This window comes from Pinus tabuliformis, chromosome 3_2 (genome assembly GCF_031772625.1).
Source record: "Pinus tabuliformis cultivar Carrire ecotype Pingquan chromosome 3_2, CPIR1, whole genome shotgun sequence".
Classification (NCBI taxonomy): Eukaryota; Viridiplantae; Streptophyta; class Pinopsida; order Pinales; family Pinaceae; genus Pinus; species Pinus tabuliformis.
In genome coordinates this window covers 713419447-713491535 of record NC_142302.1, presented here as the reverse complement: position 1 = coordinate 713491535, position 72089 = coordinate 713419447, and positions in this window count along the sequence as shown.

The following is a 72089-nucleotide window of genomic DNA, read 5'->3' as shown; positions in this document are numbered from 1 at the left end:
ATCTTCAAGCTGCTGCCATAACAAAGAAACAAAAAGGAAAACAGAGTGCACAGGAAAAGAGCACTAGTCCACACGTGAGGAGGAGCAGTAGGCTAAAAGGAAAGAAGAGTGTAACCCAAGAAAAACAATCACACTTTATTGATTTAGGTGAAGAAACACCTGAAAAAGCTCCAGCTCAGCCAGACATTGAGTCAAGTCCTCCACGTGATGAAAGCCCTTTTCGGCCAGAAAGAGAGGACAGTCTTCCTCCTCCACCAGATTTTGATTTTGAGCCTAGCCCAAGAAAGACACCTGAAGTAGATCCTAATCAGCAAGAGGTATATAACTACCTAGAGTCCTTGGAACAATCAGCTGCAGGACGAAGCACCACCTTGCCACTTGATGCACAAGTATAGTCTTTAAAACAGGAAGTGTTTGAATTGGAAGTCCTAAATAGGCACATCAAACAGGAAAACGAAGCACTCAAAGAGCAGAGTAAGGTAGACAAGATTGTCCATGATAACACTATGCTCCATTTAGGACTGTGGCAAAAGAAGAACAGCAAGCTGAAGAAAAAGTGTAAAAAGTTGGGCAGGGCATTGATTAATCTTAAGTTCAAATGTCTAGTCAGGAAACCAAGGACGATTTTAGCATCAAAGAGAAAGAGAAGAGGGCTAGATGTTCTTGCAGAAGCCTCAGAGCATATGGATTAAGGGAAAATAACTAAGTTTTGGTTGCATGAGGACATGCAACACCTTCACAGTGGGGGCATGTTGAGCCTCGAACCTGCATTTTCCTATACACCCTCTCAGCCTTCTTTTTCCACTCATTTCATCCACCAAGTTGATTAAATCATTGTATTTTAGTTTAAAAAAGAGCTTTTGACATGGTTTTCTAACTACGCTGATGACTGTTGTTTGGTTTAGAATTTTGTTCAGACAGCTGCGGAAGCTTCTCAGTTTCCGCAGCCGACACAGGTTTCCGCAGTCGACCCAGGTTTCTGCAGCCAGCACAGGATTCCGCAGCCGTTTTGTCAAACACCATGCTATAGGTGTCCTCTGAAGAAACGAGCCACATGGGCAAGTTACAGGAGTCAAGGACATGGAACGTGTCCCTCCAGATCATCCAGCACGCCCATAAAAGCCCGCGGTCAAACAAGGGGCAAAGGATAGTCAACGGAAGTGTTCAGCGGTGGCACGGCTCTGCGTAGCTCTGTTTTTGAGCACGTGAAGCTACGTGGCACAGTCCTTAGCCACGAAGACATCCTGGTAGCGTGAATCCAACAACCATACCTCTCAGATTTAATAAACATGATGACAGTTACCTAGATCCAGGCTGAAGAGGATTTACGTGTCTCTGGCAGCGTGGTTAATAGCGTAGATTTAGTTAATTTGTTTAGCTTTCTTTCCTTATAAATAACGCGTCCATGAACGCTTTAAAAGCTAATCTCTTGTAATGTAATTCGAAGTTGTTGTATTTCCCCACTGCACTTTACGTTACTGTTTAATATATGAGAAGACTGGTTTAAACTTAAGCTTGTAGTTGTTCGTTGAATCGGCTGAAGTGGCAGAGGGCCCCTGCTCACTAAAGCCTTGTACAGTTGTCCTTTAACTCTTCCATTACTTTTTTTTCCTGTTCATGTATATTAGCTGTACAGTTGTCATTTAAATGCTGCGTTTTATTTCATCATGTATATTAGCTGTACATAACAAAGATTTTTGATTTCTGTTGATTTACATTTTCATTGCTGCTCTTTTATGGTTACAACTAATCAGTGTTTTCTGCAGGTTTTCTTAGGCAGCCCGGAGCAATTTTTCACCTTTTCTTTTTATAACTATTGGCATACGAGATCATCTTGTCTTTGTCGCTGACTCTTGTTTTCTGAAGTTTGATTTCCAGTACTGTCATTTCCTTAAGTTGTACATTTATTTTCTGCTCTTAGATATCATGCTATTCATCTGTTAACGATTTCTTTCTATAATCAAATAACTTTATTAGGAACCAGAATATCACTCATTATAGCTTGATTTAGTTTGCTTTAGATCTCACATTGCTTGACTTGTTCATGATTGTTTCTCACAGGGTAAATTAAGCTGAAAGGAAAAAGGTCAAGAGAGTTAAAGTAGTGTGATTAGTTTCTTTTATGCAGTTTAACTTCTTTTAGATTTCACATTGCTTAACATTTCATGATATCTTTTCACAAGGAAGATTGAGTTGAAGAGTTGAAATAGTGTGGATTAGTTGTTCTTACTTTTACTTGAATTTAGTGTAGATTTCACTTTCATTTTCATTCAGCAACAAAGATACTGGGCCGATGTCATTAGTTCATTGTTTGATGTCTTTATTTCTTTTTAAGATTTGATTTCATTGCAGTTATTTTAAAGCTTTCTTTCTTTTAAGTTTTGAAAAACCACTTAGAGATCACCATAATCATCCATATTTCACTTGCTTTATCACCTTTTCATCATCTCACATTAGGGAAAGATAAATCCAAAAAAAAACTTAAAAAAACTAAAAACGACAAAAGACTAAGGAAATGGTTATCTAGTACATATAGTACACTTCACTTCGTCAGTTTACGAACCCCGGTTGACATTATAAATAGCAATTTAGATCACACTAAATTGACCAAACATCTCAAGGTTGGCCTCCCTATCCTCATTGATTTCTTGCTCCAAAGATGTGAGCTCAACCCTTCTTCTTTGAGTAGCTTGGCGATGCTCTCGAATGTTTTGCAGCTTCATGATCGCCTGCTGGTCCTCAAGCTACTTGTTTTTCTGCTCCAGGTACTTCATGTTCCACTTGGCCCTCTCCAAGTCAAGGGACAAGGCCTCAATCTCTGATCCTGGATGACCTCTCTAAGCTCTGCATTTTTTGGCTCTGTATCGGTCTCATCATCGTGAAGGAGAACGAACTCGGTCTCTCGTTCACCTGATGGCTCTCCTGAAGGCCCCTCATCATGCACTGGCTCCTTACCTCTGTTTTAGGAGAAAACACAATCCTTCTGCCTCTTTGATATGTATTGGTCACCTCAGTCCTAGGTGCCTTGGAACCTCATCATTCTTTCTTGATGACCCAACCTCCATTGACTGTGCTGACATAGTTTGGTGCTGGCTTGGTGAAGTAGTTATATGCATGTTCAAAGCTGCCTTAATGAAAGTGTCCCATGTCATGTTATTTTTTGTCAACTGATGGAGAACCATAACCTTTATCAAGCTATGATTAAAGAGACTGGGATAATACACTTTTCCTTTCAATTTCACCTTTTTAGACATCTTGGTTAAGCTCTTATACAAGTAACTACTAAAATTGAGTGACTTGGTTGCTGTAAAGTGCATGAGCAGCGTTATGTGATATGGATGCAACCTGGAAAATTTTCCCTCACATGTGAAGAATTTCATGACAGCCTTCATTAATGGTGCATATATCTCCAAAAAATATCTGAATGGGAAAACATGTGAGTGAGTTTCTTTATATTATGATTTCAGTTAGGGTTTGTACTCTTCTAGGTCTAGGTTCATGTCTTTGAACCAATTTTCACCATGGTTTGGTATGCCTGTAGCTTGAGAGATGGAATCTACTAAAAACATGAAATCATTCCCTGCAATGGTGATTTTGTCTTCCATCAAGGTGAGGGAAATATACATCTGAGATGCTCATGGCGAAAAACTTGTTCTTGGCCTTTTTCTTGCCACATGTTCTTCATGGTGCTCAATGTTATCATGGTCCACCAATTCCTTTCCCTTCATCTCTTGTTTCTTGACTTTGAATTGTTCTTTCCCCATAGGTAGATGTTGTGCTTTAATCTGACTGTTTTCTTGATCAAGGCATGAAATGATAAATTTGGCCCTTATCAAATTGTCCTTGACCTACATGATCTGAGAATACTTCTCTTTGATGACTTGTTGTATGGATTTATGCTCATCTTGTGCCTCCAAGTCAACTAGGTCAAAATCATGCTCAATGAGCTCCTCATCATGCAAAGAAGCCTCATGATGTGATGGTGATACTGTTCTTGTTTTCTTTCGCTAACAGCTTCTCTAAGTGGATGTGGATCCTCTCGAGCCAAATCTCTCAATCAACCTCTTTCTCTTGCTGAATAGGTGTCTTTTTGTGGTTGTCTTTATGAAATTTGTTGCATTCAATCATAGGCATATAACCACCATATCACTCATAAAATTTGATAAAAAAGTGATGTTATAGAGCCTACCTTGCAATTTGATGGGATTCACAAGAAATTTAAGGCAAAATGGCACAATTTTAGGCCTTTTTTTCCCTGTGCGCCGCGCTCTCTATGTGCGTCGCGCCAGTGTAAATTTACACTGGAAATTTCCTCCCAGTGCGCCGCGCTCCCTCTGTGCGTCGTGAATTTTTGCAGGTGACTTTTGGAGGCCTTCCTTGTGTCCAAATTGGGTGTAGGATAGCTCGTTGGAAAGGTATTTGAGTCTACTTTCCAACCCAACTGGTATTTTTCAATTTGGAATTCATTTACCCTATCAAAAATCAAATCTCCCAAGACTGGTCAAAATGTGCCAAATGAGGCTTCCTAAAGGCAGAGTGTTATTACAGTCAACTTTTGAATGCCTTCCTCAACTCCAAATTGATCTCATGATAGCTCATTGGAAAGATATTTGTGTATAGTTATCATTTGACTTATCAAGACAGTCATTTGGCCAACTGAGATAGGAGAAAATTTGATTTTCGCAAGGTCACTTCAGAGGTGAATCAATTCTCCCGAGGAAACTATATTTTTGACATTTATCCAAAACCATGACACTTGTGTAAACAGTGAAGGAGGTTTTTCTTCCTTGTCATGTTTTGGACAAAAACCTCTCTCAGTTTTCCCAAATTCATATTTTATTGCTCAGAAACCTCATTTGAGTGAAACCTGTCTCGATGTATGGAACAAGGGATTTGTCGAAATGAAGCGAAATGAAGGGGATAGGGAGTTTCTAAATTCTTGAGGAAATTTTGGGAAGTAGGGAGGGATGTTAGGAAGTAGGGGAAAGTGTAATATCAAAGATTGAGTGAGGGGAAGGGGTCCAAAAAGGCAAAACACAGGTCCAACCTAGAAAATTGCCAAGTTGTAGCAAGAAACTAGGGTTTGTGCGAAAATGAGGAATTTGGGGGATCTCAGTGACGGGAAGTGTTTGATAAGGTACTTTAAGGATAGGGGAAGGTGTATGAACATCAAGATACAAGTTTTTCCAATGATTTGACCGTCTAAGAGAAATTGGCTTCAAAACCCTAGGAGAGTGAAATGAACCTTGCCTAGGCGCAACTGAAGCATGAACAAGGTGTAAAATGACCCAGTGGAACTTGACATGATGATGACAACCCTTTGAAAGATGGTACACTCAGCTGAGCGGGTGACATGGACCGACATTTGGACAACTTTGACAAGGGTAAAATCAAACCCTAGACCTAATGCCTAGTGACCAAATTTTGCTTGAAGACTCACTGAAATGACAAAATTTGACCTTGACACCTTAAAATCACTTTGTAAGAGCATGTTTGATCACTGGAGGAAGGCTGCAAAGACTGACACTAACATTGGCTCCAATAGGGATGGCAGCTCCTTGGAGGTGCCAAGAACTACAGATCTTTGGGTGAGCAGACAGTGCCTTCGTCCATTGGGCTATGGAGTCCATTATTCCGACAAACCAACATGACTCAATTTATTGATTGAAACTTGACTCAAACTGACTCAATGCGAACTGAAATGACTAAAAAACTTGACTCTATGCAAAAGAAAATGACTCATGACAGACTTAACTAAAACAAGAAATGACAAAACTTATTCAATGGCAGCAGTCCATCAAGATTCGAGGGTTTCAAATCATGATGACAGCCACCTGCGTACTAATGCAATTTGTACAATCATGTGTAATGTGTCTTCCAATGTAACCAATCAAGTAGATGCCTCCTTGATTCATTCTCTGGATCAGATCTTCTGGTCAACAACAAATATTGGTAACTGGGCCTCCAAAAACATAGTTGACCATGATCTCCTTCATCACTGAATACTGCAATAATCACCTTCACTGCTGACTGCAACAAATCTGCCATTGGATCCTGAAAAACATGAAGATTCTCCTCCTGCTGAAGAAACAAGGTGTCTATTTCTTGTGATGCTGATCTCTTTTCACAAATAAGAGTATGTTCCTGGTCCTTAAAAAATTCGGAACAAGTAGATGAGCAGCTCTCCGTTTCAAAGAACATTTCAAAACATGAGACATATGAAGAAGAATCTGAAAGGGAATCCTGAATGATCTGATTTTCTGTGGTCTGAATATACTGTAGGTCATCTTCATATGATATGACAGCTAGATTATCATGTTCCTCATTACATTCATCAATCATGAGAAAATAAACTTCGAATGATTCTTGAAACCCAAGCATGACATTTCTAACATCTACCAATGATTCATCCAAGGAAACTTTTTCACCTACTTGAACAAAGATATCCTCTTGCTATTCATGAATTGATTGGATTACCTTGTTAGGAGGGCTGTGTTCTGATGAGATGAGGGCAGTTAGGTCTGTAACTTTGTCTTCTTCATTTGAGGCAGCCTCAACAATGCAATTCTCTTCTATGAAATCCGGAACAACATGTTTTTCCTCATCACAATCTGTTTCTCGATCTGGTTTATCATCATCATTTTCTGAGATTGGAACATCATTTTCCTGTGTATCCTCATTTATTTCAACCAGATCTGAAATAAAACTTCTTCTTTCCTCATTTTCGGCCATATGGAACTCTTCAACCTACTGATCTATTTCATGTAATTCATGTTGACTGTCAAGATGCAAAATTCCTTCATTTTCCATCGTACAAAGATCTTGATTCTGCTGCAAATTTTCCTGAGCATCTTGATGGGACTCCTCTAGTTTCTCTTCATGTTGCTGAAATGGATTCTCGTACAAGGTTTCCATGATCTCATCATCCATAAAATTATCATCCTCATAGTATTTTTCAAGGCTCTCAATGAAAGTAGAAGCATGTTTGCAACAGTCATGAACTAGATTTAATGATGGATAAGAGTCTTTATATCTTTCAATGAACAGGGCATGAAAATCCTTTAGACAATAAATACAAGCAGGCGACAAACTTTCATACCAAGATCGGGCTTCATCTTCCAGGGTAGCCATAAACATTTTCATCAAACAGTCTTCAGGAAAATTGATCTTTAATCTATGCACATGGATGTGAAATTTCACCAGATGAAGAGCAGCATCATTACCTTCCACATTTCTGAACACAGGCAAATTCTTTGACCAATCTACCTTGGGAATTTTATTTGGAAAACCTGGGATGTGATCTCGGCTCATGGGAGCGTATCTTCTTGCAATCCGATCCATCTTGAAAATGTCAAAGTTGCTGATCTCTCTGCAGTGGAGTCACCATGAAGGATTGATTGCTGGATTCTTCAGTGAATGGAGTCACCAGGTGAAAGATTTCAGCCTTCTTATGTCTGATCATTGTTCACCATCAACCATCAGATCTGAACTTGATAGATGTACTGGGGCAAGACAATCTTCAAGCAAACCATTTTGTCTCCAGTATGGTCGCCACTATGTTAGCACCTAAATCTGCTTCAGGCTGAAGGAAGGCAAAAATTAGGGTAACCACAAACCACACTCATTCTGGTAGCTAGCCCTACCAGAGCAGGAGAGGGCTCTCTCCGAGTCACACTCAGTGAATAGATAATCGAAAACGGTCTGAGATGACTTACAATGAAATATTTACCTTAGGCTAGTAAGTGAATAGGGATTCTGGAAACAATTTTCACGAATGACCGCGCTTATGGGATGTTATGGGACCGACGCTCAGCAAAGAACAGAGAATTTAATACAAAGGCACAAATTATTCCGTGAGGCAAGGTAGGCGGTAAATGTAACAAGTTAGTTTGAGGTACCGCGACATGAATATATTGTTGAAGAAAGTGAAAAGAGCATAGTGACATGAACCCTTTTCAACAGAAGAATAACACTGAACATGAAATTTTCCCACAAGCAGAGCAATAAAATTGAATTCTACCTAATCTCACTCAGAAAATTTCACTGGAAATGAACATGAATTGAATTATGAAACATAATTAAATACATATGAAAACATAAGAGACACATTTGTTACACTCACAACCACAAGAATCTCATGAAACAGAGCCGCTGCCTTTTATTAATTCTCTGTCAAAAATACACAGTGAAGAAACAAAGTTTCTTTCCCACAGTCTCCCAGAAGTTACAAGCCAGCCAAACTTTTGCAAATAGCTAGCATACAATATATAGAATGTGTAAGGAAGAGATAGAATTCCCAAGGGTTGGGGAGTTACTCGAATCATTACAAAATGGAGATGGAGAGCCAACCATCAGCTATAGGTGCAGCGCTACAAACATGACATTTGGCTTGGGGTGACCGTTTGCCTTCCTTCGCCACTTGGATAGAAGCCAATCTGGAGAAAAAACACTTTAAATGCCACCTTTGGTGCCAAAAAACTGAAGTGTAGATGAGCGGGCCCACTTGGATAAGTCGCGAACCGAAATTTCGTTAAACGGAAGCAAATTGGCAATTTTTCCTCTGTGCGCCGCGCCATTTTCTCTGTGCGTCGCTCTACTTTGGGTCCTGTTTTGGGGCACTTGCAGGTGTCCAAAATGTGCCCAAGTGGGCTTGTTGGAAAGCCTATCCTGTCTACTTTCTAACCCAACTGGAATTTTTTAATTTGGTGCTCATTTTCCCCTCCAAATCTCCATTCTCCCAAGACTGCTTTCTGTGTGTCAAAAAAGTGGCAAAGAGTCCATTTTTGGGTGTTTTTTGACCTTTAGGAGACTCAGATCTTGTCAAAATTTTTATCTCGGACACCAGTAGTCGTGATTTTCCATGCTGAATCCAAAAATGCAAGCCATTCTTCATTTGGAGCTCTAGAATTTTAGCGTCGCACCAGTGGCACAGTGCACAGGGAGAAAATCCCTGTTTTTTACCCAAAAAATTACCAAGTGAACAAAATTTCCCCAAATTTTTTGAAATTTGGGCTGGAGGATCTATATGGGGTGCTATGATGGGCCAAGGAAGCCTCAACCAATATTCAAAGCTGATCTTGCTCTTTTGCCCGTTTTTCCCTTCTTGTTGCTTTCCTCAATTTTGCTTTTAAACTCTTTATTCGGGCCTTGGCGCTCATGTTTCCTGCCCTGTAATGAAATGCCATGTGTCTCAACAGAGCAAGGTCTTTGTCCGCCTTGTCTAGCAGCCTCTCCAAACGCATGTTGACCCTCTCAAGGTTGGCCTCCCTATCCTCATTGATTTCTTGCTCCAAAGATGTGAACTCAACCCTTCTTCTTTGAGCAGCTTGGCGATGCTCTCAAATGTTTTGCAACTCCATGATCGCCTATTGGTCCTCAAGCTACTTGTTTCTCTGCTGCAGGTACTTCATGTTCCACTTGGCCCTATCCAAGTCAAGGGACAAGGTCTCAATCTCTGATCCTGGATGACCTCTCTAAGCTCTGCATTTGTTGGCTCTGTATCGGTCTCATCATCATGAAGGAGAACGAACTCGGTCTCTCGTTCACCTGATGGCTCTCCTGAAGGCCCCTCATCATGCGCTGGCTCCTTACCTCTGTTTTAGGAGAAAACACAATCCTTCTGCCTCTTTGATATGTATTGGTCACCTCAGTCCTAGGTGCCTTGGAACCTCATCATTCTTTCTTGATGACCCAACCTCCATTGACTGTGCTGACATAGTTTGGTGCTGGCTTGGTGAAATAGTTATATGCATGTTCAAAGCTGCCTCAATGAAAGTGTCCCATGTCATGTTATTTTTAGTCAACTAATGGAGAAACATAACCTTTATCAAGCTATGATTAAAGAGACTGGGATAATGCACTTTTCCTTTCAATTTCACCTTTTTAGACATCTTGGTTAAGCTTTTATACAAGTAACTACTCAAATTGAGTGACTTGGTTGCTGTAAAGTGCATGAGCAGCCTTATGTGATATTGATGCAACTGGAAAATTTTCCCTCACATGTGATGAATTTCATGACAGCCTTCATTAATGGTGCATATATCTCCAAAAAATATCTGAATGGGAAAACATGTGAGTGAGTTTCTTTATATTATGATTTCAGTTAGGGTTTGTACTCTTCTAGGTCTAGGTTCATGTCTTTGAACCAATTTTCACCATGGTTTTGGTATGCCTATAGCTTGAGAGATGGAATCTACTGAAAACATGAAATCATTCCCTGCAATGGTGATTTTGTCTTCCATCAAGGTGAGGGAAATATACATCTGAGATGCTCATGGTGAAAAACTTGTTCTTGGCCTTTTTCTTGCCACATGTTCTTCACGGTGCTCAATGTTATCATGGTCCAACAATTCCTTTCCCTTCATCTCTTGTTTCTTGACTTTGAATTGTTCTTTCTCCATAGGTAGATGTTGCGCTTTAAGCTGACTGTTTTCTTGATCAAGGCATGAAATGATAAATTTGGCCCTTATCAAATTTTCCTTGACCTACACGATCTGAGAATACTTCTCTTTGATGACTTGTTGTATGGATTTATGCTCATCTTGTGCCTCCAAGTCAACTAGGTCAAAATCATGCTCAATGAGCTCCTCATCATGCAAAGAAGCCTCATGATGTGATGGTGATCCCTGTTCTTGTTTGCTTTCGCCCATAGCTTCTCTAAGTGGATGTGGATCCTCTCGAGCCAAATCTCTCAATCAGCCTCTATCTCCTTCTGAATAGGTGTCTTCTTGTGGTTGTCTTTATGAAATTTGTTGCATTCAATCATAGGCATATAACCACCATATCACTCATAAAATTTGATAAACAAGTGATGTTATAGAGCCTACCTTGCAATTTGATGGGCTTCACAAGAAATTTGAGGCAAAATGGCACAATTTCAGGCCTTTTTTTTCCTGTGCGCTGCACTCAATATGTGTGCCGCACTCTCTATGTGCGCCGCGCCAGTGTAAATTTACACTGGAAATTTCCTCCCAGTGCACCGCGCTCCCTCTATGCATCGCGCCTTTTTGCAGGTGACTTTTGGAGGCCTTCCCAGTGTCCAAATTGGGCGTAGGATAGCGCGCTGGAAAGATCTTTGAGTCTACTTTCCAACCCAACTAGAATTTTTCAATTTAGAATCCATTTGCCCTGTAAAAAATCAAATCTCCCAAGACTGGTCAAAATGTGCCAAATGAGGCTGCCTAAAGGCATAGTGCTGTTATAGTCAACTTTTGAATGCCTTCCTCAACTCCAAATTGAGCTCATGATAGCTCATTGGAAATATATTTGTGTCTAGTTATCATTTGACTCATCAAGCTAGTCATTTGGCCAACTGCGCTAGGAGAAAATTTGATTTTCCCAATGTCACTTCAGAGGTGCATCAATTCTACCGAGGCAACTATATTTTTGACATTTCTCCAAAACCATGACACCTGTGTATAAAGTGAAGGAGGTTTTTCTTCCTTGGCATGTTTTGGATAAAAAACTCTCTCAGTTTTCCCAAATTCATCTTTTATTGCTCAGAAACCTCATTTGAGTGAAACCTATCCCGATGTATGGAACAAGGGATTTGTCGAAATGAAGCGAAATGAAGGGGATAGGGAGTTTCTAAATTCTTGAGGAAATTTTGGGAAGGAGGGAGGGATGTTAGGAAGTAGGGGAAAGTATAATCTCAGAGATTGAGTGAGGGGAAGGGGTCCAAAAAGGAAAAACACAGGTCCAACCTAGAAAATTGCCAAGTTGTAGCAAGAAATTAGGGTTTGTGCGAAAATGAGGAATTTGGGGGATCTCAGTGACGGGAAGTGTTTGATAAGGTACTTTAAGGATAGGGGAAGGTGTATGAACATCATGATACAAGTTTTGCCGATTATTTGATCGTCCAAGAGAAATTGGCTTCAAAACCCTAGGAGAGGGAAATGAACCTTGCTTAGGCGCAACTGAAGCATGAACAAGGTGTAAAATGACCCAGTGGAACTTGACATGATGATAACAACCATTTGAATGATGGTACAATCAGCTGAGCGGTGACATGGACCGACATTTGGACAACTTTGACAAGGGTAAAATCAAACCTTAGACCTAATGCCTAGTGACCAAATTTTTCTTGAAGACTCACTGAAATGACAAAATTTGACCTTAACACCTTAAAATCACTTTGTAAGAGCATGTTTGATCACTGGAGGAAGGCTACAAAAACTGACACTAATAGGTACATCGAGCTACCTTGAAGTACTTACCATGACTTTAACTCTTTAGCCATGACTTTCCTCACGCATTTTCAGCTGCCAGTTCGTTATGAAACTGGCACCGATTTTCTCACATCGCTTAAGAAAGATACTGCGACACATGTTGGGCATGGAATCCCCCCACGAAATGTTTTGGGGCTCAAAACCCAAGTTTTTAGTTGATATTGTTGTAAAGCTCCGTGAATTGCGGGCGCGAAATGTATGTTAGAATCATAGGGCTCTCTGCCCTAGCCTTGAATGTAAGTGAGGCCGTCCAATGGCCCGCGGACCATGGGATTGTATAAATAGAGCGAGGCTCTAAGTTGTAAAGAGAGAGAATCGAATAGAGAATGGGAATGAAAGGTCTTAGAGATTAAGTCGAAGTATGAAGTGTGTCTTGGGTCGTAGAGTAGGGGAAGGCTCTACAGTTGAGTGCGCAGAGGCCTAGTAGAGTCCACAGCTGAGTGCGCGGACCCATGCAGCTGAGTGCACAGGGTGGAGTCGAGTCTGTAATCGAAGAAGAGATTAATAAAGAAAGGTTTTTTACCAATTCTTTGTATATGTTCTGAGTCATTATATGTTTGATATCATTTGCGAATATATTGTTTTTTTATTGCGCACACTTGTATGAATTGTGAATATTGTTAAGTATAACTGAAATCATACAAATAAGCTAAGTTAATCAACTAATATCAGATTACTAGTAAAGACTTGGGTAATAACACTGTTCGACCCTCGAATAGGGCTGCACGAAGGCAACACCTTAGGCTGCGAGGAAAGGGTAAGTGCGCGTAGCGATGTACACGCAGAGTCGAACCGCAGACCACTTGAAACCATTAGACTTCTCTAGGGTGCAGAAACATGGTTCTAGCACCCTCCCATACTACTTCGGGTGGGACCTTAGTCCGCACTCCGCGAATTGTTGTCGAAAGGGCCAGTAGTACCGGGATTTGTTTGGCTAAATCACCTCTGAACCTGGGTCAGGCCCCAACAAGCCAACAACACACATCTATGATCAAATCCATGAATGGAGACGTAGACGTTGCCCGATAAAATTCGAGATTGCTGATTAGTTGCTCATTGAATGGTTTACCAAATCATTCGTGGCCGCAATTTCTCGCGATATATCTATGGGTGGATGCATCACTGAAGAGCAGGCCATCGTTCATGCCCAGTACTTGGATCTAGTTTACTCTCAGTCTGGCACTTTGTACGAGTTATTGCCTAATGCTCCGTGGCCATCATCCGAACTCGCAGCATCAAAGTCACCAGTTGTTCCTCCTGTCGATGGAGTTATTGGTTCAATATCCCAGACCTCTGCTAAAACTTTTTCCAAACAGAAGTCGGTTTCAAATGTTGTTCCTAATAGTTCATCTCAGAATCCACTTGGCCCTGGTAAAACCTCAGAGGTCCACGCTGTCTAGTCTACCACAATGGACAAATCCTCGAAAGGAAAGAACAAAGACAAAGGCAAAGCCAAAGCTGATGCCCCGAAACAGGGTCCTCTCAAATCGTCTCCTGGCGAATCTTTGCAATGGAAACCTAAGTATCCCTGCCTCATTTGCGAGGAAGATCACTACACTAAGGATTGTCCCCGACGATCTGAAGTTAGTCGCCTACTCAAAGGGACCCCTGCTATCCTCAAAGAGTCGTTTCCATCTCAACAGACCCAAATGGTAGACCAACCCCAATCTGCTTCCTCCGGATCTCAAGTGTTCATGATGAGTACGCCTATTAATGTGGCTACTAGGTCAAAAGACTATCAAAATCTTGCTCCGGTAGCTGGGAAAGAGAAAGAAGCTGCACCTTCTTCTTCTACCCCGAGTTCTGGCCCTTTGCATATTGAGCACCCTAACCCTGATTTTGCTATGCGGCCACCCTCTCAAGGTGTACTGTGGAAATCCTCGTATAATCCCAATGCCCAAGCTGCTTAGCACTACAATATTGTTGAGGATTTGGCTCAGGCGCCGTCAACCATGTCAGCTCTAGAGGTACTCCAAAGTTGCCCATTGCAGCAATAATCTTTGCTGTTAGCTATTAGGGGCATCGATCCCACTGATTCCAATTTGATATGTTTTGATCTAGAAAACCATGTTTTGCGGCTCCCTCATTAGATTGCCTTTCTTATTCAGGTAATCATCAATGAGAAGACCATCCACCGAACTGTCATCAATGAAGGTGCTTCCACCTGCATCATGTCAACCGCATGTTGGAAGGCTATTGGTTCTCTTGCACTGAACCAATCTCTGAACACTTTGGAAGCTTTCGATGGGTTCGATTTGTGACCATTCAGTGTTTTACCTAACCTTGCCATCACCCTGGAAGGAAAGACAGTGCAAGTCGAAGTAGAAATTGTTGACGCCAATCTCAATTATAATCTTCTACTTGATCGAAGTTGGACTCATGCCATGCATGCCGTGGCCTCCTCTTTATTTTGCGTGATTTGTTTTCCCCATCAAGGGAAGATTGTCACCATCGACCAGCTGTCTTTCTTTGCCTCTTCCTCCTTGGATGGAAATGTTCTGTACGTTAAGCACACCGGTGCTCCCTATGAGAGTGTGGGGGCAGGTCTCTTCAAAGATTTTTGCTTAATGGGAATTTTTCCACTTCCACCTCCTCATGTTGCCTCTATCAACATTATCTCGGTCAAGTTTGATCCTTGGGTCATACCTACGCCGGATCTTGTTGACACTTGGGGTGAGGTTATGCCGCTTAGTCTCGCTGAAGTCAATTACGTGGAAATTGTTTCAGCTTCAAACTTTGCATATTCTGATTCTCATATGCCAAAGACCTCTTTCTCTACGTACTCTCAGTCCCTGTGGCTTGGCACTTTGAAATCATCTGATCCCTTAGCCAAGACCTTCCTTGTTGATGAAGGTATCATGGAAGTCATGTCTCTTGAGGAACTGCCTTGGATCAATACTCATCATCGCTCCTCATTCCTGCCTCACCTGATGATCATGTCTACTATTTTCAAAAATTCCTCTTCTCCTTTTATGCCACCGATTGTTACTCATGAAGTATGGTCGAAAGGAAATCTAGGTAATATTACCCAAACGATGCTAATTGACATCTCTATCAAACCCGGTATCATTGAACACGTTCATATTGGGGTATCTTGTTCTCCGAATGAGATCAAGACATATACTCATCTATTTCCAGAATTCCGTGATGTGTTTGTGTGGTTCTACGAACAAATGCCCGACATTGATCCTAGCATTGTAGTGCGCGAAATACCAATGTATCCGCATGAAAATCCCATTTACTTGCGGCTTTGCCCGCTGTAACCTAGGAAGTTCGCCACTATTAAGGGTGAAGTTGAAAAGCTTCTCAGAGCTGGGTTCATCTATCCCATCCCCCTTACAGATTGGGTGTCCAATATTGTTTCGATGACTAAAAAATAGGGCACGATCCGCGTTTGCATGGATTATCGAGATCTCAATCATGCCTATCCTAAAGACAACTATCCTACTCCCTTCATTGATCAAATCATTGATGAAGGTGCCGAGAGCGAGATCTTTTCCTTTATGGATGATTTTTCTGGCTATAACCAGATAAACATCGCACCAGCTGATCAAGAAAAGACAACCTTTATCTGTCCGTGGGGTACGTTCGCGTACAAGAAGCTCCCTTTCGGCCTCAAAAATCCTGGATCCACGTTTCAACAAGCAATGTCCTATGCATTTCATGACATTCGCAACATCGTCCAACCTTACTTGGATGACCTTCCTGCTCATTCTTGTAAGCGCCAAGAGCACCCCGACCATCTTCGACAGATTTTTTTTGCGCTACAGGCACTATAACATTCAGTTAAACCCGCAAAAATGTGCTTTCTGTGTAGAATTAGGATGAACCCTTGGATTCATTGTTTCTAAGGATGGTATTCACCATCCGCTAAAAGTCAAGGCCATTGTAAATTTACCCCCTCCATCCTCACTACACCAACTCCAGAGCCTGCAAGGAAAGGCCAATTTTCTCTATCGTTTTATACCTAACTATGTCGGGCTAGCCACATGATTTACCTGGTTGCTCAAACAAGGAAAGCCCTTTGTATGGGACAAGGTGGCCCAAAAATCCTTTGACGATCTCAAGGCCGTCCTCATAAATGCTCCTTTGTTGCACCCACCAGACTATTATCAAGATTACTTCCTTTACCTAGCCACGACCCCTAGCACCATTGCTATGGTTTTGGTCCAAGACAATGACGAAGGCAATGAACATGTAATCTACTACCTTAGTTGGAATCTCCTCGACACTGAAACGCATTATGCACATGTCGAGAAGTTGGATTTGGCTGCCATTCAGGTTGTTCAACGCTTTCGGCACTATATCCTTTTGCACACGACTACAGTGATTTTTGAATGCAATGCTATATGACCTATATCCTGACTCGTCAGTTGCTATGGGGCAAGTATTCTAAATGGATCGTAATCCTGCAAGAATTCGATTTCGTCTTCACTATAGCCAAAACTAAGAAGTCACTTGTTTTTGTTGAATTGATTTGTTCCCTTCCCTTCAAGGCTCTCCTTGTTGGTGCAGATGAATAGCTTCCAGATGAGACCCTTTTCCTTATTAGCAGCCTCGATCCATGGTACGGTGATATCATCGTGTATCTCCAAATGTCCATGTTCTGGTCCGCGTTGACCAAGGATGATCGCCAACGGATTCGGCATCACTCCCAACCCTACCATATTATTGGTGATACTTTATACTGTGTCGATGTCGATTCAATTCTTTTCCGATGCCTTGGGATTGAGGAAGCTGAAAGAGTTCTCAATGATTGCCACTTTGGGGCATGTGGTGGTCATATGTATGGTCAAGCTACAACTCAAAAAATCCTTCACACTAGTTAGTTCTAGCCATCTATCTTCAAAGGCTGCATTCTTGTTGTTCGCAAGTGCCGTGAATGCCAAATTTACCAATGCAAGATGCACGCCTCACTCGCTCACCTACACCCCGTCATTACTGTTGATCCCTTTGCCAAATGGGGCATCGATTATATGACATGTAACCCTCGTTCGGCCGGGGGGCATGGCTATATTATCATCGTTGTGGATTATTTCACCAAATGGGCCGAAGCGATGCCTACATATTTTGCAGATGGTAAGATGGCAACTCAATTCCTTTTCAACCATGTTATTTCCAGGTTCATTGTACCCCAACCCATTGTCACAGATCATGGCTCCAATTTCAGAGATTACATGATGGCTGAGTTGACATTTGCATTGGGCTTGCACCACGATGGCTCGACCCCATATTACCCTCAGGACAACGACCAAGTTGAAGCCGTGAAAAAGGTCTTGGTCACCATGCTTTAGCATACTATTGGGATGCACAAGTTAAATTGGCATCTCATGCTTTTTTAAGCTTTGTGGGCCTACCGAACCTCAACCAAAGACGCAACTGGTTTCACACCATTCCAGCTGGTCTATGGTCTAGAAGTAACATTTCCGATCGAATGCAAGATTCCTTCACTCAAGTTAGATGTTGAACTCCTCCCCGAAACGTCACCTTAAGAGGAATGCCTCTTATACTTAGAACGACTAGATGAGACTCGCTGTCTTGCTGCCTTGGTCATCGAAGCACAAAAGAAACGGGTCAAATCCCATTTCGATCAGTCGGTCTCCCCTTATGCGTTCTCTAAGGGTGATTTGGTCTTATTATACGACCAAGCTAACGATAAGCTGGGGGCAGGCAAGTTCGAACCTATGTGGCATGGGCGCTTCATCTTGAGATGAGTTTTGCATAAAGGAGCCTATGAGCTTATTGATTATGAAGGAAATCCTCTTGATAAGCCTCGAAACGGGATTTACCTCAAGAAGAACTATGCTTAGGTCATATTGCACGGTTACTTGTGTACATTAGTGTGTGATTCATTTTTGTATAGCGTTGTTTTGTGTGATAGTTTTCAAACAACTTTCCTATTTACTATGCTTTTCTTGCTTTGCAGATGTTTGCCACTCCCCACATTGGTTTTTATAATGGTGCTTGCTGTAGTACCTGGAGCCTATCATCCGTGGCATGGACTATTTATGACCCTAACGGTGAGTTGATTGACCTTCAAGGTATCTTCCTAGGTCGCACAACCAACAACGTTGTTGAATACAGTGCAGTCATCGAACTATTGTCAGAAGCCATCGCTTCGGGAATAAGAGAACTGGTTGTCAACTTGGATTCACAACTTGTCGTCCTTCAACTCAATGGGAATATTCCATCAGAAACCCTCAAATATTGAGAATGTATCTCCGTATTCGTCTATGTGAAAGGAATTTTGATTATATTACATATCATCATATTCCTAGATGCATGAATACATTAACAGATGCATTAGCTAATCATGTGCTCGACAGGCATTTACGAAACATGTAAAAGATAAAACAAACCATTTGTACCATAGTAGACAGTAAAATACAACAGATATATATATATATATATATATATATATATATATATATATATATATATGGTGATAATGTTTGATACATCAGAACCCCAAAAAATAATATCTGTGTCTAAAATAACATCGGCGACTCGCAGGCCTCAAAAAATATGTAAATGTTGGACCTAGGAACTAATGAGCATGGTGATCATGATAGCATGATACGGATTGTGCAACACGAGTCATTAATCAGCGGATCCGCTCCGACACTCCCACCGTGTGTCTTTGGTACTGACGAGGAATATATCCTACCCGAGCATACTCCGGGATACCACGAGTGAACCCCTCAAGGTTCCTCGCGATATCCTCCTCGTTGTTGCTCCCCTCTTGATAAGGAACGACAACATCAATAGGGTGGGGGATGCACCTGGCTAGTGGGGACATCCCAGTAGGCCGCTCTGGTCTAACGTTTGCATTAACAAGAGAAATGTTATAAGCACATATATACCAAAAACAATTAAAAATCTCAAAATTAAAAAAGTTTATTTTTTTTACCTTCATCATTGAAGTCCTCTCCATATGGTAAGGGTATGTCTGGATCTCCACAGAAATCAGTGCCGCTATATGGCCAGTCCTCTACGACAATCTTCTGTTGTCGTAGCCATGAAAAGTATACAAGTCGATATGACATGTGCTAACCCCCAGTGATCCTCAGTCAGCTAATACTGGAACAACGGTACTCATTCCAGGAAGAAGGTCACAAGCACCGATCCAAAGCCAAATTTCTTCAGATTCCCCACCTTAGCTTTGGACAACTGATGCTTGATGTTCATCTTCATGGCCTCTGCCCAGTTGAAGATCATAAAAGCTGTGTAGTCAATAGCATAAAGGAACTTCGACTTGTTAATCTCATGTTCCGCCTGGGACCCCGCCACTCTGTTGATCGTCAACAGAAGCACCCTCAGTGTTAGATCCCGAACATTAGAAATCTCTATCTTCCCACTCTTAGATTTTAGGGCCTCAGGGCAGTGTTCGGCAAGTAAGGAAGATATGCTTGCCCCAATCAAACGTGACCCATACAAGTTCATCGGCTCCCCTCTACGGGATAGTCCAGTGATGAAGTATATATCTGAAGTTTCCAACTCCAGCTCCTGGTCGCCAATGACAAAAATCTCTCGATTAATGTCCCAAAGACTAATTAGGTACCGAAGCAACTCGTGCAGGGCCTGCATCCCTGGAGTAAGAAAGAATTTGAGGAGCCCACAAGCCCTCAAAGCCTCCAGAAAATTTGGGTCATTTGTTGCCTGGGTGTCAACATCTTCATGTTCCTGTTCTTTCCAGTGCACCATTTTCAACGATTCTCTCCTGCAAAAGCCATTAATTTGAGTCAATAATCATCCTTGGCACATAAAATTTAAGTTTAAACAGTCAGTTTTTGAGAAGATAGGGCTTTCCCCTATCCATGGTGCTGACGCGCCTGTTTTAAAAATAGTTGAGCCGATCGGTGCGGATGGATTTGTTAATCATCCTTGGCCGGCGTGATTCCATGCCCAGAAATCGTGCCGACCGAGGGCAAAAAATATTTTCAAAAACCTCCTCAAAAATCTAAAAAAATGGTTAAAAGCAGAAATAAAGAACATGAAAATGGAGATTAGGGCTTTGACTCTTATCTGGAACTGGCTGCTCGTTGATTGACCTCCTAGATCTCCCACAATCTGCTCCGGAAAAAAAGTGAGTAAAAAGTCTTCACATAAAAGGTAAAATGGCAAATGGTAAAAATATATTTACTTTCCCCCTTTTTATTCATTTTTTCATGAAAATATCAGGTTTTTGTAAATATTTTGATCTATTTTGCCTCAAGAACTTGATAATACATTTTACCTTAGTTGCGCAGTGATGGGTGATGGTTGTTCAACGATGATGATGAGTCACTTTCAGCTCTTTTCTTGACTCGTTAAAATCATATGAAAAGATTGCCGATTATGTTTTCCCTTTTTGACTCATTAAAGAGAATAAAAACGGGGAGTCTGCTTTCAGCTCTTTTCTGACCCTTTAAAAACGAAAAGATGGCCGAGCCTTCGTCATTTCGAACTCATTAATGGATGTGAAACGTCATGCGGCTAGTAGAAGTTTGCCCCTTTTTCGGGCTGGGAGGCACTATTTATGAAAAAGGTACTCCTTGACTGAAATGGTCAAGTAATTCTCTCAAATATCATTTTCTACATTTTCGGGCTCGAGAGACACAAACGTACGAAAAGGGACCATGTGGATTTTTCTTTTACGTGTTTTTTTCAAACTCTATAAACATGAAAAAGATACCGAGTTACACCTTTGTCGAACTCGTTAAAATATTAAACGACATTGGATTTGTCACCATGATGAACATGAGCTTCTCTTTCTTAGGGCTCATTAAAATTCCTAGGTCGGATTTGTTTGAAGGATGAACTTACAGTGCACGCATATGCTATCCCCTTTAAGCTTTTGATTAAAAAATAATTGGGGTACCTGTCAGAAATCGTGGGGGAAAATTTGGAAATCTATCAGTTGTGTTGGCAACTCACTCTTGAACATGACACTTTCTACTTCATGTTGGGTTGGAATATCCTCCTTTGTATCGTTGACCTTCCTGGGTTTGGGCTGTTCATTTTTGCCTTCCATTTGATCTCTGCCACATCATCATGAACACCGATCCCATGGATCCAAAAGCTGCCAAACTTCCAGTTGTGTTGCCGATATGTTCAAGAGTTGTCCTTCTTCAGTTACACTTACCTTTGATTCTCTGTATCATCCAAAATCATTTTGCATCCTCTCGTCTCACGTCGATGATGTGGGATTCATTATGGACCTCCTTCGACATGGTCGCTTTCCATCAACTTCAACTCATTATCCGGGAAGTTGACCAAGAGACTCCCTTTCGGTACCTTAGAGATTGCATGCCCTAATGGAAATTTCTTCGCACTTGACGACAAGTTCACATCATTGGCTTTCGATCAAGTGATTCCACTGGTGTTCGAATTTAGTTCCTCTATTCACATTTCGTGGATTGTGCTGATAGTACCTTGAGGACCATTGTCATTATTGATGGTTTCTCTTGTGCTTGTTAATAATTTACATCATTGACTGCTAATCAAGCGACTTTCTAGCATGTTCAATGTCAACACCAAAATTCACATGTTAGAATCTGTACTTTGATCGGGTTGTGTTGGAGCGTAAGACCCTGGACTCAGATCACACAAGTCTAGGTTGCAAAGTGGTGTGACATGGTTATGATGATATGCATGTCTCTATTAGATGGCTGGCTACGACCATACCATGAGTTATCATATGCAATCCTTCTCATTATTGGATGGCTGCGACCATACCGCGGTTTCGTTATGATCCTGTTTAATAGATGGTTGTGCCCATACCTAGATCCATTTACATGATCATTCTCTGGATGGTTGTGTCCATGCCACAATTCATGTATCATTTGACAGAGATATCAGTTTATGTATATGTATCTGTACTTGCTTGCAGGGTTTCTGATGGTAGACTGGTTCCCCGCATTGATTTATAAAGCATTTCATCCCTCACTCTAGCTCGGCCTTCATGCTTTAGGGGGCATCTGTTACGCAACATTTTGTCACTTTCCTTGTACTCCCATTCCTTGATCCTGGAGGACCTCTACAGTGAACCCTACATGCTTTGCCTTCATGAAGAAACTCCCATCGTGTCCCTCCTCATGAGTAGATCAATTCCCTTTTGCACCATTTCCCCTAAAACTTTTGTTTTGCCCAGTTTACAAGACCGACGCTAATGACCTTTGTCTTCCCTGTGTTGATGTGCAGATATTAGCACTACTCCTCACACTGACCGGAGCAACTGAGCTATGTTCTAGTCACGCCGGTCTTGTTATGGAAAGTTTTTTAAATTAGGAGCCGAAGCTTCTAGCTCTAGAAGCTTCGTAACAGAAGTCTGGTAAATGTTTTGGACGGATGGGGTCGAGGACGTCAGTTTGGGTTCCTTTCTCCTATAATGATGGAACTACCTCAAGGGATAAGCCCTTCTCCCATGAGAAGAGGATCCATATCCCATCCATTTTTCCTATATAAACCTCCCTTCTTCCCAAGCACAAGCTAGTGTTGATGTTGGTGTGCTTATGTTATTTTGGTTTGGAGTAGGCAACAAGCTATTACTAGTTGTAGCTATCTAGTTGTGTGAGGGAGAAGTGTGATTTTGTTTGGAGTGAAGCCTTAAGGGAAGAGCCTTAAAACTGTTGTTGATTGAGGCCATCATGGAATGCTAGCCAAAGTGTGTGGGAATTTGGTCTTGTTAGAGGAGGACTGCAACGCCAAGACAAATGGTTGTAATCTCTCTTTGATATTAATATATGAAACTATCGGTTGATTTTCTACATGTTTTGTCATCTTACATATTCATGGCTTAATGTTTCTTGACTTGTTAAGTAGGTTGAATTACAATTGATCTATTGTCACGTTTGTTGTTTTCTGTTGTTTACTTGTTTTAGGTGCTTGAAGAAGGAAGCGAGAGATAGCTGGAGTGAGCAAGCAAGGACATCATCAAATAAGATAAGCAGACTAAGAGGTAGGCCCTCTTAATTTTTTCTAACCTAAGGAAATCTTCCATAGAATGTATCTATTGTGGCTAGACCCATCATCGGGCTAGAGGAATTCGTTCGTGTCCGTACTTATAATTTTACTTCACCACACCAGGGATGTTACATAAATTACATTTTTATTGATTTGTTTATACATATAACAATATTGTTTCACATATTAATTTATTTCGCTCCAATTGTTGTGATCTTCATGGTCGCTATCATGTCGGCCTGTATACAATAATTTTGCAAGTCTTATAACAAAAGGGTATCATGGATGTAAATGTTGTGGACCTTCTCTGAAGGCTAGGTGGCCCAAGCACCTACGAAAGCCAGTGTATCACTACTCCAGGGTATTCCTCCCAAAAGAACACCCTTACAAAAGAGAAAAATCAACTTTCAATGGCAAACTAGAGAGAACCCAAAGGCCTGTAATGATGACACCAATCGAATGGCTTAAAGTATATGAGAGAGAGAAGGAGAAGGAGTTTGCAGAAATGTTTGATTCAAATGGGGAACCTATGTTTGATGATCCAGAATTCTTCGACGCCTATGTTGAGAAATTTTCCATTGGAATGAAAAATCTGTCTTTTACGAGCCCCCATATTGGGAGCATCCTAAGATTTCCCACTTACTAGATCCCATGCATATATTTAAAAATGTTTCATCTTATTTATTTAGGCACATATCATCGAAAGAAAGTGACACATTGGTTGTTAGGAGAGATCTTATTTCTTCAAAAAATAAAAAGAAACATTGGCCAAGACAAGAAACTAGAGGAGAGGTTGGTCCCTCTTGGTATTTCAAAGAAGGTGATGTCCCATGTATTTTAAAGAAATATGATATTTCTTTGGCAAAGGAAGTTATAATGAGTGTGAGGGTGCCTTATTTATATGGGTCTTCACTACGACGTTTCTTCACTGTGGAAGACCGTTTGTCGGGGTTGAAATCGCATGACCATTTGAACCTTCTAAGAGTATGTATGTCAAAAAAATGATTTTTTATTTTTATTTTTATGCAATGGGATATTTTATAATTAATTTTTATATAATGTATTATTTATTGTGCAGTGTCATTATCCTTTGCTCATGTGTGGGTGTGTGAACCATGACTTCCCCCAAGACCTACGATGTGCCATATCTAAATTATCTACATTTGTACATTGGATCACATCAAAGGAGATTCATATGGCTAGCATTCCACGGTGGCATCAAGAGATAGTTGAGATTGTTTGTATGTTTGAGAAGGAATTGTTGACGAGTTTCATGGACTTGCAGGTTCATCTTCTAATTCACCTAGTAGATGAGGTTGAATTAGTTGGGGTGGTTTCTTATCATTGGATGTTCTTCTTAGAGAGGTACATGAAGAAATTGAAAGGTTTTGTTTGACAAAGGGTAAAAACCGAGGGGTCTATGGCAGAGGGGTATATATCATATGAATATTTATATTATGCTAGTGAGTACATCAAGCATATCGACAACACACCAGGTGCGGCGATTTGGGATGATGAAAGGGATGAAGACAAAAGAGAAGGGAAGATTTTCAAAATGAATGGAAAGGCGCGCATGATAAAGAGTAAGTGGCTTATCATTTGTCAAATTTCTACACAGTAATTATTCACATTGAACTTCATATTAATGCATATTTTGATCTCATATATATATATATATATATATATATATATATATATATATATGTTGGTTTGATTTCATCAACGAATTTAGAAATTGAAGCCATCAACAAATTCATTCTTTACAATATGGAAGCGACACAACTGTGGGTCGCATTGTACGAACAGAAGAGGAGGAAATGGGACAGTGACATGAAATAATTCAAATGGTTGAATGGTAGAAGCATGCCTTATCCTGATCATTTAAAAGAAAATATGCCAATGACATGCCCTAATAGTTGGGTTGTTGATCAAGTCAGAGAGAAATACGGTGCATCTAGTCATTATTCGTGTGCTGAAGAGGATGCGTTAAACATAGGGATTGGGTGCAACAACTCGGTAATTATAATCTCTTTCTGTGCATTTTTAACTTCACACTGCACCTTTGAATTGTAACATCTACATATATTTTATATTTTTAATTATGTTTGGGTTATTAGACACATGACATTGTGACTTTTCCATTTTTTTATAGGTGCATTTGTTCACATCTACGTGGGAATATGGACATCATTTTTGCACTGAAGATGTCAATGATGGATGCATGACACAAGACCATGGAGTGGAAGTCAAGTTCAACCAATCTAGTCTTGCTAGCCACCATGATCAAAAGCTAATGCAGGGGACATTGGGTTACATTGGAAAGATACAAGATATCATTCAAGTGGACTTCTCTTCATTCCAATGTGTTATTTTTAGGTGCAAGTGGTGGGACACATTTGATCGGAATAATGTAATGGAAGATCATGGTAGTGGGTTGATATCTATCAACTCTAGAAAGACGTTGCATTAAGCTAGGGAACCTTATGTTTTCCCGAAACACTGTTGAAAATAACAACAAGAAATGCTAAAAATAGCATTTCAGGATATACTCCAATTCTGTTGGAAATAACAAAAAATAGAAATGCTAAAAATAACATTGATATAAATAGCATTTCGGGATAGATTCCAATTTGTATTAGTCCCTGAATTAAAATTAGAATTTAGTCTCAACAGCTTTTTGAGAAATAATTAATTAATTCATCTTGAGTTAATTAGTTGTAGGAAATCAAACATGAAGTCTATGCGAAGACATGCAATAGTTTCTCCATTAATTGAGGAAGTTATCCCTTGATTAAGGAGATTAGGATGAGTTGTAATTAGCTAGCTCAGTTATTTGAGTTAAGTCCAGTTAGATTAGTTCCAACAGTTTGTAGAACTGATTACGAGTTCAGTTAGTTAATGCATGCATGCATGTAACTACTGCACTTCAGATAATTGGATATTCTCTCATAACTAACTCATGCATGTCAGTTCAGTTAGAGACCCAATTGAGATAAGAGGAAGGGACAATGTACTATCAATTGGAGGATTTTTCCTATATAGGAAACTCATCAATGCAAAAGGAATTATCTACTTCAGGATTGCGCAGTTATTTCAGAGGTCAGTGTTGTGTGTGAGGTGAGAATCACACAGGTTGCAGCTGGAGAACCCAGGAGAAACTGCGCAAGGAAATAGGAGGCTTGGAGGACTGGAGGAAGGCATATGTTGTGTCTATTCAGTCTATGAGAAACATTGTAGGATTGTACTAAGAGCTGGATAGCTTGTGAGCTAAAGCTTTGTGTAATCCAGACACATTTCCACTTGTATGATATTACAGAGATTGGGGTTTTAGGCTGAGGCTTTCCCCAGAGTATTCTTCTGTGTTCATGTGTGATTGCTTTCTCATTCTCAATTATATGTGTTCTTATTGGTCTTGATCATATTCGATTAAGCTTCCACAAGTTTGTTGTAGAAGTAGATCTTGTATTTTTCTTTAGTATATTGCATAATTTGTTGATCTACAGTGGGAAATTCTACATGGTATAAGAGCAAAGGTGATCAAAGCGAAGAACAATATACAAATAAGGGAGAAGTTCGAAGGTTGAAGTTCCTGATTATAGAATTTGAATTCTTATCACATCTCAAATTTCACCAATGGCGTTCAACGATTTAAGACTTGAGTATGCCCTTGATGGCAACTCGAATTATATAGCCTGAAAGGATTGCATGGAAGCAGTATTAGAGGACAACGATCTAAAGGACTTCATTGATTAAGAAGTCCCCAAGATGATAGCAGCTAATGTTACAAAATTGGCGGAATGGAAGAAATGTGTGGCTAGAGCGAGGAGAATCCTTCTGGAGGGAGTTCGAGACCACATAGTCTCGAGTCTCCATGGGAAGGAGACACCGTTTTCAATGTGGAAAACATTGAAAGATCTATATCAGAACAACAACGATCAGAGGAAGTTGGCACTAAAAGACAAGCTTCAAAAAATCAAGTGTGAAAAGGGTGACACGATCTCTACGTATTTGAACAAGCTCACCACCTATAGGGATGAGCTTGGAAGTGTAGGGATCATGACAACCAATGATGACATGGTGAGTCTTGCTCTCCTCGGTCTTCCTAAGAGCTGGCATAGCTACCAAGACTCGGAAAATGGAAGAAAGAAACTACCAGATTGGGAACGACTTTGGTCGGATATAATGCAGGAGGAGATAAGAAGAGGCACTAGAGATGGATCTTCATCAAAGCAAGATGATGAAGAAAATCTAGCCTTAGCGAGTAAGGTGAGGAAAGGGAAAGGGAAGGCGTCCCATTCCAAATCCATTTCTTCCCATGGTGGGAAGAAGTTTGACAAATCGAAAGTGCGATGCTTTCATTATCATGAGGTGGGCCATTATGCAACAAATTGTCCACAGAAGAAATCCAAGAAGGGATCCTTGGAAGGATCAGAAGGTGAGGCACTGGCCTCACAGTTCAAATTGGATTTCACCCTTATCGCATGCATGGTTTCATCGATGATGGGTTGCGGTTGGTTTTTTGATTGTGGAGCTTCATTCCACATGACCGGCGATAAGAGTTTGTTCAGTACCTTGGAGGAGAAGGATCTCCGGATACTCATAGAGATGGGTAATGAGGAAAAGTATAGTGTCTCAGGCGAAGGCACAATTTCTTTTTAGAGGGAGCATGGAGCTTGCATTACTTTGACAGATGTGAAGTATGTCCCAAGACTGAGGAAAAACATGGTATCGATTGCGATGCTGGAAGACAAAGGCTATGATGTAGTCTTTAGTAAGGGAAAGGTTTTCCTTAGACACATCACCACAAGACAGGTGAAGTAGATCGGTTCATGAGTCAAGAACTTGTATGCTCTTGAGGTTCAAGATGCATGCAAAGCCTTGAGGAGCAAGGCAACTGTTGAAGACTTGGTGGTTGAGAGGGAGAGTACATTACCTGTCAACATGCAGCGCAAGAAGAAGTCTCAGACAATTGTGGAGAAGCCACAATTGGTGAAGCAACTTCAGGAGGTTGTGGAGCAGCCACAATTGGAGAAGTCGAGAGGAGACTGAGTGGAGGCATCCACTCATGCAGAGACCTCCAGTAGGGGGAAATTTCGAGCCAAGTGGGCAGAGGGATCACATGCAACCATACCTCCAGGTGTGAGGTGGGCCGATGTGAAGTGATTGTCCCAAGAAGGCTGAAATAGGGGCAGGATCTTTGAGGTACCCAACCTCTTGGATTAGACCTTGCTATGGGAGCCCCGACGAGGAGTAGCAGGACTGGCTGAGTGGTTAGAGACGGATGCGGATGGATCGGCAGAAAGAGCTACAGTGCAGGAATCCTAAGACATCGCAGAGCTAGCAGGCTGCAACAATGGGAGAGGCACAGGAGTGTTGCACCAATGCAGGATGGCACAAAGAGGTGTGCAATGGTGCGAGATGCAGGTAATGTTGTAGTAGCACAGAGGTTAGAGGGAGCACTTGTCAGCGATATAGGGAGCTTCAGCATTAGAGGGTGTTTCTAGCCCAACAAGGAGGTTAGTTGGAAGATCAGTTACTTACTTCTCAGTAACTAAGTTGCAGTGCAGCAGTGGGCAGCATGATGCAACATGATGAGAGGAGGTGCAGTGCGGATGTAGTGCTAGGAGATAGGACTAGCAGCAACACGGATGCAGCAGGAGAAATCAGTGTGATTGATGCAGTCAGAGATCAAAGTGACAGAGGCTAGAGCAGTTAGATACTAAAGAGCATAGAGGTGTAGAGTTTTCAGTCGACAGAGGCAATAACAGTCAGAGACTTTGATGATAGAGGCATCATTTTGATTCAAGTTGGATATTTTTTTGTTTCTGGAGTTGCTGGAGCAACAACACTTGAGAGAAGTTTTGCATGCAGAACATTCCAAAGGTTCAGGATCGGGTTCGAGTTGAATGCCTTTCTTGTTGAAAGGGAGTGTTGAAAATAACAACAAGAAATGCTAAAAATAGACATGCTAAAAATAGTATTGCTATAAATAGCATTTTAGGATATACTCCAACTTTGTTGGAAATAGCAAAAAATAGAAATGCTAAAAATAACACTGCTATAAATAGCATTTCAGGATAGATTCCAATTTTAGTTAGTCCCTGAATTAAAATTCGAATTTCGCCGTCAGCAGCTGTTTGAAAAATAATTAATTAATTCATCTTGAGTTAATTAATTGTAGGAAATCAAACATGAAGTCTATGTGAAGACATGCAACAGTTTCTCCATTGATTGAGGAAGTTATCCCTTGATTAAGGAGATCAAGATGAGTTGTACTTTGAGTTGTAATTAGTTAGCTCAGTTATCTGAGTTAATTCCAGTTAGATTAGTTCCAATAGTTTGTGGAACTGATTATGCATTTAGTTAGTTAATGCATACATCCATGTAACTACTGCACTTCAGATAACTGAATATTCTCTCATAAATAACTCATGCATGTCAGTTCAGTCAGAGACCCAGTTGAGATCAGAGGAAGGGACAATGTACTATCAGTTGGAGGATTTTTCCTAAAGAAACTCATCCATGAAGAAGGAATTATCTCCTTCAGGATTGCGCAATTATTTTAGAGGTCAGCGTTATGTGTGAGGTGAGAACCACACAGGTTGTAGCTGGAGGACCCAGGAGAAACTGCGCAAGGAAATAAGAGGCTTGGAGGACTGGAGGAAGGCATATGTTGTGTCTATTCAGTCTATGAGCAGCATTATAGGATTGTACTAAGAGCTGGATAGCTTGTGAGCTAAAGCTTTGTGTAATCCGAACATATTTCCACTTGTATGATATTACAAAGATCGGGGTTTTAGGCTGAGGCTTTCCCCAGAGTATTCTTCTGTGTTCATGTGTGATTGCTTTCTCATTCTCAGTTATATGTGTTCTTATTAATCTTGCTCATATTCGATTAAGCTTTCGCAAGTTTGTTGTAGAAGTAGATCTTGTATTTTGCTTTAGTATATTGCATAATCTGTTGATCTACAGTGGGAAATTCTACAAACACTGCAACCATGTATTTTTTTACCTAGATGTGTTGGATAGGGATTGGTGGTTCGTATCAAGACATGACCCTAGATCAAGAAATATTTTTGAGAACGACAATGTTATCATGCCAAGTGAGGAAGATAATCAGGGTGATAACAACGGAGAGTGGTATGTACTTGTGTTATTTCATCATTTATATTATTGTAGTATGTTTTTGTTTTTGTTTTTTATTTTGCTAATTATATTGTTTTTTTATTCGTCTTATTGACATTTTATATAATTGGCAAGTTTCACAAACATTTTTACATGTTTTTTTGCAGTGGAAACATTTGTACACTTAAAACTAAGTATTTCCATTTGTGTACAATATTTATGATAATAAGGATTCAAGGTCACAATCCTTCTCAAATAAGAAAATGAGAAGAATATAACCAAAATGAGAAAATAGTGAATTTAGAAACAACATTCAAGATCTAGTCTAGATTTAGATACTTATTGGTTTATCAATCAATTCATATATTTTTTCTTCTTGTTTAATTCAAAATCAATATTAATCATGTAGCGATAACTCTTTGAAGACTTTAATAATGAAAAAATTGTGTATTTATATGTAAGATTAAATTGTTGACATGAGAGATAAAGTCATGTTTACTATATTTAAATTACAGTTCTTGCAACATTATGTAAACTAAAAGGAGGTATTACACATGTATAAAATGTTGATTACATCTTTTTAGGGACCATAAGAGAAACAAATGGATTTACATTGATGCATGAGAGGTTTTAATTTTTTCTTCATGGACAATGGAACAATTTTGGCTTTTCTTTTCAATGGTAATTATAAATAAAAGTTGAATTAATAAGTATTTTATGGCTAAGAAATAAATGATAAATAGTGTGATGGTGATTAAGTTGCATTTGTTTGACTTTCAAATAGACTCGTTGGTGCATTTTTCTTTCCTATTTTGAATATGTAAAATAAATACCTATTTTTGTGTATTTACAAATAAATTATCTAAATTAGACATGTCTTTATCGTTGTGAACATAATGTAATATTAGCTAAGAGAAATGTGAAAACATGAATTTTAGTGATTATCTCGTAATAAGTATGTGGAAAAAATAATATTTCTTGAGTTTTTCATTAAGAAATAATCAAATTTATTATTTGTCAAAAGTTTAAATCTAATATAGTATAATTTTTGTATTATTTAACTCATATTTATTATTAAAAAGGGTTAAATTTAAACCATTACAATAGCAAATAAAGAACCAAAATAACACCAAAATGTTATATCTTTATTACTAGAAAAAAGTTCACTCGTCTCTTTAAGGGAGAACTTCCAATAGAGCAAATCCTCAACTACAAGTAACTTTACATGCCTTATTTTACATTTCTTGATTATCATCTTTAGAGAGAAATTTCTACATTTTTTAATTCTCATCTTTAGAGAGAGAAATTTCTAATTTAAATTGGTAAGAGTTGCCATAAATATTAAATTTAAATTGTTTGAAAATCTCATAACTTTAGTAATAAATTAAATTTTATAAAAATATAATTTAAGTTATATTAAATCTAAATTAACTATAAGAAAAATTGAATTAAGTTTTTTAAATTTAACAATAGATTAAATTTTATAAACCAATATTGAATTGGTTAAATTGTATTTTTGAATAATTTATTATTTTTAATATTTTGTATGAAAAATTGAATGAGCTACACATTTTTGTCTTATTAAAAACTAACTAAATTATTTTACTTCTAATTATTTTTTCCTTGCGAGTATTGAAATAATTTAATAATTAAGTTAGAATGAATATGAACAAACTATCTAAGCAATAGAAAAATATTTATCGTAATTTTACAGTCATAGTTTCAGCCATACTAAATTTTTGTAATTTATAAAAATATCTTTGCTTTTTTTTTAAAGTAAGTTGTTTTGCATGCAATTTCATATATAAAAGTTTGATATAAGTTCACCAATACATATGCTATAATTAATATTATTTCATAAAAATAAATGTTATGATGATAACCATCTAACAAACATAAAGACCATCTAAGATACACATTCAAACTCACTACCACCATCTAATTATATACATCTCTAACACATATAAACGTCATTAACTAGCATATAAATCTAATAATCTAATAGGGCATCATCATTGTGATCACATCTAACAAAACACAAACATTGTAATCTAACATCATCACCACACACATCCTCAAATTAATATACATGTCATGTCAAATAACCGTTATCACATTCACATCTATCTGCAAGCCCATTAAATGAACATATCTAACATGACCTAACAATATACACATCAGCAAGGAGTAAAGAACTTTTTGTTTGTTAATAATTTTTGATAATCCCTAACCTAGCTCTGCTCACCCGATTCCACTGCCTCCTGCAGCTCCTCTGCCTGGCAGCTCCTGTTGCTAGGCCTCCCCCGTCTGGCTCTTGGCATTCCCGTGTGCCTAGGCTTTGCCTCTCCCTCCCGGCAGCCCTGCTACAGGCCCTCCCCGACATTCACCCCTCATGGAAGGGAGTGATTCACCCCTTCAGCAAGGCCCTGAGGAACAAGCAGTGGCCTTTGCTTCTTTAATCTCAGAGAACGGTGCACCAAAAACCAAGCCAACAATAACTAAATTTGTCAAAAAACTGGCAGATATTTCGAAAATCTCTTTACCTCCAAGTCTACCTAGGAAAGCTGCTATTTCACTATCTGAAAGAGGATTGGTAGGTCAATTCACTGGACTGTGGCCCTCCCCCAGAGCGGTTCAGAAGTGGGTGGAGCGCAACTGGAGCGCCAATATCCAAGGGAAAATAGCAATAAGATTTTGTGGCAGGGGATATTACACGTTCCTCTTCGAAACCAAAGAAGATCAGAACCTAATATTCCGAAGCGGTCCATATTTTATGGATTCAAGAGGACTATACTTGAATAGATGGTCCTCAGATTTCAATCCAGAGATGGACATCCCAAATGCTGTGCCGGTCTGGGTCAGATTGCCTCATCTCCCACTACATTGCTGGGGAGACGAATTGGTCAAAGCAATCGGAAATGCAGTCGGCAAATACATTGACAGATGCGAACCAAAGGAAAATATGCATGCTTGTGCCAGGATCTGTGTAGAAGTGGATTTGGGGAAGGCCTTTCGGAGGCTATAAAGATCAAGGTGAACTACTGGAATCACATCCAGCAGTTGGACTACGAGCAAATCCTGTTCAAATGCAAGGTATGCCATGAATATGGTCATTTTGCAAATAGATGTAACAAACTAAAAGAAATTGAAACTGTTGAGAATGTAGAAGCGAATGAAGGCACCTGGGAACAAGTTAAGAGAAAGAAAACCAACAATAAAAAATCTGGTCCAAACCCCAAACAACCCCTTGAAAACGCTGCTACAATCCCCACTCCTCCCTTAACATGGTCCAGCCAATACCCTCGACATTTAACCCTTTTGAATCCTTGGAAGAAGAAGAACCATCATCCCCTCGTTCTCCTACTCAAGACAAAACTTTAGCTGTCATCCATTCTCCCATACAAAACTTCCCATCCCCTCCACCCACCATAGACCGAATCCTCACAAGAAACAAAGTCAAAGAATCCAATAACACTTTAGAGTAGCAAAAAAAAGCAGGGAGGAAATCGAATAAAGAGATTAGAGATGAGGGAGTAGCAAAAGAAATGGCTACAGGTACCCAACAACCAATGGACTCTTTCCTGGCTAAACAAAAAGGAAGCGGGGAAAAGCAGAAGGAGAAGGTCGGGGCTCACCAAAAATCAAGTAAATAATGATTTTGGTCTCTTGGAATAGCAGGGGTTTGGGCTCCTCTCTAAAAATCAACGCAGCGCGAGATTTAATAAGGCAAGAACAACCAGATATTTTCATGATCCAAGAGACCAAAGTGACCAGTCAAGAATTCCAAAAATTAATGATGAAACAAAAAAGTTTTGAAGGAACAACGACAGACTCCATTGGAGCTTCAGGAGGTATTGGCACGATATGGAACAAAGGGAAGTGGGATCTCACTAGTCAAAAACTCAATAATTGGTGGGTCAGAACAGATCTCAAAAACAAAACCACAAAAGAAGAGTACACCTTGTTAAACATTTACGCTCCAAATCACTACAGGGACAAAGCACTATGTTGGGAATCAATTAAAAAATAAGTGCAAGAATGCCACAAAAACAAGTTGGTTTTAGGAGGTGATCTAAATTTAATTCAGAACATTGAAGAAAAGATGGGAGGGAAGTATCTCAATGACCCTTCTAGGGCAACTCTGGAAGAAATTATAGAAGCTCACAAACTCCTAGACATTCCTCCATGTAATGGAAAATTTACTTGGAGCAATAAAAGATTCGAAACTCAAAACATCAAAAAAAGACTGGACATGATCTTAATTCAAAAGAGCATAGCTACATGATTCTCATCCATTAAGAGCAAGATTGTACAAGCTACAGCCTCCGACCACAAGCATGTCGTTCTGATTTTATACAGATTGGAGAATTATCAGCCATTCCCTTTTAAATATAATAAAAATTGGGACAAGAAGGATGAGTTTAGCAATATCATAAAGGACAACTGGGAATTCAATGTAACAGGTTCCCCTCACTTTGTTTGGGAATCCAAGTTAAAAAATATAAGAGCAAAAATAAAAATTTGGGCAAGAGAGAACGCTCTAAAAGAGAAAAACAAAAAAGTCGAGCTGCATAAGAATCTGGAAAAATGGAGTCAGGAAAATGAAAAACAACAAGCAATGGAGCAAGGACATGTTCACGAGAAAGAAATATTTATGGAACTTTATAGGCAAAATAGACAAGAGGAGGAGGAATTGAGACAAAAATCCAGGTGTCTCTGGCTAAAAGCGGGAGATAAAAATACTTCCTTTTTCCACAATAATCTCAAGCTAAGAAGAGTGGGCAGCCAAATTGACAAGATTCAGGTTGAAGGGAAGGAAATAAAGGAGAGGGAGGAAATCAAAGAAGCAGCTCATAGATACTTCAAAACCCTCCTAACAGCAGAAGAACAACCACCGGACAATGCTGAATTCCTTCAGCAAGTTAACAGTAGAATCAGTGATCAGCAAAACAGTGAGCTGGAGAAGGAGGTGATAGAGGAGGAAATAAGAGAAGCAACGTGGAGCATGCATCCAGATAAAGCCCTCGGGTCAGATGGCTTCACCATTGCCTTCTACAAGACCCATTGGGACATAATAAAGAAAGACTTTGTAAGAATGGTTAAAAATGTTTTTAAAAAAAACAAGATGGGAGAAAACACCAAAACCTCTCACATGGCGCTCATCCCCAAGGAGCCAAACCCTCTCTCTTTTGACCGATTCAGACCCATCTCTTTATGTAATGCATCTTATAAAATCATTACAAAAATTCTGGAAAATAGACTGAAAAAGATCCTGCCTAGTCTCATCTCTGAAAATCAAGGTGGCTTTGTTCCTAAACGACAAATAACGGACAATATGATTCTTGTACAGGAAGCCATACACAACAGTATTCAAAGAAATGAAAAAGGCATGGTCATCAAGCTGGATATGGCCAATGCCTTTGACAGAGTCAGTCATCAGTACTTAGTGGCAGTTCTCCAAAAGTTCGGAATCTCTATTAAGTTCATCAACACTATAATGGAATGCATCTCAAATCCATGGACAACTCCACTGATTAATGGAAGGCCTAGCTGTTACTTTTGCAGCACTAGCGGATTGAGGCAAGGTTGCCCACTCTCCCCTTTCCTCTATATCATTATGGCGAAACATTAAGTATTCAGCTTGAAAGTCAAAGGAATAAAAGGGAAATAACTGGCATCAGCATAGCTCGAGGGATTAAAGAAATCAATCACTCTCTCTTTACGGATGATACCCTCCTAATTGGAGGAGCCTCAAGTATCATTTCCAGGAGGTTTAAGAAAATATTAGATGCCTTTCTTGCTGTCTCAGGAGGGCTGCTCAATAACAAAAAGTGTAGAATTTATACCTGGAATGTTTCATTAAATGTAATGCAAAGGATTTCCCAAATTATGGACATTCCAGTCCAGCGGAAATGGGGACACTTTACTTACCTCGGGTTGCCTCTGGCAAAAGAAGGGGTCAAGTCTGAGGTGTGGAATAAACAGATAGAAAAGATGAGAGGGAAACTTCAAAGCTGGGGGCTGATGTGGCTAAACCTAGCGGGCAAAACTATTCTCATAAAAGCTCTTCTCTCAGCCCTACCTATTTATCAGTACGCTATAATTTTGGCTCCTGCCAGCATCCATAAACAAATGGAGCTAATCATGAGAGGATTCCTCTAGCAAGGAGGGAAACAAGACACACAAAAATTCAGCCTTGTTTGCCGGGACCAAGTGACTCTCCCTTTTGAAAAAGGAGGTATCTCCATTAGGATTCTGAACCTGACAAATAAAGCTCTAGGCTTCAAGCTTGTTTGGATAATGTTAATTGAGAAATGCAATTGGTGGGTTGAAGCGCTATTAAAATCAATGACCAACACTCAAAGATCCTCACTGAATTGATCTGAGAGTGACCATGCACTCAAGTGTGGAAACTCATTAAAAAAGTCATCCCTCAAATCAAAGACCATATATCGAAGAGCCCGGGGAATGGGAAAGACATTGCCATATGGAAAGACAAAATTATGGGATCTACTCCGTGAATCAAAGCCAACAATACAAAGCCTTGAAAGTCTAGATGTATAGCAAAAACATAAACTCTCTCTATGATATCTCAGACTGGGAGCAAAACAGTTGGACTGCCTAGAAAGATCTGCCTCTTCCAAATAGATTGAAAAAACAGTGGGATGATATGAAGATCACTTTGGCTAGAGCTACCCTTATAAACAAAAAGATCCAAGATAGCTATGTTTGGGAACCTAGTGGATGAAAGTTTACCGTGAAGTCCGAATATAAGTTCCTCCAACCCAACAATAATCTTAAGAATTGGAACCTCAGGTCTGCAGTATGGAAGAATGAGTGCCTTCCAAAAATAAAATTCTTTGCATGGACCCTCTTAAAAGGTAAGATCCTCACTGCGAAAAAGCTCAGGAAAAACGGTATACAAGGGCCACCATGTGTGTTTTATGCCAGAAGGAGGAGGAAATCAGTCAACGTCTCTTTTTGGATTGTGCCATTGCAAGGCATTGTTGGAAGCAAATAATAAGTCCCCTGGAGATGACCAGTGATATTTTCGATCAGCTCACAACTCTAAATAAGAACTGGGAGAAAAACTATCCATATACAAAACAAAACAAATCTGCCATTATTCGTGTTTGGAAATGTCTCCCATCTGTTCTCTACTGGAAAATTTGGCTTGCAAGAAATAGTTGCATATTCAAAAGTCAAAAGCCTAACCCAGGACTCATTCTCGCCAAAACGTGGGGGCTAGTGGCAAAGATGATTAGTGCCAATGCTGTGTTCAGTGTTGATCAAAATAACTGGCAGAATGAAGAAAAGGAGTGGTATAACAAACTTCCTTTGGTGTGTTCCATGAGGAAGCAACTGCCAGCAAAGACAGGGGGAAGAAACAGAGGCTGGAAGCTCAGGGGAAATGAAATGGAAATCGAAAAGTGGATCCAAAACCAAAAGAAATACACTCTTAGATTTGATGGCGCTTCCAAAAATAATCCAGGCAGAGCAGGAGCTGGGGGAGTTATCTATGATCAGAAAGGAGAAGTCATCTCCTCCTATGAATGGGGGCTTGGTAACATGACAAACAATAAAGCGGAGGCATACAGTTTGTTCCTAGGCACATGCATCCTCAATAAACTCCAGGCCAAAGACCCAGTTGTAATTGGTGACTCAGCAATAATCATCGCTGCAATGGAAATGGGGGGAGAATTCAAAAACCAGGCTTTAAACAGAATCAAACAAAGAATTTTAGATAATACCAAACATCTGGGAAATATCAAATATAAGCACGTTCTGAGAGCTTATAATCAAGAGGTCGATTCCCTTGCCAATAAGGCAGTGAATCGGAGGGTCGGGCAAGTAAAAGAAATTCAAAATATATATGAAAAATCTATTCCCTGAATTCCCCTCCCCTTTGGACGGGATCAATACTCATTGTATAGATAGTCAAATCAACCAAGTTGCTACAACATTCCACAGGCAAAAGAAACAGGTGATCGTCCAGCCCAGGCCTGACAATAGAATCTCAGATCATCTTCATAGAGCAGAGTGGAGAATCCTCAGCAGGAAGACTGATACGCATAGGTTCTCGGATTTGGAAAAAATATGTCCAAGGGATTCGCATAAGTTAGGCTCCAGTGAAGAATTACAGTACTTTCTAGTCCCTTTCACAATCCCTCATTAGATGACAGTCACAAAGACCGAAGGAAATCCACCTAGAATAGAGCGGAAGATCGTTCTCGTTCAGGGTAGTATTCAGAGGATTGGCCTTAATAAAAATTATTGTCCTCAAGACAAGCCAGTAGTGGGCATTAGTCTTTTCATTTGCAGGGATATCAAATTTATAATAGATCACACTGTTACAATAATCAGGAAGGATCACGAGGATTTTCTCATCAGTTTCTATAAGAAGCAGCCCGGGTCAAGGTTGATTCATATGAAGAAGCCTCCCATTAGCGTGTGCTTTACAGGTCGCAGTGATTATTTCAGGAGGTGTCCAAGGTGTAGCTACTCCTCTTCTCTGTGGTCTTTTGGTAGAGGTAACGCTGTTTCAGTTCCTTGTCTCTGTGGTTCAGCATTTGAACAGGGCGTGCTATCCTATCTTAGAGAAAATTCTTTGTTCATCGCAGCTTTCTCCCTTTCATAGCCCCCAGATCTTCTTCCATCCTCTCTGCTTCTTCCATCCTCCTTCGCCTAATCTGATTCTCCACCATTGTCATTCCCTTCCTCTCATTAGCCCTCTCTCCTCCAGGCACATTCAGCATTCGGCCTTAAGTGAAGATCTGATTCACAAGCCTCTTTCGATCTGCAATAGACTTCTGTCCAAAGGGATAACTTCGGGCAATAACTCCAGAATTGTGGCTTTCAGCCCATACACTCTCAGAAAATGTCTGACACAGATCTGTATCGAGGTCAAGAGGAGCTTCCCCTTTGCTTCCAAAATGTCCAGCAATCCTTTGGATCAGATCAAGACCAACAACAACTGTGCACTCTGCAAGGCTCACTGCTTCATGATAGGTCATTTCATCAAATATTTCAATGAGCTCAAGGCTGAAGTGGAGTTAGAAAATAAGTCCAAGAAGAAGAAATTTGAGAAGCAAAAGGCAGAAATTGAAGGGCTTAAAGAAAAATTCCAACATCTTGAAGAAGCAGTAAGATATATAAAGACACTGAACCAAAGCGAGTAAGGCAAAGCCTCGCCCAAGCTCAGTGACAAGAAAGACAAGCTTCCAGATGATTCGGTTAACCAGTTTTGGTGATTCCTTTGCTATTTTCCTATGGAATGTAATTTCTGTTTACTGTTAGGGCAGTTCTTTCGACAATATAGTCGATATGTTTTTCAAATTTTCAGAAGCTTGAACAGTGATTTGGATGATGGGACTGCATTCCCATTTTTCTCCAATATCACTGATCTCCTCTTTCCATATGTACCGGGACCTAGTCCCTCTCTTGTTATTTTATAATATATCAGTAACAGATCTTGTTAAAAAAAAACAATATACACATCAGCACCAACATATAAATTAAGTACATAAACATGAACAAAAAACTGCACCATATATATACATATATACAAACAAGTCAAATAACTGCAATCAAATATTTGATACAACAGACGTAGTAGTGCCAACCTAGTCTACAACAAAATACGATGGATGGTCAACTACTGCCTCAACGTCTGTCAAAATCTGAGGTGGAGGAGGAGGTGGCTGGTCTGCAACAAAATATGATGGATAGTCAACTACTCCCTCAACGCCTGTTGAACTATGAGGTGGAGGAGGAGGTGGTTGGTTTGCTCTGTCAGGAGAAACATAAGGCACATCCTCTAGTTTTAAAATTTGATCATCGGACGACCGAGGAGGAGGTGTACTACCAGTAGGATCACCGACACCCTGACCATGATTTGATGGGGTGGTACTACCAAAAGCCTCATGATCACCTCCCTCATCTTACATATTTGTCGCTGCATGCCCTGCATCCCTCATTTCCGCTAATAGCCTACTATCTTCGATGATATGACACATAAGAGACATCATCTTACACAAACAATCCCTGTAAATATCCACAAACCTAGGATCTACGTTGATATCTCAATCCCTCACAGGGCAGATTCCACCCTTAATCAAAACTTCAACCAATCTGTCACAGTACTCCATCTAAAATTTTAGACCACCCCTATGGGCCTGGATGCCCACACCCCCGTGAGGATGTACCTCACCCTCTTGGGTCTTCCCGTCTCCTCAACTCCTCCATCCGGTGGGGGAGGAGGCATGTTCCCATGGAATGTGTCGATGTCTACAAAATATATAGTACACAACAATAATTAGACAATTTCATTAAACAATTTAATAAAACAAGTTAAAGAATGTGCTAGAATAAATTTTATTCTAATTAATGGAAGCAATAAAATGAAACTAGATTAATTTAAAGAAAGCACTAATATTACCTCTATAATTTGGAGGCTCATTCAGTGTGAAGAGGAGGTTGGGACGTTGTCTCCAATCAATCCCCATGTACGGAAATGAAAACAATATAAACACATTGTCAAACTCACTGGCCAGTAGCACTAGTGCCTAGGCGGAAATCTTGGCCGAATACTCCGATAGGGCCCTATTGGGCATCATCTGGCCCCACGTGCATCTAAACCTATTGCAAAGGAAAATACCCTCTGTGAAAAAAGGCGATCTCTCTAGCCCAATGAGTGGGTCTAGCAACAAACTAAACAAACTAACATACACTTTCCTAGATTATGTTTAACAAATGCAAAGACAGGGTGACCTACCTCATTCTAATGCTAATCACTCAATCCTTTGGCGATGAATTTGATTCCTTCTCTTCTAGGATTGCTCCTTACTTTTTTTTAACAGCCGAGTACCTTCAAGAAATATCAAAGAGCAATACAAGGTACAAGAGCATATATGGCATACATCAAACATAAACTACTTAATAGATCAAGGAGTATTAAGTTAAAAGCATAAATATTTACACAATTATGGAAAGTGAACATTAGATGTATATAATAATAAGCTAAAAAGGGAAGCATACAACCTATGCCTTGATGTTGGAGACCTCATTTTGGTGGATGTCCAAGTCCAAGCAAAGACTCTTCAATCACTCCTTCTCCAAGTTAGAATGAGCAAAATTTGGGCATAATCTTAATATAGAAATGCAGATAATCAATGACCAACCATTTGGGGATGGAAGGGAGTTGATTTATAGGAAGGGAGAGGGAGTTAGGGGTTCAAAAAAGAGTGAGGAAGGTCCACATCTCAAGGGGAAGGCCCATAATGATAAGTTAAAGAGCTCCAAATGGGAGAGCTCAAGCATATCTACAACAACCAACATCCAACTCGTTGTTCTTGAAGTTTCTAGCATACAAAGCTTCTTCCCCGTTTTGGGAAAACTTTCCAAAAGAGATTCAATGCATGTTTTCATATCAAAACTTGTGTTGGTAGCGCTAGGGTAAAGCAGTGCAACCTGCCATCAAAACGGGCAGGCAGTGGAGCAAAGCACGTTAGCCCTAAAAATTAGGGTTTTAGCTAACCTTCTTCAGAATTGAATCAGGACAATTTTCCTTTGGTTTTCCAGGGATGTTTTTGTTTGTGTATCATGATGGATATACTTCACAGTAGTCAACACTTTGGCACTTCGGGATATGGAATAGGAAGTGAATAGGAGGTGTGACAAAATATTGTGTAATAGATTCCCCCTAAATCATGAAGGCAGAATAGGGAGTGATGGCTGAGATGCTTTACAAGCCAAGGCAAGGACTAGAACAACAACGTTAGGAGACCTACAAATCAAGCATATACATATTTGACATCTATGATAAACATGCCTAGTGATACATGAATAGGCATCTAATTATAGATGAATCCGTATAGATGTAACCATCCGAATAGAAGGGATCATGTGTATGGATCCACAGTATGGTCACAACCATCCGAATAAAGAGAATCATATATATGGACCCACGGTATGGTCATAGCCATCTGTATAGAGGAAAACATGTGTATAATCATGAATAACTCATAACTCCACGCAACCTGGATTTTATCAGACATAATCCAGGGTATTGCGCTCCATCTCGACCTGATAAATGTATGAATTCTAACATGTGAATAGATGTGTCAAAGTCAAACATGATAGAAAACCACCTAATTACCGGTCAATGATGTAAACCATTAACAAGTATAAGAGAAACCACCAATAATGACAATGGCTCTCAAGGTACAATCAGCACAATCCACGAATGTGAATAATGAAGTTGAAGTTGAACACCTATGGAATCATCTGATCGAAGGTCAATGATGTAAACCTGTTGTTGAATGCGAAGAACTTGCCATTGAGGCATGCAAGCTCTAAGGTACTGGAAGGGAGTTTCTAGATCATCTTCTCGGATAATGAGTTGAATTTGGCAGGAAGTGTTTTTTCGAAGGAGGGCCATAATGAATCCCACATCATCGACACGAAACAAAAGATGTGGTAAAGAAGATAAGTGTGATCCAGAATTGTAACAGAAAGTCAGATAATGTATAAATGGTAAAGAACTGTAGATAGGACTTCACTTGAACATATCAACGACACAACTCTAGAGTTTGGCAGTATTTGACTCAACATAGAATCAGAGGTCTTGATGATGAAGTGGTATAACTAGATGAGAGGAAAAATAGATTTCCAAAACCCAGGAAGGAAAGTGACTAAGTGAGGATTTCCCAAACCCAACATGAGTAATGGATGAGTGTCATGTTCAAGAGTGACATGCTGCTTTTACAAAATACAAGAGATGATCGCTTTCACATTCCCCCCACCATTTCTAGTGAGTACCCCATTATTTTTTGATTGCAAGCTTGAAGGGGATAGCATATGCTTACCATATAATTTCATCCCTCAGATGAATCCATCCTATTAAGTTTTACAAGCCCTTAGGAAGGAGAAACTCGGTCTTGTCATGGTGACAAGTCCTACGTCGTTTAAGTTTTACGAGTCTGATGGAGGGGAAACTCAACATCTTTTTCATGTTTATAGAGTTTGAAAAAGAAGCAGAAAATAAAACTCCAAAAGTCCCTTTTCGTACATCGTCTCTTGAACTCGAAAATGTAGAAAATAGTATCCAAGAGAACCTCTTAGCCATGTTCGACTAAGGTAATCCTTTTTCGTACAATAGTCTATCTCAGTTTGGAAAAGGGTTAAACCTATACTCAGTAGACATCATTTAATTTTCTTTAATGAGTTTGAAACAACAAGTACTCGACAATCTTTTCATTTTTCAAGAGTCACAAAAGAGCTTAAAGATGGATCCAGGGGGTTGCTTTTTCATTTATTTTTGACGAGTCTGAAAAAGTGATAAAATAAAACTTGTTGAATTCACCAAGTAAACATGACCTGCCACTGCACAAGGAAGCACACATTACCAATTTCGAGGAAAAATATTAAAAAATGAGTGAAATATGCCCTAATTTTGGTAAAAATATAATTTGAAATCTATAAAAAGCCCAAAAAGTAAATCATTTTTACCAATTTACCAATTTGCAAATTTGAGAGCATTTTACCTCATTTTACCTTGATTTTCAGGCAAGGAGTACGATCAATCCGTGGACACGTTTGCCGAGCTGTTTGCTGTAGGTATGATATTTGTTCCTTCCCTTCATTTTGGTTTTAATTTAATGCATTTTCATCCATATATTAGGTTGCAAAGAAGATTTTCAAAAAATTTATGTCGATGGTGACCAATGCAAGTTTTACCTATCAGACCCACGTTGATCACCCTGCGGTCAACTAGGCCATCGCATTGGCAGCGTGTGAAAATTCAAACACAGTCGCGCTGGCGTCGAGGTAATTTTTTTGTGAAATCCTCTATGTTGAATGTTTTTCTTGAATTTTGTCTCCATGGAAGCTCATGAAATGTTTTCTTATTGATTTTCCACATGATAATCAGTCCAAAATGGCTATTGAATGGAAAGAAAGAGGACACAAAGCTGAAGGCCATCAAGCATCTTAGGATCCAAGTTGTGTTGATGCCCTACGAGCATGTAGGTTGCGCAAGTTCTTCAGGATTCCTAGGATTAGATCCCAACATGAGTTACTACAACATTTGATTAATTTGTGGGACGTGGATCGCCAACTATTCATGATTGGGGACCAAGAAATGGAAATAGATGTCGCAAACATTTATTTCATCACTAGGCTATCTAGAAGAGGAGAACAAATTCAACTATCTGGTTCTCGTGTTGTTGGGGAGAGCACAGACACATTGATTGCAAGGCATTGCCCAGGGACTAAAAAGACCCAAAGTGGGAAGATAGATATAAATACCATCAGAAATCTCCCACTACGAACAATCCTGCATACTATGGACCGAATAGCTTGGGCTCAAGCATTACATGAAGCAACAAAATCTCATTTCTAGTACACAATCGATTATCTAAGTCCCACGGTCTTCAATTGGTGTGAGGGTTTGTTGGTCTGTATGAAGTGCCAACTTACGAAGTGCAAGTCAGGAAGGTTGAAACAATTTAGTTTTGGATCCATCTTGGTGACGTTCTTTTTGGAACGTGTGCCATTGTTTCATTATTAATGGATAGAAGTGGATGCACCAGTGCCCAAAGAACCACAATTACTTAGATGGGGTGAGTTGATGCCTCTACATGGAGGCAGCCAAAAAATGTCATTCCCTCCAATTTTTTTTGGATGGATGTGTCAACAGATAATCCTGGTTGATGAGTGGGCATATGCAAGCACTGATTTTTGAGGAGATCCAGATCTTCCACTTCCACGAGGCTCACAGTGGACTGATGCAGGTAAAAAATATTTTTAAAGTTTTTGTTTTTTTGTTTTTGTATGCATACTAAGATTTAATTTATGATGATTTGTAGATGTGGGACCAGAGAGACCTCCAAGGGTTTCTCTGATAGCTAGATGATTGGCACGCCAGATTGAGGAGGCTCCTTATGAGGAGGGAAAATATTCGATTGTCGAGGTAGAGTGTAACATGGAAGCTTTAAGTAGGGGCATTCCAGAGTATGCCTCGATAGACGAGGTGCGAATACGGTAGCAGAGACACACAGTAGGGGTTATCACCATACTACGTCGGCTGTTGGGCCGAGTTATCATGGCTATTTCATGCTACCATGAGAACCATGTGGGCGAATAACCAGCTCTAGATTACTTTCTGCACTGATGTAGGCTTATGAAGCCATGTGTCTCAGAACACATATTTTGTCATGTTGATGTAGCGAACTCTTTTGCAAACACCATATATATATATCTATATCTATATATATATCTATATATATCTATATATATATATATATATATTCCATTAGTTTGTAGTACAATGAGCTGTGAATCAAGATTCATGATTAACTCTCTAATGCCAAGAGAAATATATTCTGACAAAATTTCAATGATTGCACTATATTCGACAATGTTATTAGTCATACGACCTAAACATATACCTTGTAAATTCACTGACTCACCATTAGGGTCATAGGTTTCCCATGCAACAGAAGTTAGATTTCATGTACTACGACAAGCACCATCAGCAAAACCGACATAATGGTTGGATGACATCTGCAAACCAAGTAGAGCATGAGGTAAGCATAGGAAAACCCGTTCGAAAAAGCAAACTAACACACCAAAACCACACTGCACACTAATGTACAAAAGTATGTACATGAAAAATCACACATAATACTTCTTAAGGCAAATTCTGTTTCAGGGCTCGGCCAAATACTTTCCTTCATAATCAACTAACTCATAGGCACCTTTTTGTAAAACTCGTTTAACAATGTAAGGCCCATGCCACATTGGTTCAAATTTCCCAGCTCCCAATTGGTGATTAGCTTGATCATATAACAAGACCAAGTCATCTTTAGAAAAAACGCGTGGAGAAACAACTCTATCATATTGAGCCTTAAATCATTTCTTTTGGGCTTCAATTACTAACGAAACAATACAACAAGTTTCATCGAGCCTTTTGAGGTAAAGTAAACGTTCCTCTTGAGGTGAGGTATCAGGAAGTAATTCGCCAACTAGTTTCATTGAAGGAATTTCACACTAAATCAGAAGAGTTGCCTCTAGACCATACACCAGCTGAAAGGGTGTGAATACAGTGGTGGTCTTAGCTGTGGTTCAGTAAGCCCATAGAGCTAAAAATAGCATGAGATGCCAATTTCGTTTATGCATCCCAATGGTGTGTTGAAGCATGGTAACCAAGACTTTGTTAACTGCCTCAACTTGGCCATTGGTCTGTGGATAATAAGGAGTTGAGTTGTCATGACAAAAACCCAATTGAGTAGTAAGATCTGCCATCATGTAATGTCGGGAATGAGAGCCATGATCAGTGATGATGTATTGAGGGACACCACATTGAGCTATGACATGGTTGAAAAGAAATTGAGTAGTAGTTTTATAGTCAGCAGCATATGTGGGCATCATCTCAGCCCATTTAGTGAAATAATCAATGACGACGATGATATAGCCATGCCTCCCAGCCGAATGAGGGTTACATGCCATGAAATCAATACCCCATTTAGCAAAGGGGCTGATGGTAACAACTGGGTGTAAGGGTGCAGTTGGGGCGCACTTTTTACAGTTGTATATCTAGCAGGCATGACATTTTTGGACTGCTAAAATGCAATCTTTAAAGATTGAAGGCCAAAAATAACCAGCGTGAAGGATTTTTTGAATAGTAGCATATCTTGACATATGACCACCACAGGCCCCATAATGATAGTCATTGAGGATTGTCTCATCTTCTTCAAGTGTCAAACATCTACGAAGGATAAAATCGACACCAATAGAGTACAAAATATTGCCAATAATTCGATAGGGTTGGGTCTAATGTCGAATGTAATGACGTTCATAATTGGACAACTTTGATTGAAAAGTTTGGGTTTAGAGATAAACAATGATATCCCCATACCATGGGTCAAGAGTACTAATGAGAAAGAGAGTTTCATCAAGAATTAGCTCATCAGAAGCCATAGATGTGGTCGCAGAGGGAAGGTCACAAATTAACTCGGCGAAAACCAGTGATTTCTTTGATTTGGCTGTAGCAAATTCCAAATCAAATTCCTGAAGGATAAAAATTCACTTAGAATAATTGCCCCCTAGCAACTGATGAGTCAGAATGTATGTCATGGGGTTGTAGTCAGAAATCATAATGGTTTTCCGCAAGAGAATATAGTGTCGAAAGCATTGAACAATGTGAACAACTGCTAAAGCTAGTTTCTTGACATGGGTATATCAAGTTTTAGTGTCAATAAAATTCTGGCTTAAATAGTAAATCACGTGTTCATTTCCATCATCATTGTCTTGAACCAATACCATGGTAATAGAACTGTTGGCTGCAACGAAGTACAAGGAGTAATCGCGGTGGTAATTGGGGGGATGCAGTAAAGGAGCACTAATGAGGGTGTTCTTTAATGCATCAAAAGATCTTTGAGCGATTTCATCCCAAATAAATGGGATCCCTTTCTTCAGAAAACGAGTAAATCCCTTGGCAAGTTCAACATAATTAGGTACAAAACGACGAAGGAAATTAGCTTTCCCTTGCAAGCTCTGCAACTGGTGTAAAGATGATGGATGGGGTAAATTCATAATGGCCTCTACTTTGAGGGGGTCAATCTAGATGCCTTCTTTAGATACAACAAACCCTAGGAGATGACTAGATTCGACGCAAAAGACACACTTATGTGGATTTAAATGAATATTGTAGTGTCTAAAACGAAGAAAAATTTCTTGAAGGTGGTTAGGATGGTCATGACACTTAGCAGAATGTGCTGGCAAGTCGTCAAGATATGGTTGAACACTGTATTTAATGTCATGAAAAACATAAGACATCACTTGTTGGAAGGTAGTGCTAATGTTTTTCAGACCAAAAGGAAGTTTTATATAGGAAAAGGTTCCCCATGGATAGATAAAAGCAGTTTTATGTTTATCAACGGGAAGAATGTTAATCTAGTTGTAGCCAGAAATGCTGTCCATAAAAGAAAGGATCTCAGTCTTGGCACACTCATCAATGATCTGGTCAATTAAATGAGTTGGATAATTATCTTTCAGACACGCCCGATTGATATCACGATAATCAACACAAACACAAATAGTCCATTGTTTTTTAGTCATAGGAACAATATTCGAGACCCAATTTGTCAAAGGAATGGGGTAAATGAAACCAGCCTTAACAAATTTTTCAACCTGTCCCTTCAAAATGAAAGCCTTTCTAGGTTGCACTGGGTGAAGACCCTGATGAACAAGCTTCACATTTGGATAAGTAAGTATGCACAACTATACTCGGATCTATGCCAGGCATATCTTCATATGACCAAGCAAAGACATCATGGAATTCCTTAAAAAGGGAAGTGTAAATCTTGATCTCATATGGAGAACAATAAACCCCGACATGGTTGTTTTTGACAATTCTTGGTTTAACAAAAATTTTGATGGACATTGTAATAGTAATGTTCCCCATGTTTCCTTCAGACAAAACTTCATGCATGAAAATAGGCGTTTGAAGTGGATGAGTCGGTGTATGGGAAACAAAGGCTGCCAAATATGATGAAATCTCTTCAGGACTCGAGGAAAACGATGAACGATGATGGGAATCATTCTAAGGAGTTTATTCAAGAGACATAACCTTAGTGACACTCTCATCGGTTGGAAATGTCTCGTTCAAGGGATCCGGAGAATCCCAAGAACCAAGCCAAGGGGATTGTGAATACGCATCTAGATGCATACTAATATTAGCATGACTTTCAGAAGTGGTTGTTGAAGCCAAAACAACAACTTGATAGGATTTTTCTGATGGGCTGAGTGACATGACGTCGCCAAAAGAATTAGCTTGATTGGGATGAGGAACAATCCACGGATCATGTGAAGTGGAGATCATGTTGACGGAAGCGACGTTTGGAGGTGGGAGGGAAAAAGTTCCCATAAGAGCAGAGTCTTTAAAAATACCCACCCCAACACTCTCATAAGGGATGTCAGTATTTCCCACATATGGCACATTTCCATTTGAAGAGCTAGAAGAGAAAAAGGCTAACTGATCAACTGTGACTATTTTCCCCTCACGAGGAAAATGGAGCACAAGGAACAACATAGAAAACATAGCATGGGTCCAACTCCGACCAAGTAGAAGGTTGTAATTCAAGTTGGCATCAATGACTTTTACTTCTAGATTAACGGTTTTTCCTTCCAACGTTATTGGTAATTTTGTGAGAATAATGTATGGACGAGATCCTCTACCATCGAAAGCTTCTAAGGTGTTAGGAGACTATTTGAGAGGCGGAGAGCCAATAAATTTCCAACATGAGATAAACATGATGAAGGTGGAAGCACCAACAACAGTCTTATGAATCATCTTCCCTTTGATAATAACTTGGATTAAAAAGGCAAGCTGATGTGGAAGCCGTGGAACATGATTTTCCAGTTCAAAGGTAATCAGACTTGAAACAGTAGGGTCAATTCCTCCTATATGGGATAGTAATTCTTTCTACTGTGATGGAAAAATCTAGAGAACTTCCAAGACAGACATCACCGAAGGCGCTTGAGCTAATTTTTCAACAATATTATAATGCTGAGCAGCTCGCGCATTCAGATTGTATGATGATTTCCGAAGAACACCCTTAGGAGGTGGTCGGATAATAGAGTCATTACTAGGTATCTCAATATGAAGAGGACCAGAATTGGGTGGAGTAGAAGTGGAAGGTGTATCAATAACCTCTTTCTCCACCACCTGTTTGGGAGGAGTCAGATATTCTTTTGATCGAGTGGCAACAAAAATAGGTGTCATTCCACTCATATAAACCTGAGAGCCCAAAGATATCGAATATTGCGGTTGCTCTACAAATTGGGTTTGCTATGATGGAAAAGGTTCATTTAATGAAACTGATGTCCCTTGGGTGCCTTTTAACAAATGATTGACCTCAATACGACGAGGAAAATCCTTGGTATAGTGATATTCATAAAAAAATGAGGCAAGAATATTTGGGCTTCTGTTTAGATGCATCGTAATCAGATGATTTCAGAGGATCCTGTTTTGGGGTGGCAAATTTGGCTTTTCCTTTACCCTTATTTTTAACTTTTGAGGTTTTGTCTGCCATGGTAGATTTAGTGGCATTAACCTCAGAGTTTTAATAGGATTTTGAGAGGGATTCGAAGGAGAATTGGATGCAGTAGTTGAAACGGATTTCTGCTTCGCAAAAGCAGAAGAAGCTTTACTAGAAGTTTGAGTCACTGAACTAATAATACCGTCGATGGGTGGTGCCTTTAGAGGTTTGGAAGATGTAGGATTGATAGATGGTCTCAGAGCACAAGGTAAGAGATCATACAACGTGCTAGATTGGGAATATACCAAATCAAGATATTGGGCACGGGAAATGGCTTGATCTTAAGTCACACAGCCACCCATAACTATGTCCTTGGAAATTTTCTTAATGAATGATTTAGTAAACCATTCAGTTAAAAGTTCATCAGGAATATTGAACTTGATAATACGACGCCAACGTATCCATTCATGGATGTGATAGGAAATGTGTGTAGCATTCGTTGTTACATAGTATTTTTTCACACCTCCTACACGTCCCTATAGCATACCTTGAAGTCCCTGAAACATGGTAGTCTTACAATGTACTCATCCTGATATACAACTCATATCCTCCATATTGCTATTATTGAAAATTGCCTCAAACCTTCCCTGAAGTATAGGGCTCTAAAATCCTAATTTGAGGGCCATCGCTCCCTTGGCATTAAAAACCGCGATGGTCGCTAGTTTCACTATACTAGACCCGTGATGCCATCGCCCTTTTGGCTTGCATACCAACGATGATCCCTAAAAGGAAATTTTCCCAAAGATGACAATAAGCTTCATGATCTAAAGGCTTCTAGAATGACGAGATGGAGGTTGTTTGACGTGGATGAGGTCGAGCTCTCTCAAACTGGCCTTTTGGTCTTATCCTTATGAGCTACTTCCTTGAGATGAGGGCCTTTTCCTATATTTGGAGAGCTCCTAACTCCCTTTCCCTGCCTATATATTCATCTTTTCCCATTCCTAAATGGTTGGTCTTTGGCTATTTGCACCCTTATGCTGAGATTGTGCCTACATGCTACTCATTTGGCTTGGAGGAGGAGTGCTTGGAGAGCTTGAGCTTGGACTTGGACATTCACTCAAGGAGAGCTTATTGACATTAAGGCTTGGTTGTATGCTTCCTCCTTTATTCTATTAATATATACAACTGCTAGTTCATTTTCTATAAATGTGTATATTGATCTATCATTTATCTTAATGCTCCTTGATCTGTTAAGTAGGTTACTTTTGTTTATGCTATTTGTACTTGCATGCTTTGTTGTGTCTTGATCCCTTGTACAGGTGTTTAATCGCTGTGAGCAGTACGACCGAACCAGTGACGCAAGTGATTCAAGGTATTCAACAAAGGAGGACATTATAGCATCAGAACAAGGTAGGTCATCTTCCTCGTCTCCTATTTCAATTGTAACTTAGGAAAATGTCCAATAGATTATCACGTAAGTTGCTAGTCCCACTCATTGAGCTAGAGGGATCATTTGTGTCCGTAGAGAGGATTGCCTAGATAATAGTCATCTGTTTCAAAGATGTAAGGAGATGGGTACTAGTTTCATATCAAACTGGCAGTTGGAAGTGAGTAAGGAAGGCCATTACCAAAGTGTTGAACTCTTGAAAGGCACCTCAAGGTAACTTGATGTACCATTTCATGGCAGCACCCGTTAAGGTTCGCTAGAAAAGACTTAGACAAATGGAATCATCAACCCAAGAATTGGATGAACACCATAAATGGTAAGTCATAACATGGGCCTGGGGGTCTTCTCCAAAATTTCCTTCAAATTTTGGACAATCGCCATGAATCTTAGTAGGAACCGAGGCCAACACAACGAATGGAGTATTGGGTTATTTGTGAGCCTTGACACATCCGGTAGTTCCAACGTTGCTAGAAATGGAAATTGTGGATTGAAAGGCATGGGAGGCCTTTGATAAGGCCTAATTTTTGGATTCTAGCCATGTTGGTATTGATTCTGCCCCCAAAGTGGCAGATTTTGACCATAAGGAGCTTGATATTGCCCCAACTGAGAGGTATTATGACCATACAAGGGTGGATTTTGTCCCCACAAAGGTGGGTTTTGACCAAGGTAAGGTTGATACTAACCCGTCATAGGTCGTTGAGAACCATAAGATGGATAAAAAACTTGTGAAGAATATGGAGTATACGATTGTTGTTGCAACATTTGACCCTGGTGGTAAAATTGATGATCCTATTGTTGCAGGGGTTGACCTTGTTGTTGTAAGGGTTGGCCTTGTTGGTACAAGGGTTGGTTTTGCTACCGCAAGGGCTAACCTTGCTATTGCAATGGCTGTTGATAAGTCCCTTGTTTCACATAAGGTCCTTGTTGTACATACGGTTTCTATTGTTGGAAATTTCCTTGTGGAATTTATTGGGTTCCATGTTGGTACTAATAGGTTCCAGTTTGAAATTGACCAGATGTCCCAAATGAGGGATTTGGACCAGACTGCATTTGGGGTCCTGCTTGTTGATTAAAAGGTGGATTTTGAGGCTGTTGTGAGCCATATGGAGGGTACGATTATTGGTAGGGTATATGGGCCGAAAGAGGCTGTTGATATGGGATTTGGCATGATCTAGATGGAATAGATGATCCACGAGGATAAGGTACACTACCAAAATTTTGAATAAAAATGGTAGTGTGAGTTTGAGATCCACTCTCATAAGTTCCACCTGAAATAGGAGGTACATATGGAGGAGGTCACTGTTTCCCCCCATGAAGTGGGATACGTGGTGGTACACATTGTCCACTTAATGGAGGACCTGAGGAACCTATAGGGACATTAACCGTCCCAACTGTAACTATTGATTGTATAGGAACTGAAGAAACAATAGTTTGTACAGGAATTTGAGAGGCCATGTTTGAAAAAAATAGACTAGAAGTAGGCATAGCGCACGATGATCAAATGGGATAATGATAAAGTGAAGACACACTTGGAGTACTTGAAACCAATTGAGCCAAGAAAGTGTAACCTGGTGGAAAGGTGGAAAGTTATATTCATGTTCATCGCCAACACCGGGAGTGTGAGTGGCTGATACTTTTGGAGGAGGCTCTCGAGGAGAGGTTGCAATCTCACCTTCTGATTCCATGGGTGGAAACAGTTGGCTAGGGGGAATCCACGATGATCGAGGAGAAAGCTCCAAAGGTACGTCGAGATTATCAAATAGACTATATGGCCATTGAGGAGATATGACCAATGGATCAAAAAGTGGATTTAGAGGGAATAATAAATACCTCTGTGGAACCTCAAGATTTTTTGGATCAGATTCCTGAGATGATGAGTCTCGAGGTGGAGGACGAGAAGCAAGGGGTTGAATACTCAGGATAATTCCAAGTTCAAAACCTTGGGCTTCAAGTGACTATGAAATCTCAGGATGGACTCCTTGTGGTGACCCTTTAGTGTCAGATGATGAAGGGGATATGTAAGGCGAACCCGGTGGTTCAACCATGATGACCTTCTCTCAAAAACAATAGGAGGTGGTTTATTTGAGCTTACAATTAAAATTTACTATTAATCAGGTAATGTGAGGCCAAGGATATTTGCATAAGTAAGTCATGTTATTGGCGATAGTTAAATTTTAGAACTTAAAAACAAGAAATAATAAAAAAGGGTGTGCTAGGCAATATGGTTTACCAAGTATCCATGAACCACTATATACACCTCAGCTGCAACAAGGGAATTAATGTACGACGACTGATCTCCCTGAATGTTTGTTTGGTGTATCACGTCTACAAGGCGACTGACTCGGTTACTTGTGGCTAAAATATAGCAACCTAGTGGGGTCTCCCAATATATACACGATAGTATGGGGAGTACAAGTATGTGTTAACGTTGTCTAATGCATAACCGTTCAATGAGAGCGTTCCCATATACTTGCCATATGTGGAGCGCTTCCGATATATCAGAGAGTACTAGAGAACGATCTTATATACTTTCATATGTGGAATGGGATTTCACCCCCAGGATACAGTGCAGAAAGTTAACGATAGTTGCTAGGTTTATAGACGTTGGAACACATCTCCAACCTAGACCTCTAAATGTTTGCGTTAAGTTCCAAATGCTCCTTAGGTTAATTGAGTAAATTTTAATGTTTCTCTTTAATTATGTTTCAATTTTGGGGCTCAAACGATGTCACTTGAATCCTAAAATGAAACTATATGATAAAAGGAAACTTTTCACTTCAATGAAAGCTAAACTAACAAGGGAAGATAATTCAATCAATTAATGCATCAAAGAACATGCCTCTACTAACTTTTCTTTCCAAATGAAATATGAAAAAGCAAAAATAATCTTCACTATCTTATATGCAATCTATCGATAGAAAAATGATGTTTACTTCACTAAGATGCACTTTATATAAATGATGTTGTCTTTGATTTTCAGACGCTCTAATGCAATCAAAAATTCAATTAAAACAAAAATGATTTTTTGATTCAAATGCTTCTAATGCAAACAATGCACCAATCAAAGCAACACTAACTCAAATAAAAAATCACTTAAATGAAAATGTCTTTCACTTTTCTCTTTTAAATGAATAAACAATGCACCCTTTTCAACTTGTATCAAACAATGTAATCTATGTTCGATAAATAGCAAGGATGATTTTTCAAGTGCAAGATGACCTAATGCAATCAAGAAACTAGTTTGCAAAATACAAGCCAAAACTAATGCAGATTGACATTTTGAATGATTTTAACAGATAACCAGATTTAATCAATCAACAAACTACACAATTGGTGACACTTACAAGCAGAAAGTGGCAATCAAATGACCTAAAAACCCTAGAATCAATCCAATTTCACTCCAAACACTTGAAAGCTCAAGAGACATGAATTGGCTAATCAAATATGATAATCAGACAAAACACCAATAAATCCAATCACAATGGACAAGAAAAAGGCCCTGAGGGGTTGAGACACACTGGATTTTGGTAGAGAAACGCTAATTTTCACCAATATCTGAGATCAACGTGGTTGTAATGGCCAAACTCGTGTTGAACAGGGGTTCAACGTGATTGTTTTAAAAGAAAGCGCGCTAGTAGTGTGATTGTCTGAGTAAAAAGCGTGTTGGGTGAGGAATAAGGAAAAAACAAAAAATATTTCAACAAACACTCCAGACTCAGCATTCTAAGGTAGTAATAAATGGCTATGCATACCTATCCAGACTCAAACTAACTGAGAACTCAACGGTCAGTCAAACTAATCAAAAGATCAGATCAAAAAAGAGATTGAAGAGGCTATAGCTTCCCTAATGGAGTCGCCCTTTTGTGGTGAAAGAAAATCCCCTCTGCGAATAGAGGCGATCTCTAGCCCAATGAGTGGGTCTAGCAACAAACTAAACAAACTAACATACACTTTCCTAGCTTATGTTTAAAAAATGCAAAGAGAGGGTGACCTACCTTGCTTTGATGCTAACTGCTCAATCCCTTGGAGATGACTTTGATTCCTTTGCTTCTAGGCTTGCTCCTTACTTGTTCTTCATAGTCGAGTACCTCTAAGAAAGATCAAAGAGAAATACAAGGTACAAGAGCATATATGGCATACATCAAACATAAAAGACTTAATAGATCAAGGAGTATTAAGCTAAAAGCATAAATATTTACACAATTATGGAAAGTAAACATCAGATGTATATATTAATAAGCTAAAAACGAAGCATACAACCTATGCCTTGATTTTGGAGACCTCCTTTTGGTGGATGTCCAAGTCCAAGAAAAGACTCTTCAAGCACTCCTTCTCCAAGTTAGAATGGACAACATTTGGGCATAATCTCAATATAGGAATGTAGGCAATCAATGACTAACCATTTGGGAATGGAAGCGAGTTGATTTATAGGAAGGGAGAGGGAATTAGGGATCCAAAAAGAAGGAGGAAGGTCCACATATCAAGGGGAAGGCCCATAATGATAAGATCAAGAGCTCCAAATGGGATATAGAGCATATCTACAACAACCAATATCCAACTCATTGTTCTCGAAGTTTCTAGCATACGAAGCTTCTCCCCCATTTGGGAAAACCTACCAGAAGAGGTTCAATGCGGATTTTCATATCAAAACCCACACTGGCAGTGCTAGGGTAAAGCAGTGCAACCTGTCATCAGCACTGACAGGTAGTGGAGCAAAGAGCGTTAGCCTTAAAAATTAGGGTTTTAGCTAACTTTCTTCAGAATTGACTCATGGCATTTTTCCTTTTTTTTTCAAGATGTTTTTGTCTGTGTATCATGATGGATATACTTCACAGTAGTCAACATTTTGGCACTTTAGGATGTGGAACAGGAAGTGAACAAGAGGTGTGACAAAATACTGTGTAACAAGACTTTAGTCATTGGCCTAGGAGGGCGACAGTTAAATGTAGGCTTCATCTTTGGAAACCTCAAAAATAAACAAAAAATCTTCGAGCGAAAGGGAAGCTTGCCCTCCCATGTATCATTGCACAACATCTATCTAAATCCATACAAAACTGCCTCAAAAAAAATGGTAGATCATGTGATACATTGTGGCACCTGAATCAAAGAATCGACATAATACAAAAGAGGGAAACTAATGTGCTGCCCATAACTACTAAAGTGTGCAATGGTTGTGATGAGAGGCATCTATCCTCTTATGCAACAAAAGAAGAAATTTATAATTGTCCACCATCAAACTGAAAATCTACTGGACGAACTGCATGAGGCCCAACTTATCTCTGAGACTAAGCAAGTTGACTCTTTGCTGCAACCCCATGGGGGACATCAGGGAACTGGGAAAATCATCCCCTCTCTTGGATAGGCTAGTGATAAAGTATATGTCCTCCTCAGAGAGCCTATCCCACGCCTTAGGACTGACATGGAAACCTACTCCTAGACACTCCACTGATGGATCATATGCACCAACAAGACAAAGTGCACCTTTAGGGATGTACCCACCTCATAGTACTTGAGGAGGTCTACATTCCTTAAGAGTGCTCGTGTCACTATTCTAATAGGGCGAGGCTATAAATCCCTCTTCCTCTCTCTGGTCTCCCATGGTCAAACCATATTGTATTGGTCTACCATTTTCTTCTGCTTGCTGTTGTGCCCTCTACTGACATATTTGCTACATGATTAACATATAAAATACATCAGCCTCATACATAAATATGGAAACATAACTTTCAATAAATAAAAAAATCATCGGTGTGCCCAAAAAAAAGTAATGCACCATCTTCGGTGTGTTATCAAAAACAACTGCACTGACATTGGTGCGCACATAGGTATGATGCACCACTATTGTTTCACATATTTAAATTTTCATTGCAGTGCATCTCACTTATGCACTGATGCAAACTTATAACCTTGTCGCATCAGAATGGAACATCCAAGTTATTGAACACACCAAGCTATATTTTTTAATATTATTTTTACAGTGCGTTGGGTAAATATAAATGCACCAGACATAACCTAAAAATATATGCACCGACGTACAATTTATAGCTTTCCTGATGCATTTTTATTTATGAAACAATAACGGTGCATTATGTTCATGCACCGAATTGTAGTGCACCTTGTAAATTTACAAGGTGCACTATGTGAGTTGAAGATATCAAGTGCACTGCAAAGGATTTTTTTTCAAAAACAATGGATTTTTTAAGGTAATTTGTAATTCTAATTTGCTAAAAAAATAAATTAGATAGAAACATGGACATTACCTAGACATTTGCTTGTCAGGGAGGTGTTACACTAAAATTTGTCACCATGACTATTTGCAGTCAGTATGGCTCCATCAATAGTCATACTGTCCTCCTTGGCAAGTCTTATACCTCTGCTCCTCATGTCAAACTCCAAGAAAGAGAGAAAGTCCTTAAAAGTCAATATAACTCTGGTTACGCAGTTTCTCTTAGCCTTACCTACGTGTACGCACCTTTAGTTCATAAAACCTGCGTACTTGTACGCTCTGTATATAAAGGGGTGGGTGCGTACTCCTGTAAAGGTCAAAAGGCGCAAGTTTCACTTCAAAAAAGTGACTTGTGGTCAATTCTAGAGCATTCTAGAAGATGGTTTGACGTGGATTGAGCGCCTCCAGATGGTTCATGCATCCTAATGAAAGAGGAACTTATCCCATGAAGAGGGGAGCTATCCCATTGAAAGAGGGGCTTATCCCATCCATGGTGGACCTGATTAACTTCCTCCAAAGCACTATAAATACAAGCATTGGGCCAGAGGGAGAGGAGGTTGAAAGCTGAACATTCCTAAGGGTAGATGCTGTTGAAATTAGGACTCCCTTTTAGAGCTTGAGAGGAGAGATTCCAATACTTTCTTAGCTTCATTTGGAAGTGGGTGAGCTGATCAAAGTAAAGGAGAACTCTTGCTGGACCCTGGGAGGGACCTGCACAACACCAAGGCGCTGGTTGTAATGGTTTCTTTTGTTTCCAATTAATACAATTAAGCTCATTTTTCTCAACAAGTTGTTTTATATAATTTGTTTCATATACTCCTTGGTCTTTATGATGAATATGTTTTATTATATGAGTTATTCAGGTGCTATGTAATCGTTTGCTTGTTAGTGAATGCAGGCTTCAAGGAGAAGGAGCTCATCTGGATCAGAGAGGCTGGACTACAACAAACAAGCGTTGGACTAAAGGTATGTTTTAAACACCTGGTTGCTTGTATTCTAAATGCATGTTTAGGGAAAGATAGTGTTTAATTGTCTTGTTTGTCACTAGAAAGCCTTAGCTTCTAGGGAGGTAGGTTTTGTCCGCAAAATTGACTCTTTCCGCATGACAAAATGGCGACTCCGCTGGGGACTTGATTGTTTTCCTTGATTGATACTTTGATTTGAGAAACGTTGATTTCTGTTTCTGTTTTTGACTTGATGATTGTGGGATTGGGTGAATTTAGTTAATTTTGAGTTAGTTTTGATTTTTCATACTTTTGGGAGAGGTACGCACCCTCTGAGTTAAGCACAGTGCGTACCTGTACGCACTTTTGCTTTGTGCACAGAGCGTGGACGCACATGTGTAAACAGGTTGCCTGCGTACCCTGTCAAAAATTTGAAAATTTGAAAATTTTCTCTTTTTTATCAGTTTAGAATTTGTTTATAGGTTTTAGCCATTGCCCAGCCCTGCTTGTTCCTTGTCAAAATACCTTTCCTTGGTTAATTTCATTGGCATTCCTACTTTAAGCTTTTATCAATTGGGTGTTTTGAGTCTCTTTCTTGAGAAATTCTTGATTTGTTTTCCTTTGGTTATTACTTGGAGGTTTCTCTCAGTCTTTTCACAATTTTGCATCTTTTTGCTTTTGTTTTTGTATCAGTGTTAATCGCCTTTGAGTGTTTTTATTTTTTGATCTTTGGAACTCTCACCCAATTTTCTCGACTTGCACTTGATTGGTTCTTAGATTACACTAGAATCGTCTTGTGTTTGAGAATTCTCTTGCATAGATCGCATTTGCATAATTAGAATTCTCATTTTCAGAATATGAATGAAAAATGTGCATAGATTACATTTGCATACTTTTCAAGTGAATTGTGCATAGATTACAATTGCATAGTTTACATTCTGAAAAATCAATCGTAGATTTAGATAAGTTTTCTTTGATTTGAATTTACACAAAAAAAAAAAAAAAAAAAAAAAAACTATTTTGGAATTGATTTGCATTAGTTTTTCTTGATGAAATTAGTGCATTAGAGAATTTGTTATACTTTCTCTTAGTGATCAATTTTTTGCATTGTTGGAAGTGAATGGAAACTCTCTCGTTACTTTAGTTAGGATTCATCGAATTGAAAGGATTACATTATCATATTCGATTGCATTCAGTTTTGAGTCGGGTCATAATACCATTGGTTTCGTATCCATTTACCCTTTTGAGTAATAACAGCCTAAATAACACAGCGCTTAATTAAAATTCATCTAGTAATTTTTACATTTCTAGGGCTTTGATACACCAACATAGCTTAGGCTAGTGTCTTGGAGTAGGAGAGTAATTAACTCTCCAAGACAGTAAAACCAAACAAGTAGCTTATCTTGCGGTAGGATAAATCCAACTGTTACATTTATGCTCTGGGAAAGCTCCTCTTAAAGGAGAAGCACGAGATCGTGTCCGAACCAGTGAGGGAATCAATCCTCCTTCATTGGGAATGACGCCAGATATGCACGTACTACAAACGGTAAACCTCGGATTAACCATTGTCGAGGAGCCTGGGGTCACTTGTCGGTAAACCTTGGATTATTGTCAAGGAGCTGGTAAGGGGATTGAGCTTGTTACTCTGCCCTTGCGTGCTATCGGATCGTAGACTGTTCCCCCAGGTGTATTTGTTGCTGTTGGTGACCTTAGTGACTATTATCTTTAGGATTCTTCCTAAGGTGACGGTGGAGGGAAGATCCCACTGTACCTGGAGCAGACGTCAGCTAGACTCACTTGGATTTTCTGGGGGGTTCACTTCACTCGAGACGGTTATTAGTGGAGGAATTTGTGCCAGTCTATTCATTAAGCAGGTTGCCGAGGTAACTGTTCCACCCGCCATTTCTGTATTGAACTCTGCGATGTTGGATTTCATCACCAACTAGTGTTTTCGGTACGGAAAGTTACTGTTTGTGTGTGGTTTGACCCCTAGATTTGATAGTGCGTGTTAATTTGTTTGTTTTACTTTTAGAGACCATAGGTGTGAATTGTGAATTGTTAATTTTAGTTTTAAATTCACTGAAGTTGAATATAATGGCAACTGTTCCGGAATTTACCAACCTAGGAACCCCCCTTAACGAGGATCCTAGTACATTTCCTTTCTTTGGAAATGTTGGTCCTCCTTATATGGCTACCTTGTCATTACCTGGATTTACAATAGGATTACCGATATGGTTATTTTCAACTTCGTTGGCTCAAAATACTACAATTGTTCCACCTCAACTGAATGCTTCACCTCAACAGAGTTCACCATCTCAACATCACCAACCTTCTGTTGACCCTTTACCTTCTTCGCCTAATTTTTCTTCCTCCATTTCTTCCTCTTCGCTTGGTAAAAGCCTTGACGCTAGTAACCAGGTGGCTAAGAAGAAGAAGAAGAATAAGCAAGATAAGAAAGAAGTCAACCAACCAACCACAACTGTAAGTGTTAGTTGTGTTGAGGAAAACTCCGACATGCATCGTAAACCCAAATACCCTTGCAGGCTTTGTAAGGGTGACCACTTCCTTGTCAATTGTCCTGGTATTTCAAAGGTCTTGGAAGTATGGTCAGAAAAATCTCATCAACTTTCCATTGATCCATCAACTAGTGATAGTCAGGTTCCTGGGAAAAAGGGTAAAGTTAGGTTTCCTTGTAAGTTATGCAAAGGGAGTCATCAAACTCACATTTGCCCTCACATGGATGAAGCCTCAAAATTGTTGAAAAACCTTAATGTTCCACAGCAAGAATTTCCAACTGGTTACCGTAAACTTTCTCCCAACCTACCATCAACTGACAGAGTGATTGATCTAATTTCAAGTACAGTCGATCACACTCTTCCATTGGAGAGTGAAACTCATGTCACTCAGGTTGATGATCCATTAGTTGATCAAGTGGTTGATTCAATTTCACATTCGGTCGATCCCACTTTCCCTTTAGAAAGTGAACTTCATACCGCTCAGGTTCTTTGTGTTACATCAAATTCTTCTATGCCGGGGGGCATTTCACTTGTTTCTACAGAACCCCCTCCAAGTACTGAGGTCTTTTCCTTTGATTGGAATAGACTGATAGAACCTCGTCTTCCCTCCTCCATCCCTTTCCAAATCATTGTCAAGGTTGGTGGTAGGGACATACGCCGCACACAGGTAGATGAAGGTGCTTCTGTTAGTATTTTATCCTCAACTGCTTGGAAAGCTTTGGGTTCCCCTCAGCTTGTGCTTATTACGCAGAATCTGAAAGCTTTTAACAGAACCATTAGTGAACCTTTAGGGATCCTTCCTAAGTTTTCTATTACCTTGGAAGGTAAAACTGTCTGTATTGATCTTATGGTAGTTCAAGGTCCCTTGGATTTCAATTTACTCCTTGGGCGAGACTATGTTTATGCAATGAAAGCTGTCGTATCGACACTCTTTCGCGTGATGTCTTTCCCTCACAATGGAAATATTGTGACTGTAGACCAGCTTTCGTTCCCTAGTCTTGTTTCAACTACCAATAATATGACATCCCTAAATGTTCCTGATTCTAAAGTGGTATCTACCCCGCCACGGGTTAATTATGTGGCAACTGGTCCCATGTTTTCAGTTACCGATGTAAGTGAGCCTCTCACTGTTTTCTCATCTTCCTTTGATTTAGATCCGGTAATTGACATGGACAACTCTATGGGATTACTTGAACGCGATGTTCTTATCCCTTTTGAGTCCCTTGACATGTGTTCCTTCCAGAGAACTATTCTTCCTTCTGATGAATATCTCTTGGAAGCCATGATCAAGGTGTGTCCATTGACATGTCTTTCTTCCAGTTAGAAGCCATGATCAGTGAGTGCGAGGATAGTTCCTTTTCCTGTGCCAACCTCGTTAAAAATGAAACAGGTGTCCGTGAGGATAGTTTTTTCTTGTCTCAACCTTGTTAAAAAATGAAACTAGGAGTTAGAGGATAGTTCATGTTACTGAGTCAACCTCGTTAAAAAATGAATCAGGTATGAGGACAATTCTTTTCCTGTGCCAACCTCATTAAAAAATGAATCAGTTAGTTTGAGCATAGTTCCTTGTCTTGTGTCAAGCTCGTTAAAAAATGAAACAAGGAGTCTTGAGGATAGTTCCTTCTCTTGTGTCAACCTCATTAAAAAATGAAACAAGGATAGGTTATATAAGTAGATTGTAGAGAGTAGTTATGAGCATTGTTCCTTGTCTTGTGTCAAGCTCATTAAAAATGAAACAAGGATTTTGGAGCATAGTTCCTTGTCTTGTGTCAAGCTCGTTAAAAAATGAAACAAGGGTAGGTTAAGTAGGTAGATTGTAGAGAGTAGTTATGAGCATAGTTCCTTGTCTTGTGTCAAGCTCGTTAAAAAATGAATCAAGGTTTTTAGAGCATAGTTCCTTGTCTTGTGTCAAGCTCGTTAAAAAATGAATCAAGGTTTTTAGAGTAGAGTTTTTTGTTAGGTAGATTGTAGAGAGTAGTTATGAGCATAGTTCCTTATCTTGTGTCAAGCTCGTTTAAAAAATGAAACAAGGGTTTTGAGGATAGTTCTTTTCCTGTGTCAACCTCACTAAAAAATGAAACAACTCCCACAAGTCTTTCCAAGATCTTGAAAGTAAAGCTTCATTCCATCCACCTCATTGAATGCAATGAAGCTTGGGGGGCATGTACCTTGTTTTGCGTCATTATGCTGGGGGCATGTGAACTTATAACAAGCATAGTTTTTCGTTTCAAGCTTGCGTAAACATGAAACCGAATCCGAGCATAGTTCTTTTCCTGTGTCAAGCTCGTTAAAAAATGAAACAAATCCTCCTCTAATTGAGTCGAGAGTTTGACTAGATCTCATAAATGTTAAGTTGTATATTTAGGTTAGTTATTTCAGTTTTTGCATAATTTTCTTACAGTTTTAGGTCGGGTCTTTCAAATGATCTCATACATGAACCTTCATTCCATCCAGCTTATACTTAGTTGAATAAAATGAAGCTAGGGGGGCATGCACTCTAGCAGTTATGTTTAGGGGGCATCAAGCACAGTTTTATCACTGTTTCAAGCTTGTGTAAAAATGAAACTATTTTGAAGCATAGTTTTTCTCTGTTTCAAGCTTTTGTAAAAATGAAACCTACCTCGAGTCAATTTCAGTTATTTTCAAGACTCGTTAAACTCATGAAAATCCTGAGATTATTTTTCTATCTTTCATTCTCGTAAAACAAATGAAAATGCCGAGTTCTTTCCGTCTTTTCCTGCTCGTAAATTAAATTGAAAGTTGGCCATATGAGTACATTTTTATCATTTTTTCAAACTCATTAAAACTTATGAAAAAGTGAAAACCATGAGTACATTTTTATCATTTTTTCAAACTCGTTAAAACTTACGAAAAAGTGAAACCTTAGAGTCATCTTTAAGCCCTTTTTCTGACTCCTAAAACATGAAAAGATTGCCGAGCGTTTCTTTTACACTCGTTAAAACGGAATTAAAAGATGGTCCCCTTATAGCCCTTTTCTGACCGTAAAAACAGGAAAAGATTGCCGAATTTTTGTCATTTCAAATTCGATATTGGAAATAAAACGACGTGTCCTTGATCGCTTTTTACTTTTCAGGTCAAAGACACTAACTATGAAAGTACTCCTTGGTCGTAAAAGATCAAGCGGTTCTCTCAAGTATTATTTTATACTTTTTCGGGCTTGGGAGACATAAATTTACGAAAAATTTCAACCCTGGAGTCTTCTTAAGTTTTTCAGACTCTCTAAAATTGAAAAACCCCGAGTTTCTCCTATACTGGACTCGTTAAAATTTCACAGTAAAGGACCTGTTCGATTACAAACAGGAACGAACCACTCCTTCTTAGGGTTCGAATCTAAACTAAGTTGGACTCATCCGAAGGATGAGCTTATAATCAAGCATATGTTATCCTCCTCAAGCTTGTAAAAAATAAATAGGTACTTGCCAGAAATGGTGGGGGAAAAGAGAGAAAAATGAGCCTATTTGTTATCCTTTGTCTCAGAAGAAACCTTATCACCACTCTTGAACACGACACTTTTCATTCACCTGGGTTGGGAAATCCTTTGCCTCACAGTTGATTGAACCACATTGAAAGTCTTCAACCGGGTATTAACTTTGGGTCAAATGTCACCAAGCCATCTGTTGTGTTGTTATGTGTTCAAGAGGTCGCTGCAAATAAGCCATTCATCTGCAAAATACCTGTCATCCATCCTGACCATCCCTGAGTCAGTCCTTACAGCTACATTTCTTCAACTTGATTTATGATTTCGTGTTGTGGGCCCTCCTATGACGGATTGCTTTCTATCGACATCAACACATTATCTAGAAAGATGATCTAGAAATCGTCGGTACCTTGAAATCTGCATGCATCAATGGCAGATTTCTCGCCTTCGACGACAATTTACATCATTGACTTTCGATCGAAGGATTCTGTGACATGTTCGACATCAGCACATTCATTCACATCTCATGGATTGTACTGGGTACTTTGAGAACCATTGACATCACTGGTGGTCTCTCTCACACTTGTTAACAATTTACATCATTGACTGGTAATCAAGTGGTTTCTACCATGCTCGACATCAACTCATTTATTCGCATGGATAGAATCGTACTATTTCGGGAAATAGAAATGAAGACCCTGGATCTAGTTTCCACCATCCAGGCTGCGAGGAGTTTTGTATTCATTGTATAGTAGACTAATTATAAACAGATGGCTGCGTCCATACTGTGTCTACATGAGTCTATGATTATGATGTACTGCGAAATCATTCTTGTATCAGAGCAGTAGTTAGTTTGTTAGTTAAAGTTTTGATCTGAGTATGGGAATGCCTACCTCAACGATGATATGATCTCATACATGTATTTTGTGTTGAATACTTGCAGGTTCCAACCAGGCTCTCCACAAGATAATCCTTGAAATGATAAAGTACTTCACCCTTCCTACATGATATGAAACCCTAATCTACTACAGGCTTCGCACTTTAGGGGGCAATCTGTTACACTAAAATTTGTCACCATGACTATTTGCAGTCAGTATGGCTCCATCAATAGTCATACTGTCCTCCTTGGCAAGTCTTATACCTCTGCTCCTCATGTCAAACTCCAAGAAAGAGAGAAAGTCCTTAAAAGTCAATATAACTCTGGTTATGCAGTTTCTCTTAGCCTTACCTGCATGTACGAACCCCAAGTTCATAAAACCTGCGTACTTGTACGCTCTGTCTGTAAAGGGGTGGGTGCGTACTCCTGTAAAGGTCAAAAGGCGCAAGTTTCACTTCAAAAATGTTACTTGTGGTCAATTCTAGAGCATTCTAGAAGATGGTTTGACGTGGATTGAGCGCCTCGAGATGGTTCATGCATCCCAATGAAAGAGGAACTTATCCCATGAAGAGGGGAGCTATCCCATTGAAAGAGGGGCTTATCCCATCCATGGTGGACCTGATTAACTTCCTCCAAAGCACTATAAATACAGGCATTGGGCCAGAGGGAGAGGAGGTTGAAAGCTGAACATTCCTAAGGGTAGATGCTGTTGAAATTAGGACTCCCTTTTAGAGCTTGAGAGGAGAGATTCCAATCCTTTCTTAGCTTCATTTGGAAGTGGGTGAGCTGATCAAAGTAAAGGAGAACTCTTGCTGGACCCTGTGAGGGACCTGCACAACACCAAGGCGCTGGTTGTAATGGTTTCTTTTGTTTCCAATTAATACAATTAAGCTCATTTTTCTCAACAAGTTGTTTTATATAATTTGTTTCATATACTCCTTGGTCTTTATGATGAAAATGTTTTATTATATGAGTTATTTAGGTGCTATGTAATCATTTGCTTGTTAGTGAATGCAGGCTTCAAGGAGAAGGAGCTCATCTGGATCAGAGAGGCTGGACTACAACAAACAAGCGTTGGACTAAAGGTATGTTTCAAACACCTGGTTGCTTGTATTTTAAATGCATGTTTAGGGAAAGATAGTGTTTAATTGTCTTGTTTGTCACTAGAAATCCTTAGCTTCTAGGGAGGTCGGTTTTGTCCGCAATGCACTCTAGCAGTTATGTTTAGGGGGCATCAAGCACAATTTTATCTCTGTTTCAAGCTTGTGTAAAAATGAAACTATTTTGAAGCATAGTTTTTCTTTGTTTCAAGATTTTGTAAAAATGAAACCTACCTCGAGTCAATTTCAGTTATTTTCAAGACTCGTTAAACTCATGAAAATCCTGAGATTATTTTGCTATCTTTCATTCTCGTAAAACAAATGAAAATGCCGAGTTCTTTCCGTCTCTTCCTACTTGTAAATTAAATTTCATTTTTTAGAGACTTTGGGGTTTCAAGGTCCGCCTGTCGGGGTACGCAGGTGCTCCACTGGTGACCTGCGTACCCCGACATTTTCTCAGTTGGGAAAATGGCGGGCATACGCAACCTGCCTTAAAGGAACCTGCGTACCCATGCCCTGTTCCTAAAGGCGGGGTGCGTACTCCGCTCAAAGGGTTTACAAACCCTAAATTCTCCAAATTGGACCAAAAAACAAATTCTAAACGGATGAAAATGCAAGGGAGGATGTTGTAGAATACCTGATGAGACGACGTTCGATTTCGACGGTTGGATTCTCCGCAATGTCCATGGGAAATTTCTTGCCAAAAGCCCTTTTTCTCTCCTCAACAGTAAAAAGGTAAAAATGAATTGGTAAAAGCCCTTTTTATAGGTTTTTTGGGTAAATAAATGTTAAATTTGTTTATTTTTCACCATGAAAAGGTATTTTTCAAAGTATTTTTATCCATCGTAAACAGGTATGAGTAATGTGTTGGTTTTTGTGCAGGATAAAGGATTTTCAGGGAAAATTGTCATTTTTACAAACAAAAACATCAGAGTCATCTTTTAAGCCCTTTTCTGACTCCTAAAACATGAAAAGATTGCCGAGCGTTTCTTTTACACTCGTTAAAACGGAATTAAAAGACGGTCCCCTTATAGCCCTTTTCTGACCGTAAAAACAGGAAAAGATTGCCGGATTTTTGTCGTTTCAAATTCGATATTTGAAATAAAACGATGTGTCCTTCATCGCTTTTTACTTTTCAGGTCAAAGACACTAACTATGAAAGTACTCCTTGGTCGTAAAAGATCAAGCGGTTCTCTCAAGTATTATTTTATACTTTTTCGGGCTTGGGAGACACAAATTTACGAAAAAGTTCAACCCTGGAGTCTTCTTAAGTTTTTCAGACTCTCTAAAATTGAAAAACACTGAGTTTCTCCTATACTGGACTCGTTAAAATTTCACAGTAAAGGACCTATTCGATTACAAACAGGAACGAACCACTCCTTCTTAGGGTTCGAATCTAAACTAAGTTGGACTCATCCGAAGGATGAGCTTATAATCAAGCATATGTTATCCTCCTCAAGCTTGTAAAAAATAAAGAGGTACTTGCCAGAAATGGTGGGGGAAAAGAGAGAAAAATGAGCCTATTTGTTATCCTTTGTCTCAAAAGAAACCTTATCACCACTCTTGAACACGACACTTTTCATTCACCTGGGTTGGGAAATCCTTTGCCTCACAGTTGATTGAACCACATTGAAAGTCTTCAGCCGGGTATTAACTTTGGGTCAAATGTCACCAAGCCATCTGTTGTGTCGTTATGTGTTCAAGAGGTCGCTGCAAATAAGCCATTCATCTGCAAAATACCTGTCATCCATCTTGACCATCCCTAAGTCAGTCCTTACAGCTACATTTCTTCAACTTGATTTATGATTTCGTGTTGTGGGCTTGCCTACGACGAATTGCTTTCTATCGACATCAGCACATTATCTAGAAAGATGATCTAGAAATCGTCGGTACCTTGAAATCTGCATGCATCAATGGCAGATTTCTCACCTTCGACGACAGTTTACATCATTGACTTTCGATCGAAGGATTCCGTGACATGTTCGACATCAGCACATTCATTCACATTCATGGATTGTACTGGGTACTTTGAGAACCATTGACATCACTGGTGGTCTCTCTCACACTTGTTAACAGTTTACATCATTGACTGGTAATCAAGTGGTTTCTACCATGCTCGACATCAACTCATTTATTCGCATGGATAGAATCGTACTATTTCGGGAAATAGAAATGAAGACCCTGGATCTAGTTTCCACCATCCAGGCTGCGAGGAGTTTTGTATTCATTGTATAGTAGACTAATTATAAACAGATGGCTGCGTCCATACTGTGTCTACATGAGTCTATGATTATGATGTACTGCGAAATCATTCCTGTATCAGAGCAGTAGTTAGTTTGTTAGTTAAAGTTTTGATCTGAGTATGGGAATGCCTACCTCAACGATGATATGATCTCATACATGTATTTTGTGTTGAATACTTGCAGGTTCCAACCAGGCTCTCCACAAGATAATCCTTGAAATGATAAAGTACTTCACCCTTCCTAGATGATATGAAACCCTAATCTACTACAAGCTTTGCACTTTAGGGGGCAATCTGTTACACTAAAATTTGTCACCATGACTATTGGCAGTCAGTATGGCTCCATCAATAGTCATACTGTCCTCCTTGGCAAGTCTTATACCTCTGCTCCTCATGTCAAACTCCAAGAAAGAGAGAAAGTCCTTAAAAGTCAATATAACTCTGGTTACGCAGTTTCCCTTAGCCTTACCTGCGTGTACGCACCCCAAGTTCATAAAACCTGCGTACTTGTACGCTCTGTCTGTAAAGGGGTGGGTGGGTACTCCTGTAAAGGTCAAAAGGCGCAAGTTTCACTTCAAAAAAGTTACTTGTGGTCAATTCTAGAGCATTCTAGAAGATGGTTTGACGTGGATTGAGCGCCTCCAGATGGTTCATGCATCCCAATGAAAGAGGAACTTATACCATGAAGAGGGGAGCTATCCCATTGAAAGAGGGGCTTATTCCATCCATGGTGGACCTGATTAACTTCCTCCAAAGCACTATAAATACAGGCATTGGGCCAGAGGGAGAGGAGGTTGAAAGCTGAACATTCCTAAGGGTAGATGCTGTTGAAATTAGGACTCCCTTTTAGAGCTTGAGAGGAGAGATTCCAATCCTTTCTTAGCTTCATTTGGAAGTGGGTGAGCTGATCAAAGTAAAGGAGAACTCTTGCTGGATCCTGGGAGGGACCTGCACAACACCAAGGCGCTGGTTGTAATGGTTTCTTTTGTTTCTAATTAATACAATTAAGCTCATTTTTCTCAACAAGTTGTTTTATATAATTTGTTTCATATACTCCTTGGTCTTTATGATGAATATGTTTTATTATATGAGTTATTCAGGTGCTATGTAATCGTTTGCTTGTTAGTGAATGCAGGCTTCAAGGAGAAGGAGCTCATCTAGATCGGAGAGGCTGGACTACAACAAACAAGCGTTGGACTAAATGTATGTTTTAAACACCTAGTTGCTTTTATTCTAAATGCATGTTTAGGGAAAGATAGTGTTTAATTGTCTTGTTTGTCACTAGAAAGCCTTAGCTTCTAGGGAGGTCGGTTTTGTCCGCAAAATTGACTCTTTCCACATGACAAAATGGTGACCATACTGGAAGTGGGTGAGCTGATCAAAGTAAAGGAGAACTCTTGCTGGACCCTGGGAGGGACCTGCACAACACCAAGGCGCTGGTTGTAATGGTTTCTTTTGTTTCCAATTAATACAACTAAGCTCATTTTTCTCAAGATGGATGACAGGTATTTTGCAGATGAATGGCTTATTTGCAGCAACCTCTTGAACACATAACGACACAACAGATGGCTTGGTGACATTTGACCCAAAGTTAATACCCGGCTGAAGACTTTCAATGTGGTTCAATCAACTGTGAGGCAAAGGATTTCCCAATCCAGGTGAATGAAAAGTGTCGTGTTCAAGAGTGGTGATAAGGTTTCTTCTGAGACAAAGGATAACAAATAGGCTCATTTTTCTCTCTTTTCCCCCACCATTTCTGGCAAGTACCTCTTTATTTTTTACAAGCTTGAGGAGGATAACATATGCTTGATTATAAGCTCATCCTTCGGATGAGTCCAACTTACTTTAGATTCGAACCCTAAGAAGGAGTGGTTCGTTCCTGTTTGTAATCGAACAGGTCCTTTACTGTGAAATTTTAACGAGTCCAGTATAGGAGAAACTCGGAGTTTTTCAATTTTAGAGAGTCTGAAAAACTTAAGAAGACTCCAGGGTTGAAATTTTTCGTAAATTTGTGTCTCCCAAGCCCGAAAAAGTATAAAATAATACTTGAGAGAACCGCTTGATCTTTTACGACCAAGGAGTACTTTCATAGTTAGTGTCTTTGACTTGAAAAGTAAAAAGCGATGAAGGACACGTCGTTTTATTTCCAATATCGAATTTGAAAGGACTTGCAGGTTCCAACCAGGCTCTCCACAAGATAATCCTTGAAATGATAAAGTACTTCACCCTTCCTAGATGATATGAAACCCTAATCTACTACAGGCTTCGCACTTTAGGGGGCAATCTGTTACACTAAAATTTGTCACCATGACTATTTGCAGTCAGTATGGCTCCATCAATAGTCATACTGTCCTCCTTGGCAAGTCTTATACCTCTGCTCCTCATGTCAAACTTCAAGAAAGAGAGAAAGTCATTAAAAGTCAATATAACTCTGGTTACGTAGTTTCTCTTAGCCTTACGTGCGTGTACACACCCCAAGTTCATAAAACCTGCGTACTTGTACGCTCTGTCTGTAAAGGGGTGGGTGCGTACTCCTGTAAAGGTCAAAAGGCGCAAGTTTCACTTCAAAAATGTTACTTGTGGTCAATTCTAGAGCATTCTAGAAGATGGTTTGACGTGGATTGAGCGCCTCGAGATGGTTCATGCATCCCAATGAAAGAGGAACTTATCCCATGAAGAGGAGAGCTATCCCATTGAAATAGGGGCTTATCCCATCCATGGTGGACCTGATTAACTTCCTCCAAAGCACTATAAATACACGCATTGGGCCAGAGGGAGAGGAGGTTGAAAGCTGAACATTCCTAAGGGTAGATGCTGTTGAAATTAGGACTCCCTTTTAGAGCTTGAGAGGAGAGATTCCAATCCTTTCTTAGCTTCATTTGGAAGTGGGTGAGCTGATCAAAGTAAAGGAGAACTCTTGCTGGACCCTGGGAGGGACCTGCATAACACCAAGGCGCTGG